This window comes from Medicago truncatula, chromosome 8 (assembly GCF_003473485.1).
Source record: "Medicago truncatula cultivar Jemalong A17 chromosome 8, MtrunA17r5.0-ANR, whole genome shotgun sequence".
Lineage (NCBI taxonomy): Eukaryota > Viridiplantae > Streptophyta > Magnoliopsida > Fabales > Fabaceae > Medicago > Medicago truncatula.
This window is the reverse complement of record NC_053049.1, coordinates 25744628-25807383: the sequence shown is the minus strand read 5'-3', so window position 1 is coordinate 25807383 and position 62756 is coordinate 25744628. Positions and strand designations below refer to the sequence as shown.

The following is a 62756-nucleotide window of genomic DNA, read 5'->3' as shown; positions in this document are numbered from 1 at the left end:
TTCAACTGATCAGAAAGTTGCTTAAAGCGCTGACAATATGCAGAAACATTAGGGAAATCCTCCATGTGAGTGGATGAAAAATCTTGTTCAAGGACAACGGCACGGGAGTTTTGATTGTCCTCAAAGATATCAGCCAAACGTTTCTAGGCAGCCATGGCAGTGGATCCTTTTTCCATAATGGTGGTAATAAGATCAAAGGAGATGGTGGAATAGATCCATTGAAAAACAGTTGAATCAAGAATTGTCCTAAAACAATTCAACCCACATGGTGTAGTGATCCTTTTCCAATTCGAGCACAAAAGGAATGCTATTTTTGATGTTGGTGATGGCAAGGGCCGGATGAAAATCGGATTTCGCCGAAGCAGTAGCGGAGAGCGTTGAAGCGGCGGCAGATGACATGGCAGAAGCGGAAGACATGTTAACGGTGGTGAAGCGAAGTGTAGCGACTAAACACAATTGAAACAGAATATGAAATTGAAAATAAAACAAAATCCGATGCAGCCACAAGAGTGCAATAACAGAAACTACAAATAGAATCACAACAGAGAAATGGGAATCACACAAAATAGAGGAAGGGGCCGGATTTGTGCAAACAGAACATAAAAAGGGTTGACCGGAATCCGGCAAGAGGTGGGCGGCTTGGCAGTGGGCCTAATTGTGGATTGTGGCGGCGGCATTATGTTATGGAAGAACAGGCGGCGACAAATGTCGGTTTGATTTAATTATGAACAATTGTAAAAGATATTGTATTTTTCTTGTTTATGACAGAGTTTCAATGTTGTATAATTTATATTGCCTTTGGAAATGCTCTGGTTTAATTACAGGTAAAAACTGGCTGAAAAATGGTTTGGAAATGCTTTAGAATTATGCAGAACCCACTGTCTGCATAATTTTTTTCCTCGGTAGTTAACTGCCAAGGTTTTCCTCGGCAGTTAATTGCCGAGAGAGCAAAAGCGTATTTTACTCGTGTGCCTATGCAACTAATTAGCCAATTGCAACATAGAGATTGCTAGGATTACTCTCACTTAGGAGGATATTACAATTAATCTTATATCAATACAATTGTGCTATGACAACTTGATTGATGTACAACATGGTATTTTCTAAACAATCTTTTTCAATCTCTTTCTTTAAACCGAATGTCATAAGATATTCATTGATAGACATTGGATTCCTAAGGTCTCATGGTTGTGAATAGATTACACAAACTTGTTATCACACCATTTCTCTCTCTTTTTTTTTTTTTTTTTTTTTTTTTGTGTATAGCCATTAATTAATTAAAAGCATTGTATATATTTCTTGAGTTCTGGTGCTCAACACATTCTTTCTTTGGCTTGAAGAGCTTGTTGTTTAACTTTTTCCTGGTTCCTTTGCTTCAGCCTCAACTCATGTGCTTCTAGTGAAGTATGCAATTCTTCTAACTTCATCTCATAAAGATCCTTTAAATTTTCAATCACAACAACAATATGATAAAAAATTCATTCACCATATCCCAAGCACCCTTCATTGTTTCCTCTTCAATTACTTTTTCAAAGATATTCAAATCCACACATTGATGAATCAAGAATAGACCTTTCCAATCTTTCTTCTTGTGTTCATGATGTGTTGCCATTTGTGCATCAGTAACATTGTTCTCCAATGCAGGTATGCCATAAATCACGATTTCAAGCACATTTTGAAATATGAATATGACCTTCATTTGTGCACACCACCAATCATAATTTTCTCCTTTGATAACTGACAGATTTGGAGTGAATTGATTTGATGTTGTGCTTATCCATTCGACATTGATTATCTTGAAGCTTGAATCAAACGGGGCTATATTATACCAATTTGTTGGAATAATTTGATGAATGTGTTAATGTTGAAGTTGAATGTAACAGAAAAGATAGAAAAAAAAAAAAGAAAAATAGCTTGAAACTTGTTTATTCAATATCAGGGAATGAGTACAAATACAATGATCATTGTGTCTTATATACATGAGCTAACTAACAAGCTAAAAATTATCAACAAACTTAACAAATTTTAACTAACTTGTATCACAAGTAACCAATCTGAGACCAAATTAGTTATCTTGTTTCACAAACAATTAGCATCTAACCATGAATTATTCACTCTAATAACCAATTCAAAAAAGACAGAGAGAAAAGAACATATCAGGTATTTTTTAAGCCTAAATGATAAGACAAACATTCTTGCTTTATTCAATAAACATTACACCATGTAATTGAAAAGTAGTACTTAATACAAAACCACAAATTTTATTTCTGAAATATAAAAAACTGTTACTTGCAAGCACATTAAATGAAAAAAGAAGAACTAATTAAACTAATGATTTTCAAGCATCTTCGAATTGTACGTGTATGTGGATTGAATTCAACAACATTATGCAGCTTCCTTGAGTTTCTTTGTGATTGTAGCAATATACATTCCTTGGTGAAATGCTTGTTCCAACTCAAGCTTAGTTGGCTGTCTCGATCCATCACCAGCATATGTTCCTGAACCATATGGACTTCCACCTTTCACTTCTCCCATCTCAAACATTCCAGCACCAAATGTATACCCAATTGGAACAAATAGCATTCCATGATGAACCAATTGAGTTATAGCAGTGAGCCTGACATAGATTAAATCCACAATTACTTAACATAAATATTTCATTTATCCGATCTAATAGATTTAGATTTCATGCACCAACTATCAAATCAAAATCAGACGATTTCAAGTTTGACTTAGTATATTTAATCAAATTTATAAATTTGTAACATGTTCGGTCTAATCTTTTGACCGGATGGTAAAGACTGTGTCAATGTGTCGAATGTCTGATTTAGTATATTTTTTGGTTGATAGTGAAATCGCCAAAATCACAATGACATTATAATTTTATAAAGCTCTAAAGTGTATAGCTTTTAACAAAAATTACAGTGGTTAGCCGCGATTCTGTAATTCTCATAAACATTCCAAACAATGCACTAGGAGAATATGATCGAGTAAAGGCTCTTACGCTGTAGTCTCTTGGCCACCGCCTTGGGAACTGGTGCTGTAGAAGATTCCAGCAGGCTTACCGGCAAGCTGTTGTGTTTTCCATAGTCCACCAGTTGCATCTAGAAAGGCTTTAAACTGAGCAGCCATCATTCCAAATCTTGTTGGAAATCCAAAGACAAAACCATCACCTTCGGTTAGTTCATTCGGGGTAATGATTGGTACATCACTCTTGGGTGGTGCTCTCATCTTACCAAGTACCTCTTCTGGCAATATTTCTGGTACCTGCTCATATATATGATCAACAGAGAAAATTTTAACAACCTAACTCCCCTTTTGCCGTCGAAATGGTAAAAGATTCTGGGAACATTTGATGTGTTGGGTGGACGTTTAATCCACAATACTTCTCCATATCATTAATGTGTGTGAGAATCGCCGATAGATACTTCGAAATCAAAATAACAAGAACTAATGCAGAGTGTTTGCAACATTTAATTGAATTTATATTATTAAGAACTACGATACATGAAACATAAATATACATGCCTGCCATAGTTTGGCTTCAACACCTTCAACAGACTCTGCCCCTTTCTTTATTTCTTCTGCTAGTCTTTCTACATGTCCATACATTGAATAGTACCTGCCATAATAATTTTGACATTTTTAAGAGACTTGCATAGGAAGCATAAAATTTGTGTTTGTCTATTATAATGATAGTATTTTTAATTCTTCTGTCTCTCATTTACCACAATATTTAAGATAATAATTGTTAAAAAATAATATTTTGGTTTTAAAAAATTGATTTTCTCTACAATAATATGGTAACAAACTGTCTTTGGAAATGTTCATTTAGTGAATTATTTCAATTAAGCTGATAAAAAATTATTAAAATGCAGAAAATAAAATAATATGTCGATCGATAATGATAAATAAAGATGAAGAAAAGAAAATAATGTTGACAGAAAAGATATAAAATTACATACACAATATAAACTTTGACAGCCATTGATGATCTTGTATAAGTATCTATGAGTTTCTTTCTATGCTTAATTTATAACGAACACTTGAATTGTGGAATGCAAAATAGAGGAGAGAGCAAGCCATATTTATATTTGAATTATACCATATAGTACTAATAAGGTGGCTTTGACTTTCAAATTTGTTAGGATCAAATATATAATACCCAATAATATATGGTAGAGACCGACACCGTCTATTACTACCGCGAAGATCATTAATGATGATAAGGTGGCGTCACGCTTACATTTCAACTAATTCAAAAATGTTCTAAAGCGGCCTTAGATTCTGCTGGGGAGTCCACGACCGATCACTACTATAAACAAAAATTTGTATTGTAGATTTATTTATTTAACGATGTATATGGTCTTTATTATATACCACATATGACATTTAATAAATAAATATAAAAAGGTTGATTTTTGTTTATAATAGTGATTGAAAAATGTATATTTCTAGTTTTTTTTTAAGCTTAAATATGTCATTATTCATTGCATTTTATTACATTTTGGTATACTTTTAAATAACTTGCTTTGAATCATTGATATCTTCATAATTTGGTGTTAAATTTGAACATATAGATTGTGTTATCCTCTCAAGATAACATTACCTACACTTTCAAAAAATATCCATAAAAATGGGTTGAAAGCGAGGTAAAAGAATATCCATCGTCATTTTTATTTTTGTCAATTTTTTATTTTTATCGTTATCAATACAACCATCCAACCCTTATCCCACTAAGTGAGCTTAACAAAGGACAACACGATGCACTAAAGCTCCCGTATACGCAGGATCTACGAAGGAATCCCACCATTTGATGTATTATACACAATCTTACTCTATTTTTTATCGATATCAATAACAGTAATAAAATAGGTTCAAATGTCATATTATAAACCAACAGGTTTGAAAGAATAATACTATTATAGTAAATACTTGGATTCTTTAAATTTATAATTAAATTTAAATATTTTATAATTAATTTTACAATTTTAGATTAGAAAATTTAATTTTTTTGGAAAGAATATAAATTTAATTTTAATTTCCTTATTTCATCAATTTTAATAATTTGTCCAATAGTGCTCGTGAACATAGTTTTATTTTTCCCTAAACCTTCTTTAAAAAGGATTTTTTTTTCTTTAAAAAAATAAAACATAATAATATCATTGGAAGATTTTTAAAAAAAAATGGTCCAGAGACTACTAAAGTGTAGAGACCAATATCAAAAAGTGCATAGACTAATGATATTTTTATGTCAAAAAAATAATAAATAAAATTATAATAAAAAGTTGGAATATTTTAATTCTGAAATTTATTGTCTTTTAGTGTGCCATGTTGCATGTAATAATTGATCCATATGATACACCATTAGTTTTGATTTTTTTAACAAAAACTTAAACAGAAGGAATATTTGCAAGATCATTACAAAGTGCAGGACTAATGACATATTTAAGCTTTTATTTACAACACCTGACAATTTCGATTCCATTACAAATCTAGACTCAAACTGAGGGTTAAGTGTTCTGGCTCGTACCCGAAGGCCAAGCCGGTTAGAAATTTGAAAAATACCTCGATATTTATGTTTTCATAAGAACAGGACTAACAAAAATAAAAAATTTGTCAACAAACCATGTGTATGAGCAATCAAGATAGTACAAGACAAATTAAAGAATAATGTCATTCTTTGGTCTTAATACAATCGTTTGTGACGCAGTACAGAAACGTAGGGTTAGGGCAAGCGCTAAGCTAGATAGAAAATAACAAGTTTGCTAAAGCTAGATAGAAAATAACAAGTTTACAAGCGACAAACTTGTGAAAATAGGGTTGCAAGCGACAAACCTATCAAAATAAGGGTTTCCGAAATCCACCTAAATTGAGAGAAAAGTCTCGAATATTATTAATGAATAAAAGTGTGCCTCTTAGGCTACATAAGTTCCGCTTATATAGCGAAAGAAATAACAAACCTGTGAGCCGAAATAAAATAAAACGAAATAAAAATAGAAAGTTCTAGAAAATTACTAAGATTTGGTTAAATAATAAATACTATAAAATTACTAAGAAACCCTTCTACATTAGTCTCCTCCACCTCTGAAGAACTCGACCCGGAGTTTTCATTTTGATAAAGAGCTTCCCATGCATGTTGACTCCTCCAATGAACAAAAGACCACCACCCTCCTGGTTCCCATTGAAAAAATGTGGTAGCATGCCGGATACTTTCTAGATCCATCATTTTACCCAAAGTAAGACCATGTAATAGCATGCTTCCAAAAGAAATATTAACATTCTCCTCATGGAATAAATGATTTATGGAATATGGTGTTTGAATTAGCATAGACGCTAGCATTGTTTGGTCATAATCATTTCTCTCACATAAGTTTCTGAAAACATTATCATTGTCAATTTTCATCCACTTTCTGTTACCAAATAATATTATGTTTCCAAGTTTTATAGTATCAATAGAATGTCCTTCTGCTGCAACAATTGTTCCATCCGGTGAAGGGTCGAAATTGAATTGTTTTTTGAACCAACATTGCTTTACTTTAACTTAGCTAAGGTCTTCAATTCCGAGATTATTGATTTATCATCATCCTTAAACAGTTCATAAAGTTCTTTGATCGACAACTTTTCCAAACATATTTCTCCGTCTGCATATTCTACTGTTGAATGAAGAACCCATCTTTCACTTGCAGTAGAACAGCTCGGCTTCCTGCTATGACAGTAAGCGCAACTTAGATTTTTAGTTGAGAAGCCTTTAATTGGAATCGTTGACAAAAGCTCTGGAAATGCCATCATAATCGTGAAACATGGCTTAACAAGAAGATTGTGCAGCTTTTCGGATAACTCAGGCAACAACTTTAAATTAAGTGGTGGCGACCGTCCTGTGACATCTGAAATCTTAGTAGAGAAACTATGTTCTTATCTGATGCAACAAGTCCTTTAAACTGACCAAGATTTTGTCCATCCCTATTAGCTTCGATTTCAGGTAACCTAGCAAATACTGCTTGAATAAGCTCAAGCATCGTGTACCTTGAACTTCTTTGTAGTAAATCTCCTCTGTTCACAGATTGTTGCACAACTTGAAAACATGCATCCACAAGTGTGCAAACAGCTTGATCAGTGAGTAAAATTGAAGCTTTATGGTGCATTCTCTGAAGCAATTTATCAGGAGGAATAAGCCTAGAATCGTGTGCAATTTCTGTATTGTGAACCTCTATCTTTCCATACACTGGCATTGACACCACCTTGCGCTCAATTAAAAGGCCATTCCAACACAAATGAAGTTTAGGTTCCCTACTTCTATTTTCATCACCACGAGTAATCGTTTCACTCTCTTTGGAAAATTCAATATCAGCATTGGAGACATGATCTTCAAAGATAAAATCTGCTTCTCGCTCGGTATCAACCATAAAATCGTGGGTAGAAAATTCGGTTTGAATTGAGGCTGAAGATTTGCTCGGTAAAACCCCAATCATCTTCCTTAAACTTCACCCTTTTCATTCTCGCGACAATGAGTCCTAATCCCATTGTTGAATTGTAATTAGGAGCTGAAGATGGACCTTGCATTTTAGTAATAGCTTGAACATGTCGCGATGCTCCAACAGCATGCCTTCTAACCAAGTGTCCGCGAACAACAGCTTGCAATTTCACTACATTCTTACTATTTAGAAGTGCTCTCCGAACCAAATATCCTCTAATTGAAGCCTGGATTATTAATGCAGCAGATTCCGGAGGATTGACATCCACCATACTCTCAATTTCGGTGATAATTGTTCCTGGCATATCCGAGCATGCATTGGAGGATAACTGTAGCTTCTCATTAGAGAAATCTGTTGTACAAATCTTCTCGATAACATTAGGCGCTGCTGAAGTATCCTTATTTGTCAAAGATGTGGTCTCTCTTGTTATCACAATATTGCTAAGCACATAATTAATCTCACACTTCACCAGAGCACCATCCCTGTTTATTGTTGCATCCATTTGTTCAACTAGATCTACACAAACTTCATTATTGGCATACATAGGATCAGATGTTCTCCAAAGAGCACAAGCTGTCGTCCTGCTTGGAACCGTGTCGCTCACATTGGAGTTGTTGTTGGTCACAACACTAAATACTTTGCTTACATATTTGGCGGAGCTGCAATCTCTTGCAGGTTATTAGGTTCTGTAGTTAGTGGAAAGTCGTTGTCTAACATATCATCCAACAAATCAGTCTTCTCCATACAAACAACAGATTCGGTGACTGAATGATCTTCAACCGGTTCCACAACGTCGGAAACGCTTCAGTCGTCCGAGAAGCGTCGATCTCCTCTTTCAACGGCGTAAGAATTCTTAGAATATACGTTATCAAAACAGAATGTCTAGCAATATCTTTAACCATCTTACGCGAACACGAGTTACGTACAATTCTGGAAGCATGTCTCAAAAGGTCGGACAAGGAGTAATCTTTGCTGTAACAAAACGGACAACGATATATTGAATCGGAGATTTCAAATTTGTAGTAATCATCCTTCAACCTTGTGTAATATCTACGCTCATAGTATTCCAAATCAGATTCATTGCTATATTTGGATTTTCGGTACGTAACAATAATAGGGATGTTATTACGAACTCTGATAACTTGAATTGGTTCTCCTCCTCTGTTCAGATTGTTTATGTTGTTGTCGTTGTTGTTGTTGTCAACCTTAGCTGTCCACGCCGCCATCTGAACAGACAAAGCTTTGATGTCGTGGTAAGAGTCGCGGTTACGGAAGCGTAGGGTTAGCAAGCGCTAAACCTAGATAGAAAAGAACAAGTTTGCAAGCGACAAACTTGTGAAAATAAGGTTGCAAGCGACAAACCTATCAAAATAAGGGTTTCCAGAATGCACCAGAATTGAGAGAAAAGTCTCGAATATTATTTATGAATAAAAGTGTGCCTCTTAGGCATAAGTTCCGCTTATATAGTGAAAGAAATAACAAACATGTGGGTCGAAATAAAATAAAACGAAATAAAAATAGAAAGTTCTAGAAAATTACTAAGATTTGATTAAATAATAAATACTATAAAATTACTAAGAAACCCTCCTACATCAATTTGGATGTCCAAACAAAGAAAAATGTACAACTATATTTGAGGTAATGACAAATAGTTACATTGATTGCTATATTTGAATACCTACACCCATGATCTAGATCAAGTACTGAAGATTACACCGCCTAACTTTTATTTAACTCAAAAACTATTAAGATCTTCAAAGTACAAATAATTGATTCTCTCATAGCTTTTTCAACAACGATATCACTTAAAGACAAAGAAAAACAACACATCCTTGTATTGTAGAGTACATATCCTTATAACAGCTATATCTCTTATCGTATTCTCCTAATGTTATATAAAGATAAAAAACTTACATTGAGAGAATTGTATGTGTTGTTCTTGATGCAATTAGTATCAAAGAACATTGAGATCATCAATGTCACAAGAGATATCATCAATGTCACAAGAGAGATTGAATGGCTAGGCAACCTTGTCAATCGAAAAGGATCTGTTGAAGAACATTTATGTTAATGTTATTATTAATGATTTTGCATCTCAAAATGCTCGAAGGAGACCACAATCTTGGAGGATGTGTTGTAAAACAATTGTAGATTCTCAATGGTTGGCTACATGTCCTAGTTTTATCAGGGCTGGTTTTTCTTGAGATAGGTTTGGTATGCCTACATATAGTTTTACTTAACTTTGTTTGGTTAGGTTCGGCCTCTCTTCTTATTTTGTTTTGTAATTCTTTTTTATTAACAATATATAGGATGACGTGCATTTGACAGACAATGTTTTGGGGTGTCAATAAAGTTTCCATTTCAAAATATTGTATTACCGTGACATGGGGTGGCAGCATAGCTGGGATGTCAACCGCAACAAATAATGCATGTCACATTCATCTTTTCTTAAAAAAAATTATGATATATTATGTAAGAGTGGTCTTTTCCACAAACTTGGCCTAAGACCCATAAATGTCATGAACAAGCTATGTTTGTCTAGACTCCAATGTGTAGTTGCTTTCTTCATCGTTGCAATTTTTAACTGTGATTCCACCTATCGCACATTATTTACAAACACAGTAATTATGTATGTACATCGGTGCAGTTTGATTCTATTTTGAGCTTAAAATTCAGCCAATCTACAAGATAAAAAAAAAAAAAAAAAACATGTAGTTTGGTTTGATTCAATCAACTTTATAAAGAAAAATACCATGGAAACAAACCTTAGAGGAGTAGTTGGTGTTTTTGGGACACATGGATGAAGATTGTTGAGGATACTTAGCTCGAAGGCTTAGAGACGTTCCTGTTGTAGATAATTACGAGTTTTAAAGCTCTACGTTATAAGGAATGTATTGCTCAGGTAAGGATACTATCTTAAAACACCATAGTTACTTAAATGCGTAAATGGTTTATGTGCTATAGTGTATGTTTGTCCAATGTAGGATTTGTAAGTTATCGATGTGATTATGATATGTTGATGTGCTTTGTTTTCATATGATTTGTGGATAAATATATGAAATGTTTGTTGATTTGTGAAATGTTGTTTCATATGAATTGCGAAAAATATGTGAACTACCGATTGAGGCATGTTAAAATATGTGAATTTTCAGTTGCGGCATGTTATTATTACTACATATGTTGAGTGATATGTAAGAGTTGCATTTGCACATATTGAGTGGACAATATATGCTCATGCATTTCATAGTACGTGTTAGTCAGTTGAGATGCACGGGGAGTGGGCTTTCGTGAAGGAACCCACCTTAAATATACGAGATTTATTGAGTCTTGGTTGCCTGACCATTGTGGGGGGTTTACCCCAGATGTGTCTGAATGGGGGATCACATGATTGCTCGACCATTGTAGGGGGTTTGCCTCAGATGTGTCAGCATGAGAATCATGATTTTCTTAGTCAGTTTTGCCTACGATCGTCTGTGGAGTTTGCATCTATTAGGCTAATAGTGCATCATTGTACTTTGTTTGTTTAATGTTTATTTTGATGTCATTTACCATGATTGTATGCCATACATGTTGTATTTTTGTAATTATGTTATTTTTAGATCGTGACCCTTTACTTTAATCTATGGATTGGGCTTTGCCCCACATCAAAATAGGGAATTTGCTTTGTGGGAATGGCAAAGACATTTGAAGGTGTATAGTAGATTGGCAGCCAGGCTTGATGCCATTTGGTGGGTCTTGTACATCGTAGTTCATAGTTAAGTTCATAGTTAAGGACCAGTTTAGTTTTTTACTTGTAGAATCTATGTCTATTTGCCCTACATTTGGTGGGCATAGGTGTAAATAATACTACCATGAGAAATAAATATTCATGACTATTTTTTGTTTTACTTTGGGCATGTTTTGAAATTGAAAACTCATTATCTAAAATTGTTTTATAAAATGTGGCATTTGATTTAGATTGTTATTGTAAAAAATGCTTTGAAATGATTATTTACTCTTATTTTAAATTAATGATGACGAACGTGAAATCATTTAACACATGGTTTTGAGTTGTTTAAAAAGAAAAAAAAAATGCACTCTCGTTTAGAAAATTTGGGCTGTTACAAAATTTCAAACCAATCGGTTTGAATTGGTTCAATTTTTTTAAAAATAAATCCCGTTATGGATTAATACAAGCTAGTAGGAAATGGTTCTCAAAACTTTCAAATGCTTTACTTCACTTTGATTTTTATCATTCTAACGGCTACGGTTATGGTGCATAAGGAAATTCTTATGCACCCTGCATAAATCCAGAAATGGTTTCTATGAGTTGTATTCCAAAATCATTAGATGTACTTAATGGTTTTCAGCACCCTGCATATATCATAGTATATTTTGTATAAAATTATGCCAAAACCATTTCTGGATTTATGCAGAGTGCATAAGGATTTCCTTATGCACCATAACCGCACCCAAGCTATGGGCCTAAAAAAAATTAACTCTGATACCCACTCCACTTAAATAAAAAATATATATGGTACTTTTTTACACGTTTGAGGTTTTTCTAGACTTTAGTTCTCTTATCTGAACATAAATCTGCTACTATCAAACCACCCCCAATTTGTATAATCACTTAATCAGTCAATTTGAAATACTATTTCATTGAAAGTATCACAACAATGATTTCTTTTTCACATAAACCATTCGTTTTTCCTTTTCCCACAACGGATAAATGACAAATCCAAACGACGCCGTTAGTAAATTCTACCACTCTTTCACTTAATTTTTTGTATTTCGTTTCATGTTTAGAAGCTCTTATTCTATTTTTTTAATAAAGCATAATTACACAAAAAAAAATTGCGTTTTTATTTTATTGGGGGCTTATTTTAAATAGAGAGTTGAGCCCCTATTTCATAAGGACGACCATGTTCATTTTTAATAAGTAAGAAACATATTTCTTTTTATCATTGTGTTAGTCTACGTTGATGATAGTATACTTGCAGGTAATTCTGAATCTGAGATAGATTTAGTAAAGAAATTTTGCATTCATCTTTTCATTTCAAAGACCTTGGAAACTTGAAGTTTTTTCTTCGATTGGAGATTTCACGCTCTAAGGAAGGCATCAATGTATGTCAAAGGAAATACACCCTTGATATTCTATCAGACACGAGTTTGCGACAAACCAGCCAGCACGCCTATGGTTGAAGACTGTAAACAACTATAAAATTAAATGGTCGCACCTCATGATCCTACATCGTACAGAAGAATCGTTGTTCGTTTGATCTATTTGACCAACGGCCAAATATCTCCTTTTCTATGTAATACCTCAGTTAATTCATGAAATCACCAACTGAAGATCACTATTTGGCAGCAATAAGGATTATCAAATACTTGAAAAATGCACAAGCACTGGGTTTGTTATTCCCACCAGCATGCGTTTAGCGACTCTGATTGGGCTACTTGTTCGGAAACTAGAAAATCTATGACAGCCACTGTATTATCCTTGGATCATCATTAATTTCCTAGAAATCAAAGAAACAAGTATATGTTCATCCTCTGAAGCAGAATATAGGGTGGTTTCCTCCACAACAGGTGAACTCGAATGGTTGACATTTCTCCTTCATGATCTTCAGATTCTTACATAAGCGTTGGCAGATCCTTGATTTCTCAACATAAATATTTCATTCATCAGATCTAATAACTTTAGATTTCATGCACCGACCATCAGATCAAAATCAAGCGATCCAAGTTCTGACTTTAGTATTTTTAATTGGGTTAATGGTGCTTTACCCCTGTAATATAGGTCATTTTTTGTTTTCCGCCGTAAAATATTTTTTTTGATTTATCCCCTGTAAATTTTTATTTTTTTTGGAATATCCCCGTAATAGGTCATAAAAAAACGAAAAAATTCTAAAAATAAAAAATAAAGTCGTTTTTTTATGACCTATTAGGGGGGTATTCCAAAAAAAAATATTTTACAGGAGGTAAATCAAAAAAAATATTTTACAGGGGGGAAAACAAAAAATGACCTATATTACAGAGGGTAAAGCACCATTAACCCTTTTTTCTTATACTTGACTCAAAAGATATTAAAGGCAAACAATTAACGGTTAGCCTTAATGAAAATCTTTTAGAATCTCCACTTGATACTATTCTTCATCTATATTATATGGACTATTTGATTGTCCCTTTAGATTATGTTTGAAACTGAATAGTTGTTTCTTCTGCACCTATGCTTTTATATTTCATTCATATGCTTCAATATTGTCATATCTACTTAATAGGCTCAACTTCACTCCCTTCACATAAACTTACCTAGTACTTCTTTTTTATTGCAAAGGCAAAATATACTTATACTATTAAAACCACATCCAAGCACAAGACGTGCAAGAATGAAACAAGAAGATAAACATACATAAATTGTTTAGCTATCCATAAACAACAACAATGAGACACAAGAAAACTCCCAAAACCCAACAATATTCATTTAATTCTTTCATATCCTCTCTGATTTCAAAATAGTGGTTGAAGCCACATGGTAATGAATGATAATAGTGTATAGGCTAAACTAGACTTTTCGCCCCCTATGTTTTAAAATGTTGCAATTTTGACCCCCTATTAAAAAAAATGACAATTTTGGCCCCTTTCATCCAAAAATTGCTGAGAAGACGCCACATGTTTAAAAAAAAGGGCCATAATCGCAACTTTTTGTAAAGATAAGGGGTCAAAAAGCATATTTCCATAAACATAGGGGATCACTTTTGCCATTTTTTTTAATAGGGGGTCAAAATTGCAACATTTTGAAACATAAGGGGCGAAAAGTCTAGTTTAGCCTAGTGTATATTGTCACTTGATATAATTTCCATAATCAGATAAGTATTGCAAACTAAAACCATTAGAAACAATGTCATATAATCATTGATTAAAAAAAATGTCATCTAATCTATTTATAAAACAGAGCATATCAATTTAAATATGTAGCTAAGCTGAAAAATATTATAATTATACATTTTTTTACAAAGATATCAACCACTATGTTAATTGTTTGGCTTTAATATCTTTTGAGTAAGTATAAGAAAAAAAAGTGTAAATTTTCAAGTTCGGGGTGCATTTTGCACATAAGTGCAAAACTTCAGGAGGTATTTACAAAACGTGATGTTGATTACTGATGGATTTGACGGAGGGGGTAAATTGATTAACGTTGTACAATTTCATAGGGTAATTGAAGTTTTGTTAATGTCAAGAGGCTATTGACGAAACTTACAATTTCAGAGGATAATTGCCTAAAAGAAATAATTCTGTTGCAAAATTACCATCGGTTAATTTTAGTTGCGGGTCTCTTATTTCGTTTCTACTTTTTCTGTTACTTACTCTAGTTTATTTTGTTGTTGTCCTTTTTTTTTAATCAAAATTGTTGTTCTTTCTAGAAGAAACTGTAGGTCTATGGAAAACAGGACAGCTTGCAGGGAAGCCTGCCGGTAAGAATTGCAGAATTACGAGAACCATTGCCATTTTTGTTAGAAGTTATGCTTTCAATGAGCTTTTGGCGATTTCACTGTCAACCAAAACATACACTAAATCACACATTTGATGCAATGGCACAATCTTTACCATTCCGTTTAAAGATTAGACTATCCATATTCCAAATTTATAAATTAAAAAGGATTAATGGTGCTTTACCCCTGTAATATAGGTCATTTTTTGTTTTTTCCACTTTTTTTTATTTACCCCCTGTAAAATAAAAAAAATAAAGTCGTTTTTTATGACCTTTTACAGGGGGTAAATCAAAAAAATATTTTACAGGGGAAAACAAAAAATGACCTATATTACAGGGGGTAAAGCACCATTAACCCTAAGAAAAAAATATAAATTTTCAAGTTCGGGGGGCATTTTGCACTGAAGTGCAAAACTTCAGGGAGGATATTTGCAAAACGTGATGTTGACTAACAGAAGAATTTGACGGAGGAGGTAAATTGATTAACGTTGTGCAATTTCAAAGAGGTAATTGAAGTTTTGTTAACGTTAGAGGATAATTGACGAAACTTACAATTTTGAGGGTAATTGTCTGTTTACTCAATTAAAATATTATTAATAGATCTTAGAGAAATTTTTCTTCCATCTTTTTCAAAATATTTTTTTTTTCACTAAATATTAAACCAATTAAATATGAATTAAAATATCACCTCCTTCCATCTCCAACTCATTGATTTCCGGTCAAACATAATTATTAAAGTCATATATATAAGATTACAATATATCAGTCATCAATGTCAACTTCCTTCAAAAAATTGTCAACTTCTTCACACATCTTTCTAAGGCGGCAAGGAAAAATTCCACCATATGCTAATACTATACTAATATATAATTATCTTAATTAATTGTAGCATGAAAATTTTCTATTTCAAAGTCATACACTGACGTCACTCCAAAGACCTTTGATAATAATGTTCCACAAATGTAATGATACATGTGCTTTGTTTTCAACATAATTTGGTGTTATATGAACAAATCAAATACAAAACGATTTAAATTTTGTTTTTTTGTTGCAATTTTCTAAATAGCCAATTTATTCAAACGGATCACTATTTCTAAATAGCCAATTATATGGTGTTTCTACGTTGCTTCTGCATTAAACAGCATTGATATTTAGCTCTATTCATGAATAATTTATATATCCAAAGTCCAAACAATAGACACATGCAAAAGATAAAATTCAATGAATATTGATATTATTTCCTTCTTGATAAATCTTACATGTATACTTCTTCTACCTTCCCTCAAATTTTCCATAGCAGTAGATACTCTTGATCTCTCTCAATCCTTCACTAATGGCATGACCTTGGTTTCACAAGGTGAAAAATTTGTACTTGGTTTCTTCAGTCCTATGAATTCCAACAAAAGTTACTTGGGGATTTGGTATAAGAATATTCCAGTACAAACAGTTGTTTGGGTTGCTAATGGTGTCAAACCTATCAATGATTCCTCCTCCGGAATCCTAACACTAAACGACACTGGGAACCTTGTCCTTAAACAAAGAGACGAAGTAGTTTGGTATACAACATCTCAACAAGGTTCCCTGAATCCAGTTGCACAACTTTTGGATTCAGGGAATCTTGTGATACGAGGCGAGAAGGAAACAAACCCGGAAGTCTATTTGTGGCAGAGTTTTGATTACCCTTCTGATACAATACTTCCTGGGATGAAGTTAGGTTGGAATCTTAGAACTCATACGGAAAGGAGAATGACGTCTTGGAAAAGTCCGGACGATCCATCACCAGGAGACTTATACTGGGGATCGTTACTTTATAATTATCCTGAACAATATCTTATGCAAGGAACAAAGAAATATGTAAGAGTTGGACCATGGAATGGATTGCACTTTAGTGGTGTACCAGATCAAAAGCCTAACAATGTTTATGCTTACAATTTTGTGTCTAATAAGGATGAGATATACTATACATACAGTATGTTGAACGATTCTGTAATATCAAGAATGGAATTGAATCAAACGGATTCAATTTATTATCGATATGTATGGTCCGAAGATCAACAAATTTGGAACGTTATGAAATCACTACCAAAAGACAGGTGTGACTATTATAGAAAATGTGGAGTCTACGGTATTTGCACAATCACAGGCTCGCTATTATGCGAATGCTTATCAGGGTTTAGCCCTAGGTCTCCAGCTGCTTGGAACTCATCTGATTGGTCTCAAGGATGTGTCCGAAATAAACCGTTAAACTGTACTAACAAACTCAATGATGGATTTGTGAAAGTGAAAGGTCTGAAAATTCCAGATTGTTCACATACTTGGGTAGATCAAACAATAGGTCTAAATGAATGTAGACTGAAATGCTTGAATAATTGTTCTTGTACGGCTTATACTAATTCTAACATAACCGGAGAAGGCAGTGGCTGTGTCATGTGGTTTGGTGATTTAATTGATATTAGGGAGTTTGAAAATGATGGTCAGGATCTATATATTCGAATGGATGCTTCAGAATTAGGCAAAGGTAAGGACATCTTTTTTATGATTTTTTTTCCCACGGAACCATCAAATTTATACACACACACACATGTTTTATTTATTTTAATTTGGTCTTATACACTTAACTTTGAAGAGGGGCATGATGGGCTCAAGAAGAATCTGATAAGCATTCTTGCTAGCATCATTATAGCATCTGGGATGCTATTTTTTGGATATCGTCTCTACATACTGCGGCACAGAATAACTGGTATGAAACATTTTTATCTATATTTTCCCTAAATGGATGGTAGAATTGTTTTTTGTTGAACTAGGATGAACTCTAAGAAAATCACTTCGGCTACTTACAAAGGATAAAAAGTAATTAAATTCGCGAATGAGATAGTGTGTGTGTTCTTACAGTCAAATTTAATCAGGATCAAAATGTAACTTACCAAACTAAATACATCTGAGGCTGCTACTTTTCCAACGTATCGTGAAGCCTACTGTGCATTATTATGATATCTTAACAAAAGTAAAGGCTGTGAGCAATTTAAGAAAAATTGCAGATCAAGTAATCCAAATTTAGAAGGTGTATGTTGTGTGCTGGTTTAATAATCATGTATGGTCTGTTTTCGGCAGCATGTCAGTAGTTAATGATTTATCACATACCTCTTACCTTATGCCTTAAACTAAACTGAAGCCATTGTTCCATTTTATCAGAGGATTCAGAAAATATTGAACTAGAAGGTGGCAGAGGTAGTGAAGATGAGGATGATCTTGATCTCCCACTGCTTACATATTCAACCTTAGTCACTGCCACTGATAACTTCTCGATCAAGAACAAGATTGGAGAAGGTGGTTTTGGACCTGTATACAAGGTAATTAAGTATATATTATGTAGGAGAAAGGATTAATTAACTATACTATCAATGTGATTAAAAAGTGTCTTAATTTACTTTTATATGTTATTATGTAGGGAAGATTGGCAAGTCGACAAGAAATTGCTGTGAAGAGGCTTTCAAGTGACTCTGGCCAAGGAATTAACGAGTTAAAGAATGAAGTAAAACTTATAGCAAAACTTCAACACAGAAATCTTGTTAAACTTCTTGGCTGTTGCATCGAGGAAGAACATCGAATGCTAGTTTATGAGTACATGCCAAACAATAGCTTAAATTGGTTGATTTTTGGTATGAATATTTCAAACATTCTTATACCTTGGTAGACTAGTTAATGATTGCAATATCACTTTGGAGGTTATGAAAATAAAATTTGAAATCTAAATCAAAATAGGTCAATACTTATGAAACAGATGATACCAAAAGCAAACTGCTAGATTGGCCAAAGCGCTTCAACATTATTTGCGGAATTGCCCGAGGTCTTCTTTATCTTCATCAAGATTCTAGACTGAGGATAATTCATAGAGACCTCAAACCAAGCAATATTTTGCTTGATGACAAGTTGAACCCGAAAATATCAGATTTTGGCATAGCTAGAATCTTTGGATTAGATCAGACTCATGGAAATACAAGCCGAGTTGTTGGAACTTAGTAAGTATCTCAGTACCAAGCTGAATTTGATAATTTTTGTGACTGTTCTAAACTTTATTGTTTTTGTTTCGATTGTATGTTGCAGTGGCTACATGGCACCAGAATATGCTGCGGATGGACTTTTTTCTGTGAAATCTGATGTATTCAGTTTTGGAATTTTGATGCTGGAGATTATATGTGGAAAAAGAAGTAGAGGTTTTTATGTCGAAAACGAATCTCCTAATCTTGTCACTCATGTAAGTATTTGTTGTGATATATATGTAAGCACTTGTAAGTTTTAACAATTTTCTAATTCCAATTTCCATGGTTCACTTTAGGCATGGAGTTTATGGAAAGAGGGAAGGGCTTTAGAACTAATCGACAAAAACATAAAAGACGCTTGTGTTGAATCAGAGGCATTGCGTTGCATTCATGTCAGTCTCTTGTGTGTCCAGCAATTTCCCGAGGATAGGCCTGGTATGCCTTCTGTGATTCTAATGTTAGGGAGTGACGGTGAATTTGCGAAGCCGAAAGAGCCTGGTTACTATGTAAACAAGTATTCGTTTGCAGAAACTTCGAAGTCAGGTCAAAGTGAAAAGACCATAACCAATCAGATGACTATCACCTTATTAGAAGCCAGATGAAAAAAGGAACAATAGCTAATATCTTCAATCACATCATTTATGTAGCACCGACAATTCATATTGAAGGCGTGACACATTAATGTCTGACACCAACACAATATTGACACATGTATTACATTCAATCACTTCAATTTTTTGAAATTATTACTGATGTCTATGTGTTATAGTCACTGTCGTGTTCAACGTTCGTATCTGTGTTCATAATTCAAAGATCTCATACTCAACAAATGGACACATCAAATCATACTCATAAATGACAACAGCATTTTATTGAGTACTCACTCTACTAGAATTCTAAATAAACACAACAAATTGTTCACAATCAATGCCCTAAACAAAAATTGGAGCAACTACGTTACATTTGTCGGTTGGTTACAAACAATGCACCCACATTAAGATAACAATCATAGAATAAAAGCAAACTTACTCCTTTAACAGAGGGTGCAAATAGCAAATATAACAGAAAAATAATAACAATGGATGATCTCTCATGTCCATAGGTTCTCAGAAACATGATACCAAACAGGTTACAGGTAAGTAAAAAAATTTAGTTCAATTAACATATTGTTGTTCTAGTAATGCCTTGCTGGTCCAAAATGGATCCAAAAGAATTTGATAAATGATGCTGAGTAACAATTGACAGTGTCCTGCACTCCTGCTCTGCTTTATTGCTTGAGCTCTCACCATCAAATAGATCAGAATATTGGGCCTCATGATTACATCAAAGAGAGAGACAGGCAAAGTCCATAATACAGAGAATTCTGCTCATTATCCAAATGGTTCCGCTCATTGCCAAGGTAAAAGTCCAAAATGCCCCTACGCATGTTAACTTACGTAGCGTGAGTTAACATGCCCTAGTTATAAGGGTAGCGTGACTTAAGTTGCGCTACGTTACTTAAGTCAGTTTCCAGCAACACAGAACCTCCATTCCTCCATTTCTCAACTTTTCAAAAAACGAAATTTTCAAACATACAACATGAACTCAAATCTACAACTCTTAAAAAAATTTGAGATAAAAGTGCTTATAACATTTCATTAACAATCAAAGTCTCAATACATTGGGGTATGTGAAAATAAATAGTGGGACTAGCTAGAAATGTTATCTCTCCTGCAAGAGTATGAACAACCACATTTGCTTGTCTCCTGCAAGAGTATCAACGTCAAAATCAATATTGTCCAGACGCATATCACCTACCCATTGCAAAGCAAGATGGAGTCCCAACGCTTCGCCCATATCTTCTTTTTCGCCCATATCAAATATTAAATAACGAGTAAAGAGAGTAGAGACTAATTTTTTAGGTGACTAGAAGTTGTTTTCATCTTTTTCATTTTTTGTTGGAATTTTTCAAGGATCTAAATGAATTTTTCCTCTTAAAGAATTTGATAGTGTTGACGTTTTCTCTGGATCATTCATTCATGACTTGGTCTGCCTCAAATTCAAAAAGCTTGATCATTCATGATATAGTTTTCCTCTTCCTCAAAAAGAATATATCTAGTCGTTTCACATGATACGCAGTAACAGATTTTTGACATGATGATCAAAGGATCTACAACTCTCAATTTAACTACCAACCGAACTAAGCGCAAAAATCCTTAAAAAAATTAAGTTGCGTAAATATATTTAAATCGAAAAATATAACATGAGGCTAACAAAATTTAGATGTATTTTTTATGGTATTTGATTAATTCGGTTACATGTGATGTATGATATGTGTGAAATTATCCCTCTTTTAACCTAAAGCATATATGCTATTTTGAATTGGTATGTTTGATTGAGTAAAAGTACAAAGATTTATGGTATGAGTGGAACAACAATTCCGTATTTTTTTTCTTCTTCTTTTGATTAGTAATAAACTTTATGCAACAAAAGTTGACTATTGGGATGGAATGGTTGAATATCTTTTCAAAATATATGGAACTAATATACGTGTTTCAAATTTAAATTTTGATACTAAATCAAAGTTTCTTTACTCTAAAGGTTTGAATACGATATATGATGTTTGTCTTAAGTCAACCCAAATTTTTTGTAAAGAGTATTTTTATTTCATTTTTTAAATATGGATTAATGTAAACGCTTTGAATTTTGAATTCAAAAGTTCCCTAAAAGAAAAAAAGTTTGTTTTTCCTGGAGATATTTTGAAATAATACTCCATAGATATTTCGTCATTTTTTTTGGGTATGGTCAGTTCCTTTGTTTTAAATTCATTCAAAAATTGGTAAGACATTTCTGTTTGAACAAACTGGTGTACTATCGGATCAAGATGTGACTTCTTCTCGCCGGTTGTTCGATACTACACGAAGGATCGTACACCCGTTCTTCAGAGAAATGGGTGTATCTACAAAAAAAAATTGTTGATGCCGAAGTTAAACACTGCCCTTGTTGGTTGTCATCTTTTCCCTTGAGATTGCTTTGAAGATCGTTCAGATTGTTTGCATTAACTTAATTTAAGATATGTTGAGATTTCTTGTTTACTGGCGACAAAGTTCGCAAAAAATTTACGCAAAGGCCAACTATATATAAAAAAAAAATGAACTGGGACATTTTAGTCCTCAGTAAACTATTATCTAAAAATCTATTATTTGTCCTTTTATCTAAAAATGTGATAGAATTTTTTCTCTCTCGTTTATGTGGGAAAGAAAATGATATTAGTCTTAAAACTATGAGTACAAATTATGTTATCAAGAATAATTCTTCTCAAAAAATGTTATAAAGAATAAAAAAAATCAATCTCCTTCAATGTTTTCTTACTCAAAGTTAAACACATTTTATGCCATAGGATGGAAGATCATGCTGAAGTTGCTCGTCCTTTTGATGATATCAAAGATATCGATGATTATAAGGATGTTTGGACATTGTCTGTTAGGATTGTTTATATTTGGTCTATAATTAGTAAATTCAAGCAAGAACAATTTTTTTTTTTTTGAAGGATCAAGCAAGAACATATTGAAATGGTTGTTATGGATGCTTAGGTTTGATGATTATCTTACCTTTTATTAAGTTAATGTTTCTTGAAAATGCAGAGTGATATGATTCAACCAAAAATATTTGTCTTTCCATCCCAACATAAAGAATTATGATCATTTACAACTCGTTTTAAATACCGCTCTTATTAGGAAATAAATGATAACTTTGTCTAATCAAGTCAGAATTGACACAATCAACAACTCTTTTACAATCAAATACAAAATCGACATTGTCAAACTATTGAATAGAGGTCCAATCCAAAGTTGTGTGTAATCCAACAGCCTCTCCCACGTCTATATCACACCATCGACAAATCTATATCTCACACACACACCCAAATATAATACAAATTATGTAATTTTACATAAACTCGAAAAATCTCTAGAATGTTTCATCTAGCATCTAATAAGGATATAGTTACTTTATTTATTGAAGATGATATCTGTATTTCAGAAGATGAAGATTCTATTTCATTGGATACGTTGCTAAATAAGTAACTTGGTTCATGTGGTTGAGGTAAAGCAGAATTACTGCTCAACATTACAACCACAGATGTCATGTTTGGTCTATCAATAGGAAGATGTTGCAGACACAAAAGACCTATTTGTAAACACCGCAAAGCTTCATGTAGAATACATGTATCCATCAAATTAGTATCAATCAATGTGTGTATAGTTCCCTCCTTCCATAATCTCCATGCCTACAACAAATTAAAATGTGTTATTATCTACTAGTTTGATGTCCCATGTGATTCTCTATTGCACACCTTGTGCGAGATGAATCATCAGTGGTAATCTAGTTCTCTTTTTGGCTTATTCAAAAAAAAAAAAAACTTTTTTGGTACTCACATGCGCAATAAGATTGTGATCTTGTTGATTGTAGGTACGTGTCCTATTTTTCAGTCCACTTATAAGTTCGAGGACTAATACGCCAAAACTAAATACATCTGATTTAATAGAGAATAATCCATCGATGGCATATTCAGGTGCCATATAACCACTGAAAAGAAACAAATCAGTATATTGATGTTGAATCAATCATAGTAAAACTTTATCATCATTAATTAGATACTTACTAAGTGCCAACGATTCGAATTGTTTTCCCTTCGATTTGATCAGCTCCACACATTCTAGCCAAACCAAAATCTGAAATTTTTGGATTCATATCGTTGTCTAATAAAATATTACTTGCCTTCAAATCTCTATGTATGATCCTCAATCTTGAATCTTGATGTAAATAAAGAAGACCTCGAGCAATTCCATACAAGATGTTAAAACGCGTCGACCAATCTAACAGTTTACTTTGAATTGGATCTGTAAACATTTTCCAATCAATTTAGTAGTTCTTTCATTCTAAAATTACATGCACAAACAAATCAAATAAAGGGGCTGTTTTTTTCTTCAAGTAATCATATGCAGGTGTGGCAGGACTTGCCTGTGATAAAATTCAAATATTTTTTACTATAAATGGTAAAGCTCCACCTTTATATCATATTTTAGACATTTGTGTTAGATTGACCTATTGAATATTTAGCTTTAAAAATATTACGTACCAAAAATAAATGAATCCAAGCCTTTGTTTGACATGTGTTCATAAACCAGTATTTTCTCATCTTTTTCAATGCAACAACCAATCACCTTAACAAGATTTCGGTGTTGAAGTTTAGCACATAATATTACTTCACTCTTAAATTCTTCCAATCCTTGTATAGAATTCCCAGAAAGTCTTTTGACTGCTATTTCTTGACCATCTTGTAGTATACCCTACATTAAAAGTAGTTATATGAACAATGAGATTCATGAGTTATTACTTTAACCCTATTTTTTGAAAGATAAATTTACTTTTTTTTTTTGGGTAGATAGACGAAATGGCAAAACCATTATAAATTCACACGCACAAGTGGAGGTACCAGGGTCCGAACCCTGATCATGACATTCGATCTAACAATTTCGGCATTTTACCAGTTGAGCTAGGATTTCTGGATAAAGATAAATTTATTTTAACCCTATTGAAAGGTAAGTTTATATATACCTTGTATACCGGTCCAAAACCACCTTCACCAAGTTTGTTGTCCGTTGAGAACTTATTAGTTGCATCAAGTATTGTTGAAAGATCAAAGAAAGGAAGCTCTACATCATTTTGGTCTTCCATCCATATGTCGTTTTCTGATTTCTCTTTGGCTTGGTACATGTGGACAAGGTTGAAAAAAATTAAAGCATTGGGGGCAACCATTTTGACTACTATGGATGAAATATATTCTCAATATTGATTAACTAATTTTACGAAATTAAAGAAGAAAAAAAACACCCCGGCAAAATGCTTAAGTAAAGTAAAAAGAAAAAAATAAATACTTCAAAATTGAAGACGAATAACGCCTCTTTTATTTATGGTTGTGAACAGTGGCGGGCCGACCCTTTATTTTGTTTGGGTATTAGCTGACGCTCGTTTTTTGTAATTATTTATCAGACATCTTGTATCTTTACCGTCCTCTTTAGTACACCTCGTGCTTAAGAGGCGTCTCCATTTTTATTAATGTATTCCATTTTAGTTTCCTAAAAAAACAAATATTTCAAAATTGACATTCTAGTAAAATTGTTTGAAATGTTCAATCATAGTTACGTTTATGGGATACTGATGTATCCAATTAAAAATAATATTTGTTTGTCATGCACAAACAAAGTAAACTTACCGTGCACACAAGTGTTCACCATTGGATCAAAAGGACACATTATATTTCACTTAATAAATGTTGAGACCTATTGATTTAATTGTGAAACTGTCTTATTCATAGCTATGATTTATCTCATTTGTATAACATAAAATTAACTTAAAAAAAAAAGTCAAATACTACTTTGGGACTTTTAGTTTGACAGAATTCTAAAGTTAGTCTTTTAAGTTTCGAATGTTTTAATTAAGTCATTTTAGTTTGATAGAATTCTCAAGTTAGTTCCTCAAGTTTCAAAAGTTTCAAATAGATCATGTTAGTTAATAAATTATTTCACTGTTACCCCTGCTATGAGTCTCCGTTTAACTGATGTTGATGTAGTCTTTAAGTTGTTGACTTGGATCAAAATGATGTTTTTAAAAGCTCGAGGGTGTCAAAACACTTCGTTTAATGGTCACAAATGATCATTTATAGTGCTAGAAAGACAACTATTTACAACAAGAAATGTCTTTCTAGCACTATAAACATCAAACGATGTTTATAGTGCTAGAATGATCATTTGTGACGATTAAACGTAACGTTTTGACACCCTGGAGCTTTTAAAAGACGACGTTTTGATCCAAGTCAACAATTTAACGGCTACATCAACATCAGTTAATTATTAACTGACAGCAGGGGTAACGGTGAAATAGTTTATCAACTAAAATGACCTATTTGAAACTTTTGAAATTTAAAAGACCAACTTGAGAATTTTGTCAAACTAAAAGGACCTAATTGAAACTTTCGAAACTTAAAGGATCAAGTTGAGAATTCTGTCAAACTAAAAGGATCAAACATGGTATTTGACCTTAAAAAAATATAGAATATTATGAATATGAGATATTATCTTGTTAATATGGAGCTTTTATTTGATGTATGAGATTTTGGTGTTCTATATATATGCGGCACCTTTTGTTTTATCCACGAGCGGTAAAGTTTTTGTACGTCTCGTGGTAAATAATACTAGCCAATTTAAAAAATTCTTATAAAATGCTTGATGGGTCACAAAAAGTACCTTTATTATTCATCTTTCTTTTGTAAACGCAGAAAGCCAATAGCATCACAATGACTACTGAAACGATGATTGGAACTCCAAAGCTAACCTTCTTGTTACGCCCGTCTTTGTTATCTGCATTGAAACACTTCTCATTCTAAAAAAACCAATAATCCTCTTATCACTTTAAATGTCTCGTTAACGAGGGTTTCTGATACTTTTTAAGCATTTTAAAATAAGCAATTATTTTTTAAAAATCAAGTATTTCAATTTTCAAGATATTGATTACATGAATTTTCGTAAATACTTACTATGGTCTTTCAAATGTGATCAGGGCACACTCGTTAACATTTCCCTTATTTTAAAATGTAGTATTGAAAAAAGTAGTGAAATTCTTACCTATATTAGAAGTGTCGGTGCGTACATACAAGTCTTGCCCACTTTCTGAACCTCTCAAATCTACAAGATCATCAAACCATATAGAACAACCGATGCTTCCTTCCTTAGGGCTTAAGCTTGAGTAAGCTGTGCATGAACAATTTTGCAAACATTTGACCTTACATTCATCCAGTGTCATATTTTCATTAACCCAACAATTTTTAGTATCTGGTACCTTCATTTTAACAAGTTTAAGAAATCCATCTCGACTCTCGTCTCCACAAGTCCAATTTCCGCCTCGCACGCATCCTTGTGTCCAGTCCATTGCATTCCACTGTTGAGGTGATTTCGGCTTAAACCCGTCTAAGCACTTACAAATCGGCGATCCACCAATGACACAATTTCCATTTGCACCACAGATGTTATAATCATCACACCTATCTTGTGGAAAGTTTTGGTAAACATTCCATGTTTTCGATTCAGGAATCCAAATGAGACGTTGACGAAGTAAAAGAGTTTGATTCAAAACAAGTATGGTAATCACAGAGGTGTTCTTGAGTGTGTATATATAATAAACTTCGTCTTCATTGTTTACGAATTCGTAACTATAAACTGGATTCTCTTGCAATGCAAATACGTTACTAAATGGTCCTGTTCTGAAAATCTCAACTGAATCTTTCCAAATAAACATTTCTGGAATAATGCTAAGTCTCATACCTGAAGTAAAATTACCCGAAGACGGGTCTTCCCAGTTTTTCCATGCATTGAAACCCCTATTTATACCACTTTTCTTGTCCCAACCAATCTTCATTCCTGCTAATATTGTATTATCAGGATAATCAAAGCTTTGCCACAAGAAATTCTCTTCATCCCTTTCATCTTTAAGTACTAAATTTCCATTGTCGAGGAGTTGCGCGATGGGAATGGAAGTCATCTTAGTTGTATTTGTCGACCATAGAAGAGACTGATTGTTGCCGAGAACAACAAGGTTTCCTTCTTCGTTTATTATCAACTTGCTGGAGTTATCTTTGCATGGATTATCGCGATTGGCAACCCAAACTACAGTCTTAACCGGGATGTTTTTGTACCAAATTCCGACATAGCGGTTTGGGGAATTACCTGGACTGAAGAAACCTAATTCGAAGGTTCCATCTTTGGAAATCAAGGTGCTTCCATCTGAAAGTGATTCTGATTGACTAATAGTATCGGCTGCAGTGGAAAATTTGGAGAAGAATAGTAGAAACTTAGATATGACAAAAATGGTAGCAATAATTGTCATTTTGGTGTTTCTTGTGATCCAACTCATAAACGAATACATGCATCTATATATAATAAAGAATTAGGATCAGTTGACATCTTAATGTCAAACTTAATATATGATGACACATTCAATATCTCTTACCAACATAACCATCCATATCATAAAATTCATTATTGGATCGAAAGTTATTATTATATAAATATGTCCACAAAATTTTATGATACCTGATTGATGTGATATTTTGTAGATAATCTTTGTGATAATAGCTTTCAATCCAATAATAGATTTTAATATCGTAGAGTCAATTGATCTTAACTCACATATATAGATATAATTTTTTTTGTAGTGTGCATATATATATATATATATATATATATATATATATATATATATATATATATATATAAAGATCTTTCAAAGTAATACTATATATATAGAAAATATTTTATCCGTCTCATAATAACTAAGTCATTTGTAAAAAAAATATTGACCCATTTTACTTTTCAATACAACATTAATTACTTTTTTCAAATTATAACTATGATTAATACTACTCAAAATTTCAATATTTCCTCCGTCCCAAATTGTATGATGTTTTTGGCATTTCACACGTATTAAAAAATATAATTAATTTTGTGTGGGAAATAAATATTACGAGTTGTTTTACAAAATTGTCTTTAATAGATAGTATAAGAAAGATAAATTAAAGAATTGAAAGAAGAGAAAATAATAAATAGTTAATGATATAATAAAAAAAGTAACATTAATGTTTCATTAGTATTGTAAAGAGACATTTTTACTTTTAATCAAAATCAAAATTTTATAAAAAAATACCATTAAAATTGTTGAACGTTAGCATAATAAAAAAAAGCAGAAATACGAACATTTTTTTCTAGTATATAATAAAGTCAAAGGCAAAGTTTTCTTTGGGTAATGACTTTGTCTCTTCGTTCCACGCCACTTGACAGTAATCATAAGACCACCCACAATGGCTTATTGAAAGCAATTTTCAATATGTTGAAATGATTGGAGAAGGGTATTGAAAATGAGGAAAGAGGAGAGAGGTGATGAAAGGATTAAGTATGTTGAAAGTTTGACGCAGGGGACACGTGGCGCGACGCCGTTCGCCAAGCTGGGCGCATGTGGGACACGCGTCGACAAGGCGCGTCGCTGGCAGGGGGACGCGGAGAGAGAAAAAATTGTGGATAAAGCTGTGACACGTGGCTTGTTACGATTGGCTGCTTGAATTTTTATCTTCTTAATAATTTAGACTCAATTATTTCATTGCAAATTTATTTATTTTTTATTTATTTTTTACCAAAATTCATGATTTTTTTCCCTCTACAAATAGAGACTTGAATCATTTGATTTGGACACAGAAATAAAAAACCAAATTTTTCACTCTCTTAATCTTATTATTAGCATTTCTTTTGAAGTTTTAGTCTTTGATTAGTGAAATGGATCCCAATAATAATCAATTCAACACCCAAATTCTTCTGAAATTTAATTTTATAATTTCATTGTTAATTGTATTATTTTAAAACCCAAAATTCTTCTGATCCAAAAAAACTAAAAAAATAAATAGTTAATTGTATTATTTTAATTTAATTATAATCGATAATTTTAGGTAATTATAAAAACAAAAATATAAAATTAAATAAGAATGAGAAATAAAAAGTGGTGGGGTAGGGTGTTGAATGAAAAAACCATTGGAGAGGTAAAAATTGAATGGGTGTTGAATTATGAGAGAGAAAATAGTGTGGAGTGTTGGGAATTGAAAAAATAGGTGTTACAGAGTATTGAAAATTTGTAACCATTGCACATGGTCTAAGATTACAAAATTGACAAAGGTGACAGCTATGTAACAGATCAACAAAATATGGGTAGACTTACTAACTCACATCAACTATACACATATACATATATTAACAGTATAAGAGAATATGAAATATTTGCTTATACAGATGTTAACATTATTGGTCTGTTTGGTAGAAGAGAAGTTGCAAAGAGTATAAGAGAATATGAAATCTAAGTTATCCAAGTTTAAAATCTTACACTTGTTCGCATGATAAATTTTGTCATGTCAAATATTAAAATCACACAACTAATTAGATGGAAGGATAATTTAATTTTGAACATGTCATTAAAGATGCAGTCTTTTCCCACAATAATACACTGTGCAGAAGTCTCTCTTTACGTCTGAGTCAACTCAATCTTATTCAGTATAAATTTGAAATTCAGATTCTTTCTTATTTTTGAGCATGCATCACGTCTTAGAGAATAATTTTCTTTTCAGACTCGAATTGCGACTTCATATCTCCAATGCCAACGTTGTTATAATATTTTAACAACACTTTCTTATTTTCAGCCGTAGCATATGTTTTTGAACATAGCATAATCATAGTAGGTAAAGCGTGGGGCGCTAATGTTGATTCACCATTCACTTCAACCAATTAGATTAATTTAATTAATAATAAAAGTGAATTTCTCTTAAGTGAATTTCTCTTCAGTCAAGTTACGTTGCGGAGCAACAGTTGACATGTTCTTATACTTGCAGGACATATGACATGAATTTGCACGATTAAATAAATTGTTAACCATTATCATTTCCTAATGGTGACTGTTGGTTTTCAATAATAGGACCTTTATGGGATTTCTATTCTGCTGGTAATTAGAGTTATTTATAACAACAATCAGTTCATAGTTTCACTTGAAAGATGTATTTCTATTGTCTGAAGAGAAAATAGAATATCTACCGAAGTTGTTACTAGGTTGAGTCACGACCTGGTCGCTCTCTATAAGACGTTTCGTGGCACTGTGTAAAATTGTGCAAGGCGGACTATCAACCACGTCGCCTCTAGGATAAAACAAGTTCAGCTACAACTGCGCGGTTAACTACTGCATTGTAGAAAACCGTTCAAGATTTTCACCCTTAAATATGATACTAAGACCACTATTTATAATACTGAAATCACTTTAATATGGTATTGTTACCACTCTGTTATGGTGTTGAGATCACTCAAATATGGTGTTACCACCATTCGAACTTTAAGTTCTCCATAATATCAATATCGCACTATGACCACTCAAATATGATGATACCACCATTTCGACTTTTTAATTTCTCCTCAAATAGAAAACTATTGAAAGAATATTTATAAACTGTTAAGATCATTCTTAATTCCGACAAGACATTATTGTTCCAAAAGGGACTATAATCTTAAAAGTATTCTTTATTACGAAGCGACATACATTATCGAATGTACTATGTTTTTAAGATCTTTCTTAACTCCAAAGAGACATTATACCGAATAACGACAAAGGTCTTAAGAACACTCTTATTTTCGAAGGGATAGAAAAAAGGAGATGAAGAGAAGAATAGCTCGTCAACACAAGTTGGAGAGAGAAGATAGAAAGAGTTCTCGACCACTCAATAGAAACTCTTTGGTGTGATTTTTGAACTAGGTGGAGTCCTCTATTTATATAGAGATTGTGTAACTGTTTTAGCAAAAATTGAAGCAACAGTTAATTTAATGAATAAGATCAAAAGAGAACTTATACATTAAACAATTCAATAACACATATGGATAGGATCAAAAGGAACAGATCCACAAAAGTGGAGGAAACAAACTCATTGAATTTTGAATGAAGGAAAGATAAGAAATTCCATTGAATTCTTATTCTTATTCTTATCACAACCACCATAAACTAAATTTATAGAAATGATATTCATGAATAAAAACAATAATTACTATTATTTTTATCATTATCAAGTATTTAAAATTAAATACCGCAATTTAAATTAATATGTGTTCTAATTTATGTGAGACCCCGATATTCTATTTTTTCGATTCATGCAACATTAGATTAAAATATAATTATTCAATGTTTAATCTTTCAATTTTTCTTTCAACATTAAACCAATGTTCCAACACTACGCCCCAACCAAATAATGTGAACCGAATGAATGATAGCAGCATAGAATAAGTCAAGTGAGAGCTGCAGACACGAGGGACCACCGAAAGCAAAGTTAGTATAATATGTAAATTTGCTTATAATTAGTAATAGATGGAGTTTAAATATATGTAATAAAGTCAAAGGCAAAGTTTTCTTGGGTAATGACTTTGTCTCTTAGTTCCACGCCATTTGAAAATAACATAAGAGTAAAAAATTATTCCCTCCGTTCCTTAATAAGTGACACAGTTGACTTAATTACGCATACCAATGCGTAATTTTGAGTTTAAATATCTTGAATAATATATTGGAAAAAATTATGAAAATTTGATATTTTGAAAATACTCATCGAGACGAATCTAACGACATCTTATATAATATTATTTATCTTTGTATATTAGTAGAAAAATATTATCAAAGTAAGTTAGATCAAAATTACACAATTTTAAACAGGTCATTTATTATGGGACGGAGGGAGTAATAAAGATGACAACGATGTAACACATGAACAAAAATATGGATAGAGTTACTAGCTCATAATAATTAAAGTTATTAAGGTCTTCTTTTATATATATATATATATATATATATATAGGGCATTTCAAATGAGAGAGCTTTTTAAATGAGAGGGTGAGAGGAGTACATAATAGCCATTAAATCAAAATAATGGTTAGGATTAATTCTGTTTTAAAGTGTGCTTGCCCCATCAAATTTCTCTCGCCACCCATCATGTCTGTTTCCTTGAATTCTCTTTCTGAGCAATATTTGTGAGAAGCATTACAGATCGAACCCCACCCAGATCATATGAGTTTATTGCTACTTTTTCTATATATTTATGATATCAGCCATATTTATTCATCCAAAGTTGTAACCTTTTCATCATTAGGGGGAACTGTTTTCATTAAGGAACAAGCCACCATAGTTGATTGCAAAAAGGGAATTTACAACAAAGATGTGATTCAACATGATCCAGCCACCACAATTGGGACATGAGCGGTTGTACGATTAATAGATATAAGGGGAAAAAAGGGAATATAAAGAACCGATTTTTTAACATAATATAATTTAGGAGAAGTTTGAGATTGAACTAATGATAATTCTCATTCACAATCATAGACTTTCATTCAAATGGAGAAAGGACTAGGAGATAAAAAGAAATATTAATGGGTTCCCTTGCTTGAGAGACCAATGATGGTGAATTTTGGATCATGAATCGTGATTTGCAGACAGAGAAGAAGCAGAAGAAACTTAAGAGTCCAAGCCTCCTAGGCGTGTGTGTGGAGAGTTCAGTGGGGCCAGCACACTTTAAAACAGAATTAATCCTAACCATTATTTTGATCTAATGGCTATTATATACTCCTCTCACCCTCTCATTTAAAATGCCCTCTCATTTGAAATGCCCTATATATATATATATATATATATATATATATATCATAAATAATAGAAGACAAATAAATAATTTTGATTGTTGTAAAAATAGCATAAATAACTTTACCCGCATTTGTTTTTGGGTAAAGAAAATTTTCCTTTATAAAATATACATGTATACATTTATTTTTTCTTTTTTATATTTCTCAAATAACATCTAGCAAAAACATAAGTAACACCAAAAATTATTTGAGTATTTGTAAAAAATAAATAAATATATTCAATAATAATTTTTTTAAGGTGTTACTTTTACATATTTACTTATACAGATATTAATATTTTTGTTTGAGAAGGCTAAAATGAAATATATATTACCCAAACAAAGTATTCTCCCTAATACAAGGTGTACCAGGAAAGAAACAAAGTCTCAGACATATTTACAAAGGAAAGAACAGTAAAATAAAAAGAAAAACAGAGAAAGAAACATTAGTCAATGTCCAACATAGTGAATGGACTAAACCACCAAGCATGGTAATTGGAGGAGAGGTTTGGTTTTTTCGCCTTCAACCAACCAAAAGAAAGTTACTTAATCTTCTCCACCATCTGATGAACAAGTTTTGTCATTGAAAATCCTGTTGTTTCTTTTTTTTCAAATTTCCCACACGGTTACATACCAAATTAATTGCAACATGGATTGCCGAGCCTTAGAACAAAATCATACAGACATTAATATTATAAGAGAATAAGAAGTCATGTATTTGCGCTTTTTTATGAGAAACAAAATAGTACAACTTTTTGTTCAGAAAAAAATAGTACAACTTTTATACAGAGAATATTAAATCATATAGAACTTGTAAAGAATTTTTTTCTGTCAAAAAAAAATTTGTAAAGAGTTTTTTTTTTTTTTTTGCCGGAGTTTAAACTCCAAACTTTACATTATTCATACCAATTAAGATAAACCCACTTAATAAAATGTTTTAGATTAGGCGATTCTTTCAAAAGAAAAAAGTCCTATAACAGCCGATAACGAAAAACTTGGAAAATAATTTTGTAAATAGGGACGGACTGAGTTCCCATTATTCTTTTCGTTAATTATTATTTTTGAAAGGATTCTTTGAATAAATACTTTTGACAAATTTTTTGAATAATTTATATATATATTTTATTAAGGTGTGTTTTAGCGAAGATATAACTAAAAAGTTGTTAAATACATCTTAAGGTGAATGTTGCTAAAACACACATTCTTAAAAAATAAGTGGGTGTATGTTAGCAACTCCTATAGACATTTGTTAGAATACACCCACTTATTTTTTAGAAGGTGTGTTTTAGTAAGTTATAACTAATATATATATATATATATATCCATAAACATTCAAAAGAGGGTTCCTTAAAAAAAAAAAGTTTTCTGTTTCAAAAAAAAGTGTTTGTTTTTTTACACATTTTGACTCTATTTTTTTTTTTTAAGGAATTTTGACTCTATTATTGGAGGCTGCTCTAATGTCCCGTAGTATATCTATTTAAAAAATTCGTAGTGTTGACGTTTTCTCTGGATCTTTTTTTATTTTATTTTGAGGGAGACATTTTCTCTGAATCATTCATTCAGACTTCTGAAAAAATATCTATTTAAAAAATTTAGTGAGGTATTTTCTTTGGGTCATTTATTCATCTTTTTTCTGAAAAGGATCGATCAATCACTCATAATATAGTCTTCCTTAAAAAAAACAGAAATATGTAATCATTATTCGTTTCACATGCTATGCAGTAACAGGATTTCATAAACGACCCACTCAAAGTAGAAAGACTTTTTTTTTAATGAGAGACAAAGTAGAAAGACTTGACCACAAATATATTAATATGGACGATGATCTTGTTTTTGAGGAATGCGTTTTTCAAGATTTCAATTTTATAATTACATTTCATCAGCTCTTTGTCAAAAACAAACAGTGAAATGAGCGTTAGAGAGAGTGGCGTAAACGAGGTATTTCCGACCAAAGCTATCCTCCAAGCATACTCACCAAGAGAAAGTGATTAATCATGCACGCCGTATACTCATCTATATGAAAAAGGTAGGCGGTCAATCAAACGACTATTGGAGGTTAGTTCAAATTTCATAATTAAACATAATCATGGAAAGTAATTGACATAATTAAAATTCACATGATTAATAAATTCAATCCACAATGTAAAAGCTCAAACAAGTATACATACAATTCACTTTGTTCAAGTATCCACAACAATTACCAAAAGTTCAACAATGCACATATACACCGATTCACATATTCAAATAAGGACTCGACTCACCAATTAATAAGTGCATGCAATGTTCTAGACTCTTCTAGATGCATGTGATACCATAGGATTTCGGAGATAATTTGACCGTTAATGAATCCACGGACATAATAACCAACCCGCATTTATGTCTTGTAGAAGTTATGTAATAGTCAACACGCATTTAAGTTATTCACCAACAATTGCATTATCAAATACTTACATCGATACAATCTATACAATCAATAAGTCATCATAAATTCATCTATTTATAATCACCAAAAGAATCAACATCATAATCATCAACAACATTCAACACCTGAAAGAAACGATAAAGTTCCAAATTCACATTTCACATAAAGACGAACATTTAGCCACATCTTGACATCTATCAATTTAAACACCCAATCCTTAACAACTCATTCCCATTCAAGCATACTAACATGAATTCAAAGTCTCCTACAAGTTATCCGGCCATAAAGTATTAATTCGACAAAGTTCGTCTAAGTTTATGAAAATTACCATTTTTCGATAAATTCTCCAAAACCAAAGTAAATAAATTCAAACGCCTCAACGGAGTATACACACAAATCACATATGAGTGCAGTAGCATATACATATATGTTTCATGTAACAACCCGTTTTTTGCTAGAATTATTTTAATTATTTATTATGTGTGTTTATATGTGCTTATATATGATTAATTGTCTTTGAGAATTTTATCCGGGATTAGTAGATTTTGGCTTAAGGAAGGTATTTTAGTCATTTTGAACTCAAAGGTAATTTGGTCATTTGGTGAGCAAGGATAAAATAGTCTTTTGATTATGATAATTACTTTTAGTGTTTTGGGGAACAATATATATTTTTACTAAGTTATTAGTGAGTTGGGGTAATTAAATTAGAGACGGTAACTATTCGTTATTTTTATCCGTTAAGTGAGTAGAAACTTGGTGAATTAGTTAGGAATTTTGCTCTTCACCCAGCACATTTCGCTCGCGCCCTGCAGCCATTCCTAATATACCCTCGCGTTAGGTAAGTCACACTGCGTGACTTAAATAACACACCGTATAAGCTCTGCGTGACTTAATTCACGCACCACTGGCCTATGCGCGAGTTAACTCATGCACGTTGGTCGGTGGTCAGAACTGAAGAACAAACATTTTTTTGTCTTTGGTCAGTTTTTCAACATTCACTCCACACATTTTTTTACCAAATTTTACACGTTTTTTGACCATATTAATGATATTTACAACTTATACTATCATTCCCACCTATAAATACCCCTCCATACTTCCCTAATTCCTCACATCATATCACTATCTCCCCCTCCTCACTCTCTCCCTCTATTTCTCTTCTTTCTTTCTTTTTTCAATATTCTCTTTCGGGGCAAAAGTGATCAAACTTCTTCGGGGTAAAATAGCGAGTAACCGACTTGAGGAAGTGATCAACCCTTGTGATATGTTTAAATCTGCTTTTTTTTTTTTTACTCCATAAACTTTTTATCGAGTGTAAAAAGATTCTTATTGGGATATAAAAAAAACCAGATTTAAATTTAACCCAAGGGTTGGTGATGTATTTTCCCCAAGAAGGCTTCTCACTATTTTACCCTATGAAGATTGATCACTTTTTACCCCGAGAGGGAGAAAATAAGTAGAATAAATTAGTGATTTCGAATAAATTATTGTATTAATTATTGTATTATATTGTATTAATTCTATTAATAAAATGAGATATTTTTATATGCATCAATTTTGTTCATTCCTTTGTATTTTATATTTTCTTTTATTTTCTAATTTTGTATTTAATGAATAAATATTAATTTAGTTCATTTCGTTTTATTTATATTTGTATTTATTTAATGAATAATATCAAATCAATATTTATTTTAAGTGCATAAATAATTTATAATAAAGTAAATAAAATAATTTGAATATAGTAAATAAAATAATTTAGTGCATAGTATATTTATATTTATTGACTAAATTCGATTAAAGTTACATATTAAAAAAAATTGAAAAAAGGCCTAATTGAAAATAATTTAGTGCATAGGTTTTGTATGCACTAAATGTCTTTATTTTATGATTGCATATTGAATTAAAAATTCGAATAAAGTCAATAGCGCTAAAATGAAACTTCCCTGGAGCTCACCCTAAAACAGACAGGGTGCCTGCTCTGATGCCAATTGAAATTCTACCGCACTTATTTTAATATGTTATGTATGATGTTTTAACGTTTGCAATGTTTACGATCAATGTTCCAACATCACGCGATAAGCAGAAATAAAAACAAGAAAATAAATGACAGGAATGTAAAGAACACAATGAGTTTGTTGACCTAGTTCGGTGACAAACACACCTACTCTGGGGGCTACCAAACCGGGAAGGAAATCCACTAGTGTAGTACTTATTCAATAGCTCTCAGCAAACTCGCCGTTTACACTATATTACCTAGGACCTACTCGTATAGAATTCAACCTAGGAACTCCTAGATCTGAGATCCTATCTCACTATCCTAATGGTCAGTCACAACCCCTGTAACCTATTAAACCTGAACACAAACACAAAGTTGAAGTTACCTTCAAATAGAAACAACATACACCTTGTTTCACAACTTTGGTGAAGTACACAAGAGTATCAATACTCACACACAATCCTAAACAAGTATCACAAACGATACAAGAAATAAGACACAGTAAAGATTCTAAACTTGCATCAACATGATAAAAGAGCAGAATACATAAAGACTCAAAACCCTAAAAATCTAAACTTTTTAGTATGACGACTTGAATGATTAATTAGGTATTGGAGTCTTCCTTATATATTGAAGCAGCTTGGGCTAAATACTTAGTTGGGTTTCAGCACAAAGCAGATCGGTTCAACTAATCTGCAAAACAAGAATCAGAAACAAATATGGAAAGTCCAAAAATGTCAGAACATTTATAGGATCGTTCCAACCAATAACAAATATTTCCTAAAATATAAAATCTACTTTAGAAATATTCCACAGCTGATTCTTAGAAGATATGCGCGTTGCTTAATCAATAAGATAAGGAAATATTGTTTCCTTAAACAATAAAGGGCGCGCGTACAAGTAGGCATAAACCCAGGCACACTAAACTGTGCCAGGATGTTGGAACATCGTATCCATCATCTTACAGAGATGCCTAAACACATGTTGGAACATTGGTTCCAACTTACACATCAAGGATATTTGTTTTCGCAATAATGCAGCCAATACAAATACCCCACACAATGAAAATTACTCTGTAAGATTTTGAAAAAAGATGCACAAACAGGGTCCCACTGGGCGTGCCAATTTGTTTACTGGTGTTTTTGGTAAACAAATACTGACTGATTTTCATTATAACATGAAGGACCAAACCAGAGATCCTAGGACATGTTGTGCATTTTGTTGTTGTCCGTTCATCAAGTTTGTAGGTTGCTTGACGAACGGGTCGAGACCGTGTGGCGTCTTTCGACAGGTTTTAAAAGCGATAAAGATGCAATAAGTTTAAATTGCAGAAACTTAAGGAAAAGAAAAAATAAAAATGCAAGTGCATTAAAAATAAAGGTGGTTCGAAAAATCTTTTACATACATTCTTTATGATTCTTTTCTCTTGAGCCGGTACTTTGAGTATTTTAGAATTCTGTATAGGTGATTTGCAACCCGTTTTCCCTATGGAAAACTACTATTTATACATAGGAAATACGAATCTTCTCGCTTCAAACGCAGCTGCTTGACTTCGATGGGTTCGCATCTTGCTCTCCGTATCTTGTCAAACTTCAATGCTTTGAGACTTTTTACGTTAAGTCCAACATCTCGTCGAAACTCCTTTGATTGAAGAAAAGACTTCAAATACTGCAAGAGTAAAAGTCAACTAATATTGACCACATTAAATGAGGCTGGTGACAATACGAGCTAACAATACCACCTTTTAATTGGGCTAGGTTTCTAATTGTCTTAATGGGCTCAATAATCTTACCAACTAATTCACCAAGGTTACTACTCACTTAAACCGTTAAAATACCGAATAATTACCGCCTCTAAATAATTACTCCAACTTTCTAGTAACTTAGTAAAAATAATTATTCTCTCTCAAAACACCCATGAGTCAAAAAATAACTAAAATACCCTTCTAGGTCGAAAATTCACTAATCCCGAATAAAATACACACATAGATAAATAATCACATACAAGCGCATATAAACACACATAATAAATAATTAAAATAATTATAGCGAAAAACGGGTTGTTACAATTTCCTTACCTATACTTTGAAATGATGAATTGTATTTGTTGAGTTGATTAGGTAAGAGTTTATGTGATCCATATGTTTGATGTGAATTAGAGGAATTATATGAATTGTGTGAATCATGTGCTTATGTAAACATGAGTAATTACATGTATCATTATACTTTCTAAATGACGAAGTTGGTGTAGTTTAAAGATTAAGGTAAATAATGAACGAGGTGATAAATCCTTGTATTGATTTGATGTTGTTAAGTGACGTAATTTGTTGATGAATGAATATGCTTAATGTAATATAATTTGTATTGAGTTGAAGATAATATTCATGTAAAATTAGTATTCTAGGAATGTTGAGTATGTATATGTGTTATGCATGTAATCCTTGAATGTTTATGTTTGATTATACTTTAATTGTGGAATGTTATCTAACCCCTAGTGGCCTTTTGGTTGACCACCTACCTTATTCGTATGGACGGGTCGACGACGTGCATGATTAGTTGTTTTGATTTTGAGTATGCTTAAGGCTAGCCTTGGATCTACCTCGTCTCTTTGCTTTGGGAGTCTTAGTTTTGAGTTCTGATTAGGTGTCGGTCTTATGTCGTTTATATTTCATGTCTATTAAGATTTAATCATTTAGTATATTGAGATTTGAGTTTTATTTTGGTGATGTATTATGATATATGTGACATGGCTACTTTGGAGATTTATTTTATCTGTTGTTGCGATGTTTTCAAAATTATTTACGCATGTTTGGACTTATAGAAGAAGTAACATGTATGTTATACCCTGATTTTGGACCTAAAAATAATCGTTCAAATTTCTTTTCTACCACTGATAATTGTCAATTTACTGTCGTGTTACTTTGAATCTTCACTTTATTTTCATCTGCATATTTTACCGTCTCTGCCTCAAGGTATTCGCAAATCGTGATTTTGCCTGTGTTTTTCTTGCATAAGATCATCCAAAGTGTCTTTCTTACATTACAAGTCATTTGAAAACTCTCTGAATCATTGCATTGCTTTTCTTGCATTTTAATTCAAATATTTGCAAAAATCGTACAAGAAGGGTATTTTGGTCATTTCCTGCGGTGGAACCCATTTTAGTCCCTGTGTTTGTCTCTGAGTCTTTTCAACTTGTTTTACAAATCATGTTGAGTCTTTGTTAAAAAAATCATTTCAAAAATTGCATCTAAGTCAGTTTGAGTCAGTTTAGTCCCTAGGGGCATTTTCGTCTTTTCCCATCAAAATTTCGACAGAGAGGTATTTTAAAATACCTCACTTTTGTAATTGGTTCATTTTAGTCCTTTTGTTGATTTTATTTTAGGTTTCACTTTACTTTTTTTTCCAACTTACCAATTTTAATTCAATTTTATTTTTAATTGCATTCTGGTCCCTCAAACAAGTTTCCAGAATTGCACTTTAGTCCAAAACTTTTTAAATTTGCATTTTAGTCCATTATTATTAATTGCAGTTTAGTCCTCAATTTTACTTTTTTGCAGAAAGGTCCCTAGGTCATAACAAGTCCAAGGCCGAGCCATACCAGTCCAGGTGTCACCATTTCATTGGATCTCAAGTACAAGTGGCAACTTATAAATAGTGCACAGTGTCAGAGAAATCCACAGAGACCCATTCAATCAGTGCCAACTCCTAAACACGTGAGAAGATTCTCTCTCTTGGCAGTTAGGATCAAAACAGAAAATCCACCAAGAACAATTCACAAACCCCAACTTTCCAGAACCAAATTTCATCAGAAATTGCATCAATTCTCAGAGATTCATGGATGAATCTTCATCATTGAATTGAAGTTTCTGCAATTCAAGGCGCGAATTCCTCACCGGAGGTGAGAAACTCCAGCACCGATCACAGAGAAGAAAAGGAAAAGAGTTTCAAACCGGAGAAGAAGATGAAGAAAGTGAACCGGTGAAGACACCAATTTATTTACGGTTCCCAAGCAAAATCAACAAAGCAGAGCCAAGAATCAAGTTTTTCTGAAGAATCTCGCAAAATCTCCAATAAAAAACTCAGGTAAAACTCAAACTTCATCTTTTTTCTCAAGAACAGCATCAAAGACGAAACTATGTAGATCTGTAGGAGTTTGAACGGTTTCATTCAAAAAAAGTTAAAAAACTAAATAATTTTTCAAAACCGTATGAAAATTCTAGATCTACGTTGTTTCAAGCCTTGTTTGTGAAAATCGGTGTCAGATTCGTGTTTAGAGTTTAAAGGTGAGTAAGAAAACGTAAAAATTTTGAAATTCTGGTGAGACTAGAGGTCGCCGGAAATTGGAGATCTCACCGGAGAAGATGAAGATTCCGGCGGACCTATGAAGGTTCCGGCCAGATCTTCATCTTCCCCGGCCGTTCATCCATGAATCCGGCGGAGGAAGTTAGAGAGAGATGAGAGAAGTGAGAAGTTAGAGAGAGAAAGAACAATAGCAAATGAAAAAACCGGCGCTCCCCTCCTTTTATAGGCCAGTGAACCGGACCGGTCCAAGACCGGTCCAATTCCCTTCATTCCTGGCCGTTTGATCTAGGGTTTGATCCCTTGGATCAATCCTGTGGTTCCTGTGCGTCCGGACCTCTTAGGCTTGGGCTTGGGCTTTTTCCTTTTGGTTTTGCTGCGTTTTTGCTATTTTCTTGCTATTCACACCATGCTTTCTTGCTGTTTGAACCACTGTTCGTTCTAATTTTCTCGTAAAAATTCCTAAAAAATTTCTATGTGTTTCTTGATACATTTTTGACTATTTTGTGATTTTTTTTTTTGCATGTTATAAAATTGATAAAAATATATGTGTTGCTTTCTTGATTATTTTCTTTTCTCTAGTTGAATTTCATGCAATTTCTCGTTTTTTCCGTTCGTGATATCTTGATCTATGATATGAACGTTCAATGTGCAATTTCATGATAAATGCCACTGTTTGTGTGTGTGTTTTGCTGTTTTCAATATGATTTGTTAATTTCTTGCCTTGCAAGTATTACTTTCCTCTTTGTATTGTGGTTATTGTCGTCATTTTTTACCGTTTACCATATATTCCTTTGTTTGCTCTCTTCGCCATATTTTCATGCCTTATTTTACTAACCATTTTTTGTTCTATGTCTCATCCATTTTATAGCATTTCATCATTTCATTCCTATTCATTTTTTATGTTAAGTGGACATGTAATAATTCTAGGTAGTTTAATTTCCTTTTAGTTTCTTGCAAGACCATAGCATGTAAACTAGGGCAAAGTGTAAAGGACAATGGACTCTCTATAATGATATACACCGACACAAGCACCGACACGCACACACGTTGTATGTTTACCGCTTAGATGTACGTTTAGGAAATGCAATACTTAGAAAAAATATCATTTTTCCGGAAATAACTCCATAACTCAAATCTTTCCTAATAAACCTTGGAGTCAAAACTCCATTGTATTTTCCTTTATTTTCTTAATCAAATTCAAATGAATCTTAATTTCTACTTAGACATTTTTTGTTAATAATTGAACCAACAATTCACTATCTTTTCCTCTCATGCCTTTACGGCCTCTTTCTCTTCTTCAAAACCATTTTCAAAAACTAAAATCAATTGAAACACACCAAAAATACTTTTGGAAGAGAACTACATGGAATTTTGATCCCTTAAAAGGGTATGTAGGCAAGAGGTTAAAACCTCTCCAAGTCCAATAAAATAAAATCTTAAACATTTCCTCCCTCCATTCTTAAACTAAATAAACTTTCTTTTCAATAAATAAGCATAAAAGTAAAGCGTAGACATAAAGCTAGGAAAGCGGTTCCTATAGAATACTATAGTCGTTACGGGTGCTTAATACCTTCCCGTAATGAAAACGACCCCCGAACTTAGAGTTTCTAAGGGTTTTCTCAATTTTACCCTTCCCAAGAAAAAATAGAGAATATCAAAGATTGAAAGGTTCAAGCCTAATTAATGACTTGATACCCCAAAATCATGATAACAATGTAAATCCTTTGTATGATTTGTATTATTTGCGTAATTTATCGCTTTAAGGGTTTAGGGTGTTACATAGTCAACCTTACTTTTTGATCGTCGCTGGCAACCATAGCACGAAAAAATCCTCTCCACACCTTGCATCCAGGTTTGTGCACCATCTGGGTCAAACCTTCCCTTGAATGTCGGTGGATTGTTTCGCATGAGACGATCCAACCTTCACTCCTCAACCTCACCATGATCATGATGGCCATGTCCAACATTCTTTTGAGCCTGCGCTAACACCTGAGCCATCGCTTGAAGATGATATTGCTTTAGTTATAGGTTTGTGTTTTGATGATGTCTAAATGACTAGGTTTATTTGATGATGTTCTTTTATGTTGATCAGCTTGAAACTTGTTAAAGCCCCTAGCAAACCATGTATCATTGTGTCATGTGATTCCTTGATGTCTTGTGTGTTATCATGTATAGGAAAATCCTTCCCTGAATTGCTTGATTTGATTCATGATTCATTGATTCATATCAAGCATTCCTTCTGTCCATTTTCCTTGTGTCACTCCTTTTGACTCGAGTCAAATTTTCCTGAATAGTATCACAGTGAATCAATTCACAGTTTTCTTGAATAGTATCACAATGAATCGATTAACAGTTTTCACAAATAGTATCATAGTCAATCGAATCACAGTTTTCTTGAATCGATTCACATGTGAATCGATTCAAATGTTGACAACATCAATTTTTCACTTCTTCCCTGCCTGAATCGATTCAAATTCCAGTGAATCGTATCATAAAGTTTCCGGCTTTGATTGAATCGATTCATAAGAGTTTGAATTGTATCAATATTCATCTTGGGATATTTGAATCGATTCAAAAAGTGGTTGATGCGTATCAATCTTCATAGTTCATCTGACTTGTCATTTAGCTGTTAGAATCGATTCACTCTATTGTTTTTGGCCAAAATTTTGCACTTGCCACCTTTTTCTATATATACACACTTCCTCATAACTCTCAAATCATTGAATCATTTGAACTTATTCTCTCTAAGTCTCAAAAACTCATTGTTCATACATTCTTCATGATTAAACACTTTTTCTTATAATCACTTTGTACATTGAGTCACATTGATTTTCTAGGGTTCTAGTAGGGAGTGTAAGTTGGTTCTTTCAAGGAAATTTATTGGGTTTAATCGAGGTTCCAAAGTGAAGTGAATAATCCCATTCCACCTCCAAAGGAGTTGAGGTCTTTCTAACCGTTCTTGAAGTCGAATGGGATTCGTTTACCGTACGTAGCATCGAAGACTTAAGTGAAGAGTTCGAAGGGGTGCACGGGTAATCAAGGATTCAAATATTCAAGGAGTGCCAAATTCAAAGGTTATTTGAAGTTTGTGGGAGTGTTTGCATAGGGGGTTGAAGAATTAAGTTTAATTTCAAGGAACTCTTGTAAACACATTGTATTCAACAATGTTACTTAGTTGATGACCTTGGTGAAGAGCGAATTACTATAAAACTATCGATGTTATCTCTCTTCCCTATCCTCTTTACTTTTAATTATTGCATATGATTAATTGAATAATTGTTAGGAAAATTGCTAGTGTTGATCTAAGTGGTTTTTCATCAAAAGTTAATCTAATTCATTGAATTAGGTTTTAATAATTTGCTTAGATCAATTCATTGCAAGATCTATTCAATTCTTCAATTTCGTATGCATTGTGTTTTCAATTAATAGTTTGGTATTATTGTTCATATAGGTTTGGTTTTCAAATTGTCTAAAGTTTTGTAAATTGTTCAAGGCTTATTAAAGTTTGATTGTTAATAAGATTTGTATTGTGAATCCTTCCATTCTACATTGAATCTTATTGCATATAGGTTTATCCTTTTGTTTATTGCTTTGATTGTTCGCGCACGATTCCAATAGTTGATTTCATTAAAATCAATTTTTATTAAACTCCGAAAAAACTTTTCAAAAAGCTATTCCCCCCTAGCTTACAATCTTATTGGCCATATAGACCAATATTGCTATCAAAGCCTCTATGACGCAACATGATTCCTACCAGCTCCACCAACCATCTCACCTCTACACACAACCAAACCAAAAGATAATAATAACAAAACAAGTATCGAAGGTAATTCAATACCGTTTGCATACAACATAAATAATCACCCAGTTCTGGTCCGGACAAGACCAACTAGGCTCTAATACCACACTGTAACACCCTAAACCCTTAAAGCTATATATTACGGAAACAATACAAATCATACAAAGAATTTAGATGCTACTTCTTCTATAAATCCAAACATGTATAAATCATTTTATCAAAACATCGCAGCGGAAAAATATCATGCAACTCATCAACAGATAATAAATAAATCTCCATGTAGCCATGCCACATAATACAACTCCATAATAAATCTCCAGTCGCCACATACCGAGTGAATAAATTCTCAACAAGAGACGAGGTAGCTTCAAATCTAGCCTCCAGCAAAATCACCAAGCAAAACAATAACTACTCCTGCATGCCATCTACCCATCCATACGAATAAGGTAGGCGGTCAACCAAACGAGTCTAGGGGTTTGATACAATTCACAAATTAAAGCATAACCAAATCAAAATAAAAACATCATAATTAATTTCAAATGATTAGACAACACTTAATTGTGTTGGAACAAAATGTGTTTCACAATGAACCTTATTGAGTTTTGATGATAACAAGGTATTAAAAATTGTCAATTGGTTATTACTAATAATTGTTCAAGTGTACAGGACCAAAGGCTACTCAAGTTATTTCAATAGGTCTTGGAAGAACAATGGAAAGAAAAAGAAATTCTGAGCATCTGAAGAAAACTGCTCCTGAAGCTGAAGTGCTTCTGAAGTGATGACGTCATCAGAAGCAGAAGGTCATCAGAAGCAAAGGTTTTCATCAGAAGCAATATCTTCACCAAAAGCTACGTTTGATCCTTTAATCAAACTGAAGATTCAAAGTAGCTGATTCTCAATTCAGTCTTATCCAAGAAGAACGAAGAATTGAAAGGGAGGTATCAACGGATATATGGATAGCACTGAGCACTTGAATCAAAGCACCGTGGATATATGAACATGATTAAAGCACCGTTCAAAGAACACCTCAACGACATAAACACCGACATTTTTCTTACATGCGAACATGATTAAAGCACCGTCATTTTTGCATTTAAGAATTCACCATCATTAAAATCATTATCATAATCATCATCAATAACAATTACCTCAAAGAAACGACAAAGTTTCAAAATCAAATTTCACATAAAGACGGACAACTATCCACATCAAAACATTCATCATATTAAACACCAAACCATCGTTTATTCATCCTCATTCTATCATACCATCATGAATAAAAGTCAATTATAAGTTATCCGAGCATAAAACATTATTTTGACAAAGTTCGTCTATTTTCACAACTTTCAACATTTTCTAAGTAATTTAACAAAACAAGGTAAACATGATCAAACACCTCAACAAAGTATATATACTACTCACATAAGATCACAGTAGCATATGATATACGCATAAGAGACAAATTCCGATTTAATTCCAAAGTTTCACTAAGTTCGTTTCATTTCATCATTTTTAAAATGAATTTCAATTTTCAAAGCAAAACCATGTTAAAGCTCATGAATACCATTCAATGTTGGAATATTTTATTATTTAATTATATTCCAATATCATTATGTGGGAAAATATCATAATAATAATTATATTAGTTATTTATCAATTGTGAGCCTCAATTGATTAGTGATCAAATTAAGTAATAAGGCTATTAGATTTAAAATCAGATAATTGATTAAATATTTAATTAACTGATATGTACTCAATGAGTGAATGTCTAGATGACCCATTAACAGAATAATGGGAAACCCTAATGGTCATCCAATATAAAAGAGGCTATGGTCCCCAATACACTGTACACGACAAACTCTCTCTTCTCCCCATCTGAAGAGATCTTCTCCCCATCTGAAGAGAACTTGAGGCATAAAGATAACGGTTGAGGAAGAACCAAATCAGCCGCCACTAACCCTTGGTGTGTGTTTCCGATCATCACACCTTCTCTTGTTTTATTGTTGATGTTGAGAGAGCTGCCATGAAAGTTTTATCCAGATATTTCTAATACTCTAATTGTTAATATGCATGATAAGTCAAACATGTCGTTGATCCGATCATAATCATATCTAAATTGTTTGCTTTCGATATTGATTCATAATGGTTGAACATGTTTTATGAAATCTGTTTTTATTAAGATCTGAATTTCCAACATTCAAATCTAGTTTATAAATCATGGTTACATTAAACAACCTTAACCCTATCATTTTTCCTTGAGAAAAACGAGTTTCGAAAAATTAAGCGTTCTTGAGCATTTTTTAAAAAGTTTGATTCGATTGACAAAACCAAGTTCAATCCAATTCATTTGATGTTTCCAAAGGTTTAGAAAGCATGACAACACTTAAATACATAAAAAGAATCATTTAGGAAAGTCCAGATCAACCCCCGAGTACCCGAAACACCTAAAACATGGGTGACTGTCATGAGCAACTCGCCATGGCTAGGTCCAGCTCGCTAGCTGAGTTGCACCAGTAAGCACATCCTAGTTTTTGGGTTTCTTCTCGGGAACCCATATAATTTTCACTCAAAAACCCTGATTTTGATCCCCTTTGACCTGTATTCGTCCCCCAAACTTGTTTATTAGGTAACATACATCAAAAGGAAATCAAATCAACAACAAGCAAGGAATCATAACATCAGTTCTCATCAAAATGATCATTATGTTCATTTTTCACCAAAACTCACATTTTCTTTTTTTCATTCGAACTTCACAAACAACCACCCCAATTCAACCCAATCAACATACAAACATGTATAAACATTTATGAAGTGAATTTAAACACGTTTTAACAATAACCACTCTTTAATTCATGGTTCGCACTTAAATAAGCAAAAATCATCAAAACAACTTATCAACAACAACAACCATGAAATCTAAGCACATAACATATTAATTTCATGAAGTTTATCATACCCACAAATTCATATGAATTAGGAGCGCAAAATTCATAATCAAAATCACAAAAAGTCATAATTAACACAAAACACTTAAACCCATAATTGAAAATAAAATATTATGGCTTACCAACTAATTCACCAAGGTTACTACTCACTTAGATCATCCACAAAAGAAGAGTCTTAAACATTTAAGACCTGGTACATAATAGGTACCCCCATTGTGGAAAAAAATTGAGGGTCTTAAAAGATGCAAAGTCTAAATTAAGACCTCATTCTTAAATGGGCCCACATCACCTTTTTATTAAAATAATAATTAAAAAGTGTATTAAATAAATAATATTGGTGCGACCCAATTAGACCTTTTGTTAGAGGGTCTCCATTGGAGTGGTTGAGTACCTATTAGGTACTATTATTAAAATATTATTAAAATGTGATGTGTCTATGTGGGACCCATTTAAAACCTCAAAGATGAGAGTCTCCATTGTGGATTCTCTTAAACCGTTAAAACACGGAATAATTATCATATCTAAATAATTACCCCAACTCACTAGTAACTTAGTAAAAATAACTATTCTCATTAAAATGCCAAAAATAACATTTTTAATAAATAAAATGACTAATTTATCCTTACTCGCAAAATGACAAAAATACCCCTTAGTCTAAAAATGACCAAAATACCCTTCTAGGTCAAAATTTAGTCATTTATTAAGAAATGTGAATAAAATACCCCTTGATTTTCTTAATAAATGTGAATTAAATTTTATTTATTTTTTATAATTTGAGATGAAGGGAAAATGTCCGATTTTTTTTTTTTTTTTTAAAGAAGCGGGAATGTCCGATATTAATAGTCTTTTATCAATAAACATTCAAGGTTCCTTAAAAAAGAATGAAGGAACAATTTTTTTTTTTTATCCACGGTTAGAATTAGAGGTCCAAATACCGCAAGGAATATACAAGGACAAAATATCAAATGGAACTAATTCATTTATGTAACATTTTCTTTCCATGAGTCTCACATGTCATGTCATATTATTTCCAAAAGCGACTACTCAAAGATGGATAAAAAAACAAAGATAAAAATCAAAATTGATGTTGAAGGGTCTCTTCCAACCACAATTTAGAGCCCTCCATAAGTTCAGGGCTCAATCTAAACATCAAGACACAAAACTCCATTTGGTTAAGAGCACCATCTCCATCAAAATCACCTTCCATTAGCATAGACAAAAGATCTTCATCGCTGAAACCATTTAACCCTAGCAAAGCTGAATTCATTTTTAGGCTTTCAAAAGTAATGACACCTTTATTAGAATCCTTCAAAAGATTGAACCCGTTACATAGTTCATCTATCAAGCCATCTCCACCTAACTTGTTTGCCATGAAAGGAAGGTGATCATAGAAATGAGACTGTGGTGGGTTTTGTGATGCCATTGTGATTAAAGATATATTTAAGAGTGAGATGGAATATAAATGGTGAAGAAGGAAATAGGGTATATATAGTAAGAAAAAGGGGAGAAGAATTAATTGGGAGGTGTTTTCCTAGAAGGAGAGGGATTGATAGAAGACAAGGAAGTAAGTGGGAGTTGGAATTATTTGCCTAGTTACTTTGCTTGTGACTTTCGTAGAAGAACTCCTGAGGGTAAAAGTGTCCATAAGGAAATTATATGGAAATGTTATGGTTGTCTCTTGTGACTTGTGGGTCTTTGAGTCACTATTTAAAAATTAAAGTTACAAGTTCAATTTAAAATGTAATTTTGAATATGATTTGTCGGCATCAAGGGAATTTTTTTTTTTTAGGTAATATGGTGTGTGATAGTTAATGGTTAATGTTCGTAATGTCAGAAATGGAATATAAGAATAGAGAAGAAATGCTTACTTGGCCATAAACACAAATAAAAAAAGTTTAGATATACACTTATAAATGAAAACATTAAAAGAGAAAATAATTACATGAAGTGATTAATTTTTTTTTCATTTGTGTGAGCGTGCCTAAACTTTATTTATTTGTGTTTGTGAGACTTACTCTATAAAAAATAAAAATAAGATATATAGGTTGACATTAAACAAAAAAAATATAAGCTTAAATTCACATTGTGAGAGGAGAGGAATGTAAAATACTATTACTTGGACCATCCACAACAAAGCAGCTTCCATTGGGTGATTAAGTGGGTCCCCTATATCCACATCATTAATTTAATTTGAAAGTTATTAATTTTCAACCTACCACCTCAAAAGAAATTATTAATTAGATCCCACAAATAATTCTATAACATTACATTTTTAATAAAATTTATTCATTTTACTAAGATTTATTAAATAGGACCCATAAAAATTAAAGAGAGAGGGCGTCCATATGTTATGTTCCACAACGAGGGTGTCTATTATGGATAGTATATGAAAAACAAGGTTGCCGACGAGAAATGAAATAGTGGAATACACTTGAAAGTTGAAACAGCGACAAGACGATCATAACTAAAAGTCAAATGAGTATTGATATCACGTGTAATTTCGTCACCAGTGACATCAAATTCTAAACTAAAGGTAAAACAAATAGAGTCAGCAACTTGAAGAAGAAAATAAAAGCTTCTTTAATAAGACTCTTCTTCTCAGTTCTCACACTCCACTCGACATTCCTTTATAAGTAGTGGAAGCTATCTACAACAGAGCCATACACATACAATTTCCATCATGTCGACAGCACCACAAACCCATCTCCTCGCATACCCTTTCCCATCATCCGGTCACGTAATCCCCCTCATCGACCTCACAAAAAACCTCATCTCTCGCAACATACACATCACCATTTTACTAACTCCATCAACCCAACACCTTGTCCCAACAAACTATTCCCCTCTTCTCCAAACTCTCATTCTCCCTGCATCTCAATTCCCTAACCCAAATCAAAACAGACTCGTTGCTTTAGTCTCTTTCATGCGTCAACACCACTACCAAATCATCCTTAACTTTGCACAAACCCACCCTTTACCTCCTTCAGCTATAATCTCTGACTTTTTCCTTGGTTGGACTCATCTCCTTGCACGTGATCTCCACGTGCCGCGTTTAGTCTTTTCGCCTTCTGGAGCCTTTGCATTCTCTGTCTCATTCACCTTATGGCGTGACTTACCTCAAAATGACAACCTGAATAATCCAAATTCCGTAGTTTCGTTCGCGGATTTACCGAATTCCCCAGTTTACCCTTGGTGGCAAATTTCTGAGCTGTTTCGAAATAGAAAAAGCCAAACCGATTGGGAGAATATAAAGAACGATTTTCTATTTAATCATGAAGCTTGGGGAGTGGTTTTCAACTCTTTCATTGATTTAGAACCGGCTTACTTAAACCATATGAAGAAAGAACTTGGACACGAGAGAGTTTGGGCCGTGGGTCCAGTTTTGCCACTTGAATCCGGTTTAACTGAACCGGAAGAAAGAGGTGGTGCAAGCACTGTCTCGTGTCACGAACTAACCGCATGGCTCGACCGTCTCGAAAACGGTTCGGTGGTTTACGTTTGTTTTGGAAGCCGTACAGTTCTTACTACAGCAGAGATGGAGGTTTTGACATGTGCATTGGAGTTAAGTGGGGTCCATTTTGTGTTATCAGTGAGGGCTCACGTGGCGGAGGATTGTGTTAAGATACCAAGTGGCTTCATCGAACGAGTGAGAGGAAGTGGGAAAGGGTTTGTGATTGAAGGATGGGCACCACAGTTGGTGATACTGAGTCACCGTGCAGTGGGATCGTTTTTGACTCATTGTGGATGGAACTCGGTGTTGGAAGGGTTGGTTTGTGGTGTGGTGATGCTGACGTGGCCGATGGGTGCAGATCAGTATACGAATGCGAAGCTGTTGGTGGATGAGTTGGGTGTTGCGGTTCGAGTTGGAGAAGGAGATATGAAGGTTCCGGAAATTGCGGAGTTTGCGGAGATACTGAAAGGTTCTTTGGGAAGGACGAAGGAGAGGGTGAGAGTTGAAGAGTTAAGGGATGCTGCTTTGGGTGCTATTAAGGAAAATGGAAGTTCTCAGAAAGAGTTGGATGGGTTAGTGAAGGAGCTTAATGAACTTAGAAATGATTAATTTGAGATTTTAGTGTTTTAAGGAAATGTCTTGTTTTGGTTTTATATTTTAGGTTCATTCATTTAATGATGTATGTGGTCTAAAATAAAGACTATGTACATCATTAAATGAATAAATCTAAAATACAGATTTTTGCTTATAATAGTGACCGGAGGGTGTAGGTGATTTAATTCAAAGTTTTGTGCAATGTTGGTACGAACTACATAAAGAAGGGAAGAACGAAAACACATGTGTGAGACCTAGATTACCCCCTCTTATTTAGAGGATATTTATCCTTTTAAGATATCAACAAATCAAAATGTAATATACAAATGTAACGTTAAATGTTAGATAAATGAGTCAATTTTTCCATAAAAGAAAATCAATTTTAATAAGGTAACTTTTAATTTTTATTTAATTATATCTACTAACTATTTATTAAAATTGATGCAATATAAATTTACAATTTTATCCCTAAAAGGGGCAATTTGGTAATTCCATAATTTCTTAACTTTGGGGATTGCCACCTCATCCAATTGTTTTTACTTTTTTATTATTTTCTTTTTAATTATTTTTTATTTATTTTATATCATTTTCTTTTTTATTTTATATTTATTCTATAATAATAAAAATAATCTTAAATTCAGTTGTTTCTACATTGCCGTTGTGGGAGATTAATGTATCGTTTGACGCGGCTTTTTCCAACTTCTCTACATTTTTAAGGAGAAGTTAGACTAAACACAATATCAATTTAGTACTTACTAAAAAAATATTTTTTTTGAATGCCTAAAATTGAATGGAATGAACTTTGGCCAAAAGTTGTTGAATCTTACTTTAAAAAACTACTTCTCGATAATTTATTTCACAAGCACCTTTTTTAAACTCACGCTGGGAACCTTTTCTTTTATTTTATAATATTATATTTCAATTTGTTTTTTTTCTTCCATTTAACTTTATTTTATTTTTTGGAACCGTTCCATTTAATTTTTTAAGGGGGTTCCATTTAATTTTATTATCTTTTTTTCAAATGAATTTTATTATTCTTTTATCACTTATATATTTCATTTCAATATCGTTTAATCATCACACCCTTACAAATATTTTTATTCACGTTGTCATTTAATAATACAAAATATTTTTATTTGCTTTCTTCAACCTCGCGAATATATACACAAACACATTAACGTTTAGAGTAATATTTTATGTCCGCCTATCTGTTTTTTTGTTACGCGAATGCATATAATTTTTTTAGTGTTGCTTGGTTGAGTGCTACCTCACCTATTTTTTTTTTTTATCTTTTTTCAATTTTTATATTTTAAAATTTTTTTAACTATTTTTCAATTTTTTTATTTTTAACTATTTTCCAATTTTTTCTCCCAAATTCAGTTCCTTCTACACTACCGTTGTGGGATATTAAGATACCGTTTGACTCGGTTTTTTTTTCAACTTCTCTACATTTTTAAGGAGAAGTTAGGCCAAATAAAATATCAATTAAATACTTATTTAAAAATGTACTTTTTTAATGCATAAAATTGAATGGAAATGAGCTATGGCCAAAAGTTGTTGAATGCTACTTCAAAAAACTACTTCTCGACAATTTATTTCACAAGCATCTCTCTTCAATTTATGTTGGGAACCTATTCTTTTTTTTTTTAAAATATTATATTTCAATATGTGTTTTTCTTCCATTTAATATTTTTTAACCGTTTCATTTAATTTTTTTTAAGGAGGTTCCATTTAATTTTATTACCTTTTTTAAAGGAATTTTATTATCTTTTTATCACTTATCTATTTCATTTTAATATCGTTTAATCATCACAACCTCACAAATATTTTTATTCACGTTTTTCAAATAGTTTTATTTTCTTTCTCCAACCTCGCTAAAATATACACACACACATTAGCGTTTAGAGTAATATTTATGTGTGTCTGTTTTTTGTTACGCTAATGCTTATAATTTTTTTTGGCGTTGCATAACGCGTATGATTATTTTTATTAAATTTTGATTTTAATTAAAAGCAAAATTGTAGATGTCTTTTCTTCAAAAAAGGTATAAATGTCTAAAAAAATTATACATATATATATATATATATATATATATATATATATATATATATATATATATATATATTGCACCTTTATATTATAACAAACTATGCATATCTTTTTCTTATTCAAAAAACTAAACATATTTGTTTCCATGACACCAACAACGTAACAAGCATAATATCATATAATATAAATTCTTATATTTTTGAAAGACACAAAAAATATGGGATTCTTATAACAAAATTTGTTATAGAGTATAATTGAAATAGAAAAAACTAACTATTTTGATATTATTTATGTTATTATTTCAGGCTTCTTAAATTGTTTCTCCTATTATAGAGTATAATCACATCAGCGGTTATCAACCTGCTCAATGCTATTTGGATAGCAAGAAACCAATCCAGATTTAACAATAGAACTTCAAACTGGAGAAGTTCCATTTCTTGCATCTCGTCTAGTACTTCAATGGCAGGAAACCTAACCAGCAAGACAGCCTCCTCCTCCATGTTGGATTTCATAATCTTAAAGAAGTTTAATGTTTCAGTGCACCCTCCTAACGCTCCAAAAATTATTGAGGTTATTTGGAATCCTCCAATCTTCAATTGGATCAAATGTAACACAGACGGATCTACAACAAACACCAGCTCAGCATGTGGTGGTATCTTCAGAGACAATCAAGCCAAATTTCTTCTTTGTTTTGCTGAGAAGACGAAAAATGGCAGTGCATTTTATGCTGAATTATCTGGCGTTTTAAGAGCTATTGAATTAGCACATACTTATAAATGGAATTGTCTTTGGTTAGAATATGATTCTGTTAATGTTGTTAATGCTTTTAAAAATCAGTCTCTCATTCCTTGGAAGCTTAGAAATAGATGGGAAAATTGTTTAAGCATAGTCAGTAGAATGAATTTCTTTGTATCCCATGTATATAGGGAAGGTAACTGTTGTGCAGATGCTTTGGCCAACATAGTGTAACGCTCCTATTTCTATTAAAGCAATTAAACATGCGAATAATACATTTATTCAAGAAATAGAGGCAACGCCACATTCAAAATTCAAAAATCAATAAACATGTATATAAACCTCAACAGTCGTAGCGGAATATAAATCAGAGTAAATCCAAGTATACATGTTATGAATCAATAAATTACATCAACATAGATGCATCTCAAAAATCCCAAACAAACGGGTAAATCTCCAACATAACAAAAACCAAAATAAACTAATCTAGACCGACACAACGAAGCCTAGATCAGAGCCGACTAATTCTAAACACCGATATCGGAGAAAGCTCCAGATATCCACCAAGCAGAAGAACTCACCAAGCAACTAAACCTGCACAACGTCTACCCATCCATACATATAGGCAGGCGATCCATAACAGATCCACTAGGGGTAAGTATTACATTATCATAATCCAAATAACAGTTAACATGGATATTTCAATTTAAACATCATGCACTTGATCAATAATAATTACACATTAATACTTACATCACACCCCGATATCTCACATCAATATTCATCAATCATATGAACAATTATCAATTTACAATTATTCATTCACAATCACCAATCACATTTATCATGAATAATCACTAATCACATTTCATGAAAAATCACCAATTACATGTATCATGAATAATAATTAATTCACAGTTATTCATACACAATCACCAATCATATACATCATGAACAATCACCGATCATATACATCATGAACAATCACCAATCATAAGCCATGAACAATCATTAATCATATTTCATGAACAATCACCATTCACATGTATCAGGAACAAATATCAATTCACAAATATTCATTCACAATCATCAATCACAAACATCATCAATAATCATTCATCTCATTTCATCACCAATCACATATTTCACATAGGACTCATGCTATGATATGCACTTATTGACACATAAATGCATGTGGTACCAAATCTCAACAAGGTCGTCACCTTTCGATGCCACTTGCACATCGAATGTAAGGGCTCACACCTGCCTTACAATAATCTCGAAGTAAAAGAGTCATCCCTTTTACAGCAACAACGACTATGATGCATGGACATGTATAAGGACTCGATAATGCGACAACAATTCACAATCTCAACTTAATATATAGGACAACACCCAATTATATTGATTATCTCCACAACATTGCATTATCAAGAAAACATGCCCATACACAATTAAATCATAGTATTCACCATCACACTTCAACATGATTATCAATAATCAACAATGTCATTCAACATCAACTATATCATATAGTTTCACCATTTCAAGCATTTCTCATATTCCAAGTAAGAGAACATACAACATCTCATGACAAATATCATATCCAACATATAACCATTCAACATCAACTATCACATATAGTTCACCAATTCAAGCATTCTCATATTCCAAGTAAGATAGCATATACATCTCATGATAAACATCATATTCAATACAATCATTCATTCATACAACTTTACTTAGTCATACAAGAATAATCTCAATAACTCACAAGACAATTTGCTAAAGAAACATTTCCGACAAAATCCAAATCATGTGGCAAACGGCCAACATTGATAATTTTCAAAGTTAGGCAACTTATTCAAATTTGAAATCCTACAATTCAATCTTAATCAATCATGTAGCCAAGGATTTAAGCCACTTACAAACTATTAGAAATTAGTTCAAAGGATATCTCAAGTTCGTATGAGAAAAACCAAGACAAAACGACATTTAGCTCAAAACTCGTTTTCACCGATTCTACTCCACTCAAAATATTTTCTTAAACCATCAACACATTCAAATTCCCAAATACATAAATGCATACTCAATTATTCACTCTAAGTACTTCATTAAACCCAATATCAAGTTTGGAAAAGTTTCACGGCTTAAAGAAAAAGTTACGATAAGTTTTCACAAAAATCCACATGACCCATGGGTAGTAATTTAATCATTTCTCAAGTTCTAAAAATCATTTGGACGTCAAACTAAATCCATTAGAAAGCTAACAAAATTATCTACAACTTTCATGTTTACACCAAAGTCCAATTCAAAACAGAAACGTGTGAAAAAGACACAAGAACGCAAAATCAGAAATGCTGTCAAAAGGCATTTCGCTTAAGCGAACTGCTTACAGTAGCTGTTCGCTTACAGCTCGCTTCCGGTTCGCTTAAGCGAACAGTCATCATTTCTGCATAATTTTTCACGGGTTTGAACCATTTTTCACCCCAAAACCCAAATTTTGATCCCTCAATGCCCAAATGTGTTTCCAGAACATGTTTATAGGTCAATATGACTAAAAAGACTCACAAAGACACAATCAAACTTGAAAACACTTGACATTTGAGCTAACTCTTCATTTTCACCAGAACACCAACACAATTCAAATTCTCATCATCAATCCATGAATATGCAAACCCAAGCAATTATTCATCAATCATAATATCAAATAACATTTATAACATCATTTGAACAAGACTCACATCTCAAATCAACAACAACTTAGAAGAAATTCACCAATTGAGCATAATATTCATAACTTATCATTTTTTCATATATGAACATGTAATTTCACCAACAATCATACAACTAACATCAATTCATGCATACAAACATAACATCACAGCAAGAGCACGAATTTAACATGAATTGTTCATCAACCCATTTTCATACAACATGAGAAAATGCAAAATTACACATGATTATGATAATCACTAACCCTCTTACCTTTGAAGTTGATTATCTCTAACCCTTGCTTCAATTCAGCTCCTAGGTCACCCACTTGATTCCTAAAGCTTCCCTTCAACCCTCTTGCTCTTCTCTTCACCTCTTCTCTCTCTACCTCTCCCTCTCTCTATGAAAAATGTTTTTTGAAGTGAATGAATACAATTCTATGACAACGCTAGTGTTATCCCCCTTAATGGGCTCAACTCAAATTCTAATGGGCCTAACCCATTCTAACACAATTCAAAAAGTTTCTATACACTCAACGATAATTACTAACAACGGTAACATCTAACCAACAGTCACTAACGGTAAAAACTAATTATTACACTAGTAACTTAGTAAAATAAGGGTTCTCACCAAAACTACCATTTTACTCTTACCCGCCAAATGACCAAAATACCCTTCTAATACGGTAATCCATGTAAATGCACCCAATGACAATTAAATACACACAAGCATAATTAATCACATACAAACACATAATAAAAGTAATTAAATAAAACTAGCTAAAAATCGGGCTGTTACACATAGGGCTGACTCTTAACCACTTGAAGGTTTGGACTGAGCTTCCTAGCTGCATTAGAAGCTCTTTTGTTAAAGATAGGTTAGGCATGCCTAACTTTAGGTTCACTAATCCTTGAGGAGGTTTTGGTTTGGTCCCCCTCCTCCTCTTTTGTACTCTTCTTTTCCTTTGGTATCAAAAAAAATAATAATATTGTTTCTCCTATTCAAATATTTAACAAGTCATTTATATGATGATACAAATTTGTATTCATTTTACACAAAATAAACGTTATTGAGTAAATATAGTATTTGTCAAAAAAATATCTTTTATTTTTTAACATTTTTAGCCTTCAGAAAATATTTTAAACATTTTATTATTTATTATGTTAATTCATAATAAATTCAAAGTTTTGTCCTCGTGAGCTTAACTCAGTTGATAGGAACAATGCACAAATATATGTCAGGTCCGGGGTTCGAACCACGGACACCATAAAAAAAAAAAAATCAAAGTTTGTACAATATTTTGGCAAAGAACATTTAACTTAAAAATAACTTTAAAATTAAGAAAACAAAGAAACCAAACAACTTTAAATTCTTTCTTAAAGGTCTTTATTTTAACTTTGTTTTGAAATAACATTTAGACCGTAAAAACCATTGGTCAAACGGTAGCAGAGTTCGGATGGAAAACTGTTACACTTTCTTCTTCTTAAGAGGTCATTTTCTTCCTTTTTTCATGGTTCTGAGACCATGCATGACTTGAGTTAACTGATTTTTATGGCTTGAGGGGTTCATTTTTTGACACTGTTTTAGTTTTTGCTTCATCATAGGTGATTTTCTTCCTTTTTTCACGATTATGCATTTTAAGAGTTTTTTTTTTCTTTCCAATTGTTAGTGGATTATGTACCAGAAATTTTTATGTTGCATGGCTGTAGAAAAATCTTCCTTTGTTATGTGGAGTATAGTAGAGATCATGATGATTGAATTTTAGCTCATGGTAAGATTTTGACACAGTTGTTATTTTAGCTTCTCGTACTGTAGTTGAAAAAAATTGATGCATGTGAGTTATTTTAGGTTTTCTGAGTAATCCTAAAGTTGTAACAGTTTTCATTTGGTTTATTCTTTCCTATACATTGAGCCGTACGAAAGCTGATTGGTGTAAAAAAAAATTTGTCACATCATTGAGGTCCAGAAATTCGTGCATTTAAGATCAGGTTGATTTGATGATACAAAAATTGATCACATAGAAATATGTTAGCTTCTTCCGATATTAGAATGAACAAAGTGAATAAAATTAAATGATGTATTATTTTATTTCCATATAGGACTTTCAATGTCAAGGGATTATGATTACATTAAGGATTTCAAAAATGATTGGACATTTGGAAAATAGGATCTGTAGTGTTGGATTCTTGGATTGTGACTGGTAGTAATGAGAATCAACATATGAAGCTCATTATTTGTGATGCAAAGGTTAGATGAGTTAGTTAAGATTTGTTGTAATTTCATTTATGATTCATCAATATTACTTATTAGTGTACATTTTGATTTATTTATATTTTTTTATTTCTTTCTCGGATTTAGCGTGATCGAGTTCATGTAATAACTCGATATAGAGAATTGGAGCATTGGAAGGCTTTGATCGAGGAAAACAAGACTTATAATTTGTATAATTGTCATGTGTTTGATAATGACATTGCATTTAATCCTTTTAAGGTTGTTTTTTTTTATTCTAGTACAAAGGTGCAGAAGTATGACAAGTTAACCAACGTTCTTACTCATGAATTTCGCTTAGAGTCATTTAAGGAAATTCAAGATGAAAAATTCAAAACTGACGTTTTATATGGTATAGTTACGTTTTATATGGTATAGTTATGTACTTTAATTTATTTTTGTGTTTTCTCCGATTATAATGTTCTTATAGATGTATTATTTTATTTTTTTGAGAAATCATCGGGTTTCTTCATGAGATTGTCAAGCCAACGCCAATTGGGACGGGAAAGAAATCGTGTACAAACATTGTGTTGAAAGATAAAATGTATTATTTTCTAATTTGTCAGCATCAAATGATAGGATTTTGTATAAGTTTGATAATGACCTAAAAGATGTATTTCCTTATGCATGAGAATATCTGGGAGTGATGCTTAATTTCCATTTGTTTCAACAATGTTAATTGGCCAACGGGGTACATATAATCCACATGCATGCATTTATCTAGAATTTATAGGAAGATAGTAGGAAGATAAATTAGAAGTCATGGTACATTTTCTTTAGCTTAAAATCTATCATGCTACCTTCATTTTATAAATTATATGTAACTATATTCGCATACATCTTATCCATGTTAATATGCATTAGACTAATATTGCAGTTATTTCCCTGTTTAGCATTTCCCAAACAAGGTGTCAAGAAAAATTCTGAAAGAAAAACGCAAAACAAACATTCTCATTGATGACCAGACACAGAGAAAGTATAAGTGTCGCCTCATTACCGCCGAAAGAGCATGCTATGAAAAATACTTGGAGGGGCAGTGGTTCAATTTCTGCAGAGAACGTGTCATAGAAGAAGGTGATAAGCTCATCTTTGATCTCGAAAAGTCACCGAAGAACTTGCACGTTCGAGTTGTTCCAAAATAGATCTTTGCTGCTGAACTATTTGAACTTCTACTATTTTGGCGTATGGCTTTGGACTGTAATAGTAAACTATCTTGTCTTTGGGATGCCATTTGTTCTTTTCATTTTATCTGATGTAAATATTGGCAAAAGTCCCTTTTTTGTTAGTCTATGACACTTGTAGTCTCTTTTATAAACCTAACTATTATGTAACATTAATCTGCACATTGTTGGTTCCTTCGTTGGTTCCAATTAGTATCATGTTAATTATAAAGTTGTTTTCCCAATCTCTTGAACAAAATAGAACATGCTCTTTTCCCACATCAAATCTTTATAATGCTTTGGTAAATGTTTTAGAAATGTACATATACCTGAGATTTGTGCAATATGCTTGCTTGATTTTCACATTTATGAACAGCAACAATTTCTTAAGAAAAATGCAGATATTTCCCTTAATTTGCTCATTTCTTCTTTATAACAAAGTTTTTTTAAAAATACAATAAAAGTGATTCATTTATAATATCCGAGTTTGTGCAATATTCATTAATTTGCTCATTTTTCCTTTGGAACAAATTTTTTACAAGATATGTTATTCAACCCGTGCGAAGCACGGGTTTGTAACTAGTTTTGCACGGGTTTGTAACTAGTTTAGGTATGCAATCTTAATTAATTTACACTATATGACTTGTAACAATTAAAATTTCACATTAAATTCAACCCTATATGGCTAGTCCAATAAGCTATAAGCTAGCTTATTCGTGTTACCAAACACAGCTATGATGGATTGAATTTGATGTGAAATTTTAATTGTTACAAACCCTATAGTGTAAATTAATTAAGATTGTATACCTAAATATAATTAGATAAAAATTAAAAGTTACCTTATTAAAATTGATTTTTTTTTGTTTTTTATAAAAAAATTGACTCATTTATTTGACATTTAATGTTACATTTGTATATGAAATTTTGATTGGTTGATAGTATCTTAAAAGGGTAAATACCTTCTAAACAAGAGAGGGTAATGTAGAAAAAACCTTCTGGGAATGAATAACCAATGTAGTTAGTTAATTGAACTTTTCTTCTTGTAGTTAATTGTCAACAGGGG

General features: G+C 32.5%; 5 protein-coding genes across 5 annotated transcripts; 2 read left to right on the top strand and 3 right to left on the bottom strand.

Annotated features, from left to right (window-relative positions):
* Positions 1-2192: 2192 nt before the first annotated feature.
* On the bottom strand, positions 2193-4126 carry LOC25502634 (NAD(P)H dehydrogenase (quinone) FQR1). Its single transcript, XM_013590184.3, has 4 exons — positions 3966-4126; positions 3529-3622; positions 3005-3267; positions 2193-2617 (listed from the first exon to the last, which is right to left on the bottom strand). The coding sequence occupies exons 1-4, from the start codon at positions 3986-3988 to the stop codon at positions 2386-2388; spliced, it is 612 nt and encodes a 203-aa protein (XP_013445638.1). The 5' UTR covers positions 3989-4126; the 3' UTR covers positions 2193-2385.
* An 11894-nt stretch (positions 4127-16020) lies between these two features.
* Positions 16021-19761, top strand: LOC25502631 (G-type lectin S-receptor-like serine/threonine-protein kinase At4g27290). The gene is made up of 7 exons (XM_013590180.3): positions 16021-17467; positions 17576-17689; positions 18142-18299; positions 18398-18608; positions 18731-18968; positions 19054-19204; positions 19286-19761. The coding sequence occupies exons 1-7, from the start codon at positions 16171-16173 to the stop codon at positions 19589-19591; spliced, it is 2475 nt and encodes an 824-aa protein (XP_013445634.1). The 5' UTR covers positions 16021-16170; the 3' UTR covers positions 19592-19761.
* Positions 19762-22672: 2911 nt separating this feature from the next.
* LOC25502630 (G-type lectin S-receptor-like serine/threonine-protein kinase At4g27290) lies at positions 22673-27937 on the bottom strand. The gene is made up of 7 exons (XM_013590178.3): positions 26654-27937; positions 26276-26389; positions 24588-24736; positions 24109-24319; positions 23632-23869; positions 23405-23555; positions 22673-23256 (listed from the first exon to the last, which is right to left on the bottom strand). Exons 1-7 carry the CDS (start codon positions 27909-27911, stop codon positions 22948-22950), a joined length of 2430 nt encoding a protein of 809 aa, XP_013445632.3. The 5' UTR covers positions 27912-27937; the 3' UTR covers positions 22673-22947.
* Positions 27938-49796: 21859 nt separating this feature from the next.
* Positions 49797-50144, bottom strand: LOC25502645 (calcium-binding protein KRP1). Its single transcript, XM_013590195.2, has one exon. The coding sequence runs from the start codon at positions 50142-50144 to the stop codon at positions 49797-49799; it is 348 nt and encodes a 115-aa protein (XP_013445649.1).
* A 1088-nt stretch (positions 50145-51232) lies between these two features.
* LOC25502644 (flavonol 3-O-glucosyltransferase UGT89B1) lies at positions 51233-53138 on the top strand. Its single transcript, XM_013590194.3, has one exon. It carries the CDS (start codon positions 51402-51404, stop codon positions 52779-52781), a length of 1380 nt encoding a protein of 459 aa, XP_013445648.1. The 5' UTR covers positions 51233-51401; the 3' UTR covers positions 52782-53138.
* The last annotated feature ends 9618 nt before the right edge of the window (positions 53139-62756 follow it).

What these genes read in the sequence shown, in the direction of transcription:
- LOC25502634 (XM_013590184.3), bottom strand. Translation starts at nt 3,988, where the DNA reads ATGGCTGTCAAAGTTTATATTGT. An exon ending in TTGAAGCCAAACTATGGCAG is followed by an intron (nt 3,268 to 3,528) that starts GCATGTATATTT and finishes ATATATGAGCAG; the next exon opens with GTACCAGAAATATTGCCAGA. An exon ending in GGTGGCCAAGAGACTACAGC is followed by an intron (nt 2,618 to 3,004) that starts GTAAGAGCCTTT and finishes AATCTATGTCAG; the next exon opens with GCTCACTGCTATAACTCAAT.
- LOC25502644 (XM_013590194.3), top strand. Translation starts at nt 51,402, where the DNA reads ATGTCGACAGCACCACAAACCCATCTCCTCGCATACCCTTTCCCATCA.
- LOC25502645 (XM_013590195.2), bottom strand. Translation starts at nt 50,144, where the DNA reads ATGGCATCACAAAACCCACCACAGTCTCATTTCTATGATCACCTTCCT.
- LOC25502631 (XM_013590180.3), top strand. Translation starts at nt 16,171, where the DNA reads ATGAATATTGATATTATTTCCTTCTTGATAAATCTTACATGTATACTT. An exon ending in CTTAAATTGGTTGATTTTTG is followed by an intron (nt 18,609 to 18,730) that starts GTATGAATATTT and finishes CTTATGAAACAG; the next exon opens with ATGATACCAAAAGCAAACTG. An exon ending in CTCCTAATCTTGTCACTCAT is followed by an intron (nt 19,205 to 19,285) that starts GTAAGTATTTGT and finishes GGTTCACTTTAG; the next exon opens with GCATGGAGTTTATGGAAAGA.
- LOC25502630 (XM_013590178.3), bottom strand. Translation starts at nt 27,911, where the DNA reads ATGACAATTATTGCTACCATTTTTGTCATATCTAAGTTTCTACTATTC. An exon ending in CACCGACACTTCTAATATAG is followed by an intron (nt 26,390 to 26,653) that starts GTAAGAATTTCA and finishes GTTTCAATGCAG; the next exon opens with ATAACAAAGACGGGCGTAAC. An exon ending in GTTTTGGACCGGTATACAAG is followed by an intron (nt 24,320 to 24,587) that starts GTATATATAAAC and finishes CTTTTAATGTAG; the next exon opens with GGTATACTACAAGATGGTCA.